Source organism: Medicago sativa, chromosome 6 (assembly GCF_051527215.1).
Source record: "Medicago sativa cultivar Bolivia chromosome 6, Bolivia_mono, whole genome shotgun sequence".
Taxonomy (NCBI): Eukaryota; Viridiplantae; Streptophyta; class Magnoliopsida; order Fabales; family Fabaceae; genus Medicago; species Medicago sativa.
The window spans coordinates 66,773,840-66,845,928 of record NC_140754.1 but is presented as its reverse complement, the minus strand read 5'-3'; the positions used below and the strand labels follow the sequence as shown (position 1 = coordinate 66,845,928).

The 72,089-nt window shown below is 36.1% G+C and overlaps 4 protein-coding genes, 1 long non-coding RNA gene and 1 pseudogene across 8 annotated transcripts; 2 read left to right on the top strand and 4 right to left on the bottom strand.

Moving 5' to 3' along the window:
* Positions 1–248: 248 nt before the first annotated feature.
* On the bottom strand, positions 249–2,561 carry LOC146916472 (uncharacterized). Its single transcript, XR_015013835.1, has 2 exons — positions 2,390–2,561; positions 249–491 (listed from the first exon to the last, which is right to left on the bottom strand). It is a non-coding gene; the product is annotated as an uncharacterized LOC146916472 (long non-coding RNA).
* A 26,389-nt stretch (positions 2,562–28,950) lies between these two features.
* On the bottom strand, positions 28,951–33,252 carry LOC146916471 (F-box protein At1g11270-like). Of its 2 annotated transcripts, none has more exons than XR_015013834.1 (2): positions 30,878–31,210; positions 28,951–29,203 (listed from the first exon to the last, which is right to left on the bottom strand). XR_015013834.1 is itself a non-coding variant. In XM_085716994.1 (2 exons), the coding sequence occupies exons 1-2, from the start codon at positions 33,155–33,157 to the stop codon at positions 29,187–29,189; spliced, it is 1,251 nt and encodes a 416-aa protein (XP_085573120.1). In that variant the 5' UTR covers positions 33,158–33,252; the 3' UTR covers positions 28,951–29,186. The 2 variants fall into 2 exon arrangements, 1 of the variants encoding a protein (XP_085573120.1); XM_085716994.1 differs by lacking the exon at positions 30,878–31,210 and adding an exon at positions 31,924–33,252.
* Positions 33,253–46,147: 12,895 nt separating this feature from the next.
* LOC146916470 (uncharacterized) lies at positions 46,148–53,692 on the top strand. Its single transcript, XM_085718564.1, has 5 exons — positions 46,148–46,452; positions 49,821–50,082; positions 50,176–50,372; positions 51,356–51,543; positions 53,191–53,692. Exons 1-5 carry the CDS (start codon positions 46,358–46,360, stop codon positions 53,475–53,477), a joined length of 1,029 nt encoding a protein of 342 aa, XP_085574690.1. The 5' UTR covers positions 46,148–46,357; the 3' UTR covers positions 53,478–53,692.
* LOC146916469 (dehydration-responsive element-binding protein 1C-like) lies at positions 47,486–55,868 on the bottom strand. 2 transcript variants are annotated; one of them, XM_085718565.1, is made up of 3 exons: positions 55,165–55,868; positions 54,639–54,791; positions 47,486–49,259 (listed from the first exon to the last, which is right to left on the bottom strand). In XM_085718565.1, the coding sequence occupies exons 1-3, from the start codon at positions 55,792–55,794 to the stop codon at positions 49,221–49,223; spliced, it is 822 nt and encodes a 273-aa protein (XP_085574691.1). In that variant the 5' UTR covers positions 55,795–55,868; the 3' UTR covers positions 47,486–49,220. The 2 variants fall into 2 exon arrangements, with proteins under 2 accessions (XP_085574691.1, XP_085574692.1); XM_085718566.1 differs by lacking the exon at positions 47,486–49,259 and having other exon boundaries at positions 52,580–54,791.
* An 8,851-nt stretch (positions 55,869–64,719) lies between these two features.
* On the top strand, positions 64,720–65,538 carry LOC146916468 (dehydration-responsive element-binding protein 1E pseudogene; annotated as a pseudogene).
* Positions 65,539–65,649: 111 nt separating this feature from the next.
* Positions 65,650–71,591, bottom strand: LOC146916467 (dehydration-responsive element-binding protein 1E-like). Of its 2 annotated transcripts, XM_085718562.1 has the most exons (2): positions 66,850–71,591; positions 65,650–66,502 (listed from the first exon to the last, which is right to left on the bottom strand). In XM_085718562.1, the coding sequence occupies exons 1-2, from the start codon at positions 67,471–67,473 to the stop codon at positions 66,461–66,463; spliced, it is 666 nt and encodes a 221-aa protein (XP_085574688.1). In that variant the 5' UTR covers positions 67,474–71,591; the 3' UTR covers positions 65,650–66,460. The 2 variants fall into 2 exon arrangements, with proteins under 2 accessions (XP_085574688.1, XP_085574689.1); XM_085718563.1 differs by lacking the exon at positions 65,650–66,502 and having other exon boundaries at positions 66,691–69,856.
* Between the last annotated feature and the right edge of the window lie 498 nt (positions 71,592–72,089).

The following is a 72,089-nucleotide window of genomic DNA, read 5'->3' as shown; positions in this document are numbered from 1 at the left end:
CAGATAAGAACAACAACACACAACACAAGAACAAGTACCGAAGGTAACTCATTACCATTCGTATACTAACAGGGAGTATCAACAAACACTAGTCTACTAGTCTGGACAAGACTGACCACGACTCTGATACCAACTTGTAACACCCTACTTCTAATAAGCGGTAAAACGCGCGAATACATCAGACATATTCTAGAAATAGATGTTACGTCTTCGAATAAACCACAAAACATACATGCATAAAGGTCATGTTACATAACATAGCAGCGGAATATACATATAATTCATAAACATCTCCAAATCTCAACTTAATACAAGTGTATCCTCTAAATCTCAACAACCATAACATCTCAAATCCAAATACATAATCAAATAAAACAACATGCAAGAATTACCCTAGATTAGAGACCTAATCTAGACACTTGCATAGATAAAAGAGGAACTCCACTCCTCGGCAACATCAAGCAAAACAGACTAAGCATCCTGCACTCCATCTACCCGTCCATACAGAAAGGTAGGTGGTAAACCACTAAGGGTTAACATTACATCATCATAATCCATATAAGATTAACAAGAACTTTGAAAATGAAAGATATAATCAAGGATAAAGAATGACAAATCACATATAATTCCACAATATTCACAACATATAAATATTCCAAGATCATTCAATATCATCATACCAAGTTCATATCCACAAGTGTATCATACACCTATCACAACCTCACCTTGTCAATCAACAATTAACAACTCAATCCGCAAGTACAATTAGCAATAATCAATCATCAAACACATCTTAATGCAATTCAATCCACCTACAGTTTATGCAATGTCTCTAGACTCATCTAGATGCATGTGGTACCAAAACACCTCAAGGTCGTCACCTTCGATGCAACAAAAACATCGTAATCACCTCCATTGGATATAAAATCCACCACCATCAGTCATGTATGCATGAACATATGACTCAACTACAAATGCATATGTTCACACAAACAATAATCACCTCACCATCACCAATACTTGTATATATGCAATCATTAGCAATTCACCACCACATATCATATATACAATCACCAACAACATCCAAAAATCACACAACATGTAGTTGTCACATAAATACACCACCAATCATCTTCACATAACATATAATAACTCTCCATAAAGGAATCACAATCAATTGATTCTCAAAAGTCATCTTTAGTCAAGTTCGTCTCTCAAAATCACAACATTAAATTAATTGAACATTTGAGTCAAAACCAAGTAAACAAGCTCAATTGCCTATGCCTTGTATTCTCACAATTCACATATGTGTGCAGTAGAGGTTACATAAGCATTTCATCGGCCAAATGCGACGAATTCACAAAAAACTCAAAGTTCGTCTCATTTTATCACTTTTCACAAAATTTTCCATTTTCAAAGCAAAACAAGTTCAAACTTGATGGAACCAATCACAACCATTTTTAGAAATCATATAAAAATTATACAACTCTAATCCCACTTCAATTTCCGAAGAAAACAGGTTTTTGGAAAAATCGACGTTTGGACCGTTTTTACAAAAATTAGACGATTTTCACGAATTCAAGTCCAAACCAAATCAAATCATGTTCCAGTAGGATTAAAGGCATAAACAGAGGTTAATTATGTCCAAAGAATCATTTTAGAAGTATCGGATTGGTCCCCAAGTGCTCGAAAACAAAAATCAAAAGTTACTGAACTCGGGCTAGGACGCGAAAGCGTCCTCTGCACGCTTTAGCGTCCTAGTTCCAGAAACTCCTGGAACAGCACGCTTTTGGGACGCTTCTGGGACGCTGATGGGATTCTTAAGCGTCCTAAGCACGCGAAAGCATCCTTCATCAAAATTCCAGAACTCTGTTACGGGTTCTAACCCATTTTTACCCCAAAATCCAATTTTCAATCCCCCAATTCACCAGAACAAGTTCCAGAAAGCGTTTATAGATCAAAATAGGTTCAATACACTTAAACACATACAAGTTTTGGAATTAAATCATCAACATAACCAAATTCACCAACTTTCAATAACAATATCAAATCTCATCATTAATTCACCAATCTTGATACCCAAAGTACCAATTCAACAACAACATATTCTAAATCAATAACAACAACTAATGAGTACAAATTCATGCACAATTCAACATCACAACATCAATTCTCATCAAACTTGCTCAAGAACACAAAACACCACAACTATACATTTGAACATGTTAATTCACATACTAACACGCAATTATCATATAAATCATGTTCTCAAACATAACAACAACAATTATGCACGAATTTTACAACAATTAGGTTCAATTCATCAATTTAACAAAAATGGGTAAAGAGAAAAAAAAGATGAATTATGGTTGAAACCTAACCCTCTTACCTCTAGCACCAAGATTCTCTAACCCAAGCTTCAATTTAGCTCCTAGATGATGAATCCCCTCTTCAAGCTCTAACCCTTGATCTTGTTCTTCCCTCTAGCCTCTATCTCTTATCTTCTCAAATGAAAAAATGAAATGAAAATGTTTGTAACCCTATCTCTTCACTAATCATTAGTTTATAAAGGCTCACTTAATGGGCTTATCTCACAAACCTTAATGGGCCTAACCCATTTCTAACTCAACATCAAAAATGTTGCTACTCACTTACCAGTAAAATATAACACTAATGGTCACTTAACGGTAAATAAAATATTTACTACACCCTTTAGTAACTTGGTAAAATAGTAACTCTCACTAAACACTAAAAAATAACTTCCTGCAAAATTACAAAATTACCCCTACTCTCAAAATGACCAAAATGCCCCTAAGTCCAAAATGACTAAAATACCCTTCTAACACTGAATTCTACGATTCCCAACCAAAAATACACACAGAGGCAAACAATCACACATGAGCACATATAGCACACATAAATAATAAATAAAATAAATCTAGCGAAAAATCGGGCTGTTACAACTCTCCCCCACTAAAAAGAATTTTCGCCCTCGAAAATTACCTGAAGGAAACAACTCTGGATACGCAACCCTCATCCTACTCTCCGATTCCCAAGTGGCACTCTCACCAGTCGGTCCAACCCAAATCACTTTAACCAAAACGATCTCCTTGCCACGCAAACGCTTCACTTCACGATCCTCAATCCTAACTGGCCAAGTCTCAACAGTCAAATTATCTCTTACTTCCAAATCATCCACTTGAATCACATGAGACGCATCATAAACATATTTCCTCAACTGAGACACATGAAACACATCATGAAGATTCGACAAAGATGGTGGTAACGCAATCCGATACGCTACAACCCCAACCTTCTCAACAATCTCAAAGGGTCCAACAAAACGAGGAGTCAACTTCCGACACTTCAAAGCACGACCAACCCCGGTTACAGGATCCACTCTCAGAAACACATGATCACCAACCTGAAACTCAATGTCCTTCCTCCTCTTATCATGATAACTCTTCTGCCTACTCTGAGACGCTCTCATCTTCCCTTGAATCATCTTAACCTTTTCCGTAGTTTCTTGCACAACTTCTGGTCCTAACAAAGCACTCTCTCCTGACTCATACCAACACAAAGGAGTTCTACACCTCCGACCATACAAAGCTTCAAACGGTGCCATCCCGATACTAGAATGAAAACTGTTGTTGTAAGTAAACTCAATCAACGGTAAACATTCAATCCAACTGACACCTTGCTCCAACACATAAGCTTTCAACAGATCTTCCAAACTCTGAATAGTCCTCTCCGTCTGACCATCAGTCTGAGGATGATAAGCGGAACTCAACCTCAACTTAGTTCCCAAAGCATCTTGCAAACTTTCCCAAAACTTAGAAGTAAACCTCGGATCCCGATCCGACACAATACTAGAAGGAATACCATGCAATCTGACAATCTCCTCAATGTAGATCTCAGCCAACTTAGCCACAGACATACCGGTCTTAATAGGAACAAAATGTGCCGACTTTGTCAACTGATCAACAATCACCCAAATAGAGTCAAAACCCTTAACAGTCTTCGGCAACGCTCCAACAAAGTCCATCGATATACTCTCCCACTTCCACTCTGGCACAAACAACGGTTGCATCAAACCTGACGGCCTCTGATGTTCAATCTTAGACTTCTGACAAACCAAACAAGCATACACAAACTCTGCAATATCCTTCTTCATTCCAGGCCACCAAAACAACCTCTTCAAATCCTGATACATCTTAGTCGCTCCTGGATGAATACTCAAACTACTTCTATGACCTTCTTCCAAAATCCTTCTCTTAAGCTCAATAACACTTGGCACACAAACACGATCACGAAACATCAAAACACCGTTCTCATCCAACCTGAAATCTCCACCCTTACCTTGGTTAACCAACACCACTCGATCAACAAGTTCCAAATCTTCCTTCTGACCATTCTTAATCTCTTCCAATATATTACTTGTCAGCTTCAACATTCCCAACCTCACACCATCTGGCGTCAACTCACTAACCAAACTCAAATCTTGAAACTGTTCAATCAACTCCAACTCTTTTACCATTAAAGCAGACATATGCAACGACTTTCTACTCAAAGCATCAGCAACAACATTCGCCTTCCCAGGATGGTAACTCAACTGAAAATCAAAATCCTTAAGATACTCTAACCATCTCCTCTGCCTCATATTCAACTTCTTCTGGTCGAACAAATACTTCAAACTCTTGTGATCACTGAACACCTCAAACTTTGAACCATACAGATAGTGCCTCGAAATCTTCAACACATACACAACGGTCGCTAATTCCAAATCGTGAGTCGGATAATTCTTCTCATGCACTTTCAAATGCCTCGAAGCATAAGCCACAACCTGACGATTCTGCATAAGCACACCACCAAGACCCATCTTAGAAGCATCACAATACACAACAAACGATTCCTTCGGATTCGGCAAAATCAACACTGGAGCTGAAGTCAACCTCTTCTTCAACTCTTGGAAACTCTTCTCACACCTAGCATCCCAAACATAAGCTTGTCCTTTCCGAGTCAACTGCGTCAATGGCAACGCCAACTTAGAGAATCCCTCAATGAACCTCCGATAATAACCTGCCAAACCAAGAAATCTTCTAACTTCAAAAACAGACTTATGTGATTCCCACTGCAACACTGCATCAACCTTCGACGGATCTACGGCAATACCACCTTTAGAAATCACATGACCAAAGAAACTCACTTCCCGCAACCAAAACTCACACTTCGACAACTTAGCAAACAACTTCTTCTCCTTCAAGACTCCCAACACAATCCTCAAATGCTCGGCATGCTCTTCTTCAGACTTCGAATACACCAAAATATCATCTATAAACACCACCACAAAACGATCCAGAAAAGGATGAAATATTCTATTCATATATTCCATGAAAACACCTGGCGCATTAGACACTCCAAATGGCATCACAGAATACTCATAGTGTCCATACCTCGTTCTGAACGCAGTCTTGGATATATCTTCTGCCTTTACTCTAATCTGATGATATCCTGATCTCAAGCCAATCTTGCTAAACACTTCTGCACCAACCAACTGATCCATCAAATCATCAATCCTCGGGAGCGGATACCGATTCTTGATTGTCACCTTGTTCAACTGCCGATAATCCACACATAACCTCATGCTTCCATCTTTCTTCTTAACCAACAACACAGGAGCACCCCACGGAGAAACACTCGGCCTGATAAACTGCTTCTCGAGCAACTCTTCTAACTGCTTCTTTAATTCACCCAACTCTGATGCAGACATCCGATAAGGCGCAATCGAAATAGGACTCGTTCCAGGTACCAAATCAATTGCAAACTCAACTTCCCTCTCCGGTGGTAACTCGGTAATGTCGTCCGGAAAAACCTCTGGAAACTCTTACACTACCGGCAAATCACCAACCCCTTTCTCACTAATTTCCTTCAAGGAAGCAAACATCATGAACACACTAGCTTCACCGTCCAAAGACTTCTTCACTTGCTCCGCGGTCAAGAACTTTCCACCTTCCTCAGCTATCGGCTTAGAAAATGTTACACTCTTGGTTAAACAATTAATGTTAACACCAAAAGTCAACATCCAATCCATACCGAAAATCACGTCCATATGCTTCAACGGAAGACACACAAGATCCAACTCAAAATCTACATTACCAAAACTAACAGGACACTTAGCACACACAAAAGAAGTAGCCACCGAACCACTAGCCGGGGTGTCAATAACCATCCCACGAGACAACGGAATCACAACCAAACCCAAACGCTCAACACAACTAACCGCAATAAAAGAATGAGTAGCACCAGTATCAATAATTGCAATGAAAGGAGTACTATTGATAAAACACATACCTCGGATGAAATTATCCGGATGCTCCACCTCTTCCGCATTCAATGCAAACACCTTTCCCGCCACCTTCTTCAGCTTGGTACACTTAGTACTGATATGCCCCTTCTCACCACAATTGTAGCAAGTGATCTCCTTCTTGCACTCAAAAGCCTTGTGACCTGCATCTCCACACTTGTAGCACCTCACCTCAGCAACATTCACCTTAGAGTCTCCACCAGATTCTCTCTTCTTACCTTTGTCCTTGTTGTACGGCTTCCCAAAACCATGACTCTTTCCTTTCTTTTCATTCTGAGCCTTGTAGTGATTAACCTTAGCCCTTCCAGCATCATCAAACATACGGCACTTATGCACCAAAGTATCAAAATCATGGATCTCCTGAATACACATATACTGATAGATGTCGGGCCTCAAACCGCTTTCAAACTTCACACACTTGGAAACCATAGCATCCTCCGCATTGATGTACGGACAAAACCTCGAAAGCTCCTCAAACTTCGCCGCATACTCAGCCACCGAACGGTTCTCTTGCTTCAAGTTCAAGAATTCCACTTCCTTCTTGGTCCTCAAATCCTCAGGAAAATAGTTCCTCAAAAACTCAGTCTTGAATCTAGCCCAAGTCACAGCTCCACCAGCCTCAAGCCTTCCCTTAGCATTGGTCCACCAATACTCAGCCTCCTCAGCAAGCATATGAGTAGCCAACCTGACCTTCTGATCCTCACTAGTCACCATAGCACGAAAGATCCACTCCATGGCTTGTATCCAACTCTGAGCTCCATTCGGGTCATACCTACCCTTGAACGTCGGCGGACTGTTTCGCAAGAAACGGTCAAGCCTACGCTCTTCCGCCTCACCAGGATCACGATGACCAACCGCCGCCTGCTCATTAACCTGAGCCAACACCTGAGCCATCGAAGTCAAAGCCTGAGCAATTGCTCCATCATCTCTACCACCGGCCATCTCACTTCTACACAAAACCAACCAACCAACAGATAAGAACAACAACACACAACACAAGAACAAGTACCGAAGGTAACTCATTACCATTCGTATACTAACAGGGAGTATCAACAAACACTAGTCTACTAGTCTGGACAAGACTGACCACGACTCTGATACCAACTTGTAACACCCTACTTCTAATAAGCGGTAAAACGCGCGAATACATCAGACATATTCTAGAAATAGATGTTACGTCTTCGAATAAACCACAAAATATACATGCATAAAGGTCATGTTACATAACATAGCAGCGGAATATACATATAATTCATAAACATCTCCAAATCTCAACTTAATACAAGTGTATCCTCTAAATCTCAACAACCATAACATCTCAAATCCAAATACATAATCAAATAAAACAACATGCAAGAATTACCCTAGATTAGAGACCTAATCTAGACACTTGCATAGATAAAAGAGGAACTCCACTCCTCGGCAACATCAAGCAAAACAGACTAAGCATCCTGCACTCCATCTACCCGTCCATACAGAAAGGTAGGTGGTAAACCACTAAGGGTTAACATTACATCATCATAATCCATATAAGATTAACAAGAACTTTGAAAATGAAAGATATAATCAAGGATAAAGAATGACAAATCACATATAATTCCACAATATTCACAACATATAAATATTCCAAGATCATTCAATATCATCATACCAAGTTCATATCCACAAGTGTATCATACACCTATCACAACCTCACCTTGTCAATCAACAATTAACAACTCAATCCGCAAGTACAATTAGCAATAATCAATCATCAAACACATCTTAATGCAATTCAATCCACCTACAGTTTATGCAATGTCTCTAGACTCATCTAGATGCATGTGGTACCAAAACACCTCAAGGTCGTCACCTTCGATGCAACAAAAACATCGTAATCACCTCCATTGGATATAAAATCCACCACCATCAGTCATGTATGCATGAACATATGACTCAACTACAAATGCATATGTTCACACAAACAATAATCACCTCACCATCACCAATACTTGTATATATGCAATCATTAGCAATTCACCACCACATATCATATATACAATCACCAACAACATCCAAAAATCACACAACATGTAGTTGTCACATAAATACACCACCAATCATCTTCACATAACATATAATAACTCTCCATAAAGGAATCACAATCAATTGATTCTCAAAAGTCATCTTTAGTCAAGTTCGTCTCTCAAAATCACAACATTAAATTAATTGAACATTTGAGTCAAAACCAAGTAAACAAGCTCAATTGCCTATGCCTTGTATTCTCACAATTCACATATGTGTGCAGTAGAGGTTACATAAGCATTTCATCGGCCAAATGCGACGAATTCACAAAAAACTCAAAGTTCGTCTCATTTTATCACTTTTCACAAAATTTTCCATTTTCAAAGCAAAACAAGTTCAAACTTGATGGAACCAATCACAACCATTTTTAGAAATCATATAAAAATTATACAACTCTAATCCCACTTCAATTTCCGAAGAAAACAGGTTTTTGGAAAAATCGACGTTTGGACCGTTTTTACAAAAATTAGACGATTTTCACGAATTCAAGTCCAAACCAAATCAAATCATGTTCCAGTAGGATTAAAGGCATAAACAGAGGTTAATTATGTCCAAAGAATCATTTTAGAAGTATCGGATTGGTCCCCAAGTGCTCGAAAACAAAAATCAAAAGTTACTGAACTCGGGCTAGGACGCGAAAGCGTCCTCTGCACGCTTTAGCGTCCTAGTTCCAGAAACTCCTGGAACAGCACGCTTTTGGGACGCTTCTGGGACGCTGATGGGATGCTTAAGCGTCCTAAGCACGCGAAAGCATCCTTCATCAAAATTCCAGAACTCTGTTACGGGTTCTAACCCATTTTTACCCCAAAATCCAATTTTCAATCCCCCAATTCACCAGAACAAGTTCCAGAAAGCGTTTATAGATCAAAATAGGTTCAATACACTTAAACACATACAAGTTTTGGAATTAAATCATCAACATAACCAAATTCACCAACTTTCAATAACAATATCAAATCTCATCATTAATTCACCAATCTTGATACCCAAAGTACCAATTCAACAACAACATATTCTAAATCAATAACAACAACTAATGAGTACAAATTCATGCACAATTCAACATCACAACATCAATTCTCATCAAACTTGCTCAAGAACACAAAACACCAACAACTATACATTTGAACATGTTAATTCACATACTAACATGCAATTATCATATAAATCATGTTCTCAAACATAACAACAACAATTATGCACGAATTTTACAACAATTAAGTTCAATTCATCAATTTAACAAAAATGGGTAAAGAGAAAACAAAGATGAATTATGGTTGAAACCTAACCCTCTTACCTCTAGCACCAAGATTCTCTAACCCAAGCTTCAATTTAGCTCCTAGATGATGAATCCACTCTTCAAGCTCTAACCCTTGATCTTGTTCTTCCCTCTAGCCTCTATCTCTTATCTTCTCAAATGAAAAAATGAAATGAAAATGTTTGTAACCCTATCTCTTCACTAATCATTAGTTTATAAAGGCTCACTTAATGGGCTTATCTCACAAACCTTAATGGGCCTAACCCATTTCTAATTCAACATCAAAAATGTTACTACTCACTTACCAGTAAAATATAACACTAATGGTCACTTAACGGTAAATAAAATATTTACTACACCCTCTAGTAACTTGGTAAAATAGTAACTCTCACTAAACACTAAAAAATAACTTCCTGCAAAATTACAAAATTACCCCTACTCTTAAAATGACCAAAATGCCCCTAAGTCCAAAATGACTAAAATACCCTTCTAACACTGAATTCTACGAGTCCCAACCAAAAATACACACAGAGGCAAACAATCACACATGAGCACATATAGCACACATAAATAATAAATAAAATAAATCTAGCGAAAAATTGGGCTGTTACAAGATGCAGAGGGAAGATTCCAAGAAATAGTCAAGAAGGAAGATGTCATGCTAAAGAGCTACTATAACACGCTTCTGGGTGGGAACAAAGATGCTAAGCCTTCTGAAATGGAGATTCACGACAGGATGTTGGTGAAATTCAGTAATGATTGCTTCTTTCAAAGAGCAGGAGGGTCTGATCAACCCAACAACCAACAGAAGCTAGCAATTTACTTCATGGCTATTTTTGATAAGATAAATTTCCCAAGATATGTCATGGATCATCTCTGCTGGGCTATAAATGAAGGCACTGTTAAAGGAAGGAAACAAGTGCCCTATGGAAGATTGCTATCTGAAATCTTTTATCAAGGAAGGATTTCTTGAAAAAGACAAGGGGTGCTTCTGACAAGTGCTTCAAAGTTTCTACTGCTGAAAGGACTATCAGTAGCAGGAGCTTATATTCTATGAACTTTATCAAGAAAACCCTTGAAGATGAGAAGTGGATAGAGATGACTACTGCAGAAACTGAGATTATCAGGGACTTTCCTTCAATCTTTGAGGAAAGTAATCCTGAAATCTTGGCTAAATCAGTAGCTGAGTATGTCTTGGAGGAAGATGCAAGCACTCAGAAAGAAGCTGCTCCTGTTAAGGGAAAGAAAGTTAAGGGAGCTACTGCATCAGAAGCAGCTACTGATAAGGGCAAGCAAAAGAAGTATGCCAAGAGAAAGCGAGGGAAAGCTGAAACCGTTTATCACAAAGAAGAATTGGATGAAGCTGTGGATGAGCTGGAAAAAGAGGAAGTTGAGCCCAAGCTGAAGAAGAAAAAGGCACCTGTTGATATGAAAATCTCTATGGTTGAAGTAACTCCTGCCAAGGCCAAAATGGCTAAGGAATATGCTGCTAATGAGATAGCAGATAGAAAGGAGAAGAAGAGAATTGGGGTTGCTTCTATTCCCATAAAAAGAAGTAGAGGTAGTTCAGAATCCATTATCACCAAAGAGTATCTGGATAAAGCTCTTGATGGGTTAAAGGCAAAAGAGCACAAGCCCAAGAAGAAGGCATCTGAACTAACCTTCACTCTAATGGTTGTAGTGACTCCTGATATGGAGAAAGAAGCTGATGAGCAAGCTGTTCAGATACTAGCTGAGAGAAAGAGGAAAGAAGCTCAGTACAATCTGGAGAGGGATCAAAGGCTTAAGGTTTCAGGACAAGAAAAGTGTGATGAATTCTTCAAGAAGAAGTCTGAAGAAGTCAAGGAAGTGGCTATTAAAGCTTCAGAAGCGGTTCTGAAAGCACCTGGTGCTACCACTTCAGAAGCTGGAACTACAGTCAAGGTATGTCAGATTCCAGTCACCTCTACCCCCATCTCACCCTTTTCACCATCGGCAACTGAGCAAGAAGAAGACACGCCTGTCTTAGAAAATCTTGCTCTCCACTACTCAGGTGAGCTATCCAAAGTCAAGCCCACCTCAGAAAAAGCCTCCGAGACAACTCCAGAAGCAGCTGCTTCTGAAAAAGTTATTTCAGAAAGCCCCCATCAACAATCACCTGAACCACACAAACCCACATCACCTCCACAACCACAATCACCAGTTGCCAACATTGACCCCCAACTCAACATCCAAACACCAACTTCACCACAACAACCACCAACTGTTACTGACACTGACTCCCCACTTAACCAACAACCAGAACAAACTTTTCCCAAACCAACTCCCATGGATATTGACAATCCTCAAGTCAATGTCCAAGCCTCAACCTCAAACTCACAAACTGCTTCTGACCACCCATCACTTTCAACTCCATCTCAACAAATCCCCATTCCAGAATCCAACCATGTTCAAGACTTCACTCTTAGTGATTCTGACCTCGAAACCCTTGAACAACATCCCCTGGACATCCTGGAATCTGAACATATTGACGTTGAGCTACTCAAGATCCTTTCTGAAATGCATGATCTGGTGGATCAAAGAAGGACAATTGATCTCACCAATGCATATGAAGAAGCATGGACATCACTTCAGAACAGAGCTGCTGAGTTAATAGAAGGAGTAAAAGCTAAATGCATCAGAATCAAGGGAGCTTCTGTCAGAAGATTAATGGAGAATCTGAAGCAAAGACTTAGAATTAGAAGTCCTAGACTGCTTCTGTCAAACAAGCCTTTCTACTCTGAAGCTTCCTATATGACAAGAGAAGCTAGAGTGATCAAGCTTCTGAGGCAGCAGATGGCACAGCAACAACACGATGCTTAGGCAAGGGAATTGGCTTTTCTCCAGAAGCAACAAATTCTTGAAGATCAGTTGAAGAAGCAAGCTGAAGAAATGGAGAAGATGAGGAAACAACTTCAAACCAAACCTTAGTTGCACACCTTAGTGTTTATTTTTGTTTGTTGGTTGTTTTAATCCTTTTTTATTTCCTGCTTCTGAATACTTCTTATCTTTGCGTTTCTTACTGCTTCTGAATACGTAATGGTCCTGATTCTTAAATGCCTGAATACCTTATATTGTTTATATATTTTCATTGCTTAGTTACTTATATTTTTGATGAGCTAGATTATAGGTTCTGATTCTTTGTTATACTCTCTTTTGTTTGAGTTTTTCTCAAATCTTTTTGTCTTGATTATTTTTTTTGATAATGACAAAAGGGGGAGTATATGTGATAGTATTTAAAAGCTCTGAGCCCCATTAATGATATTTGAATTTTTTTTGAAAAACTTATATCTTTTTGTCTTACCTAAAGAGAGGTGTATCAAAAAGGGAGAGTATCAAAATTTCAAATAAAATTAAAAGAACCACTCTTCTCATCTATAACTCATTTCATTTTAAGCTCTGAGATTATTATTGCGCGAAAAATGAACTTAATTAACTTGGATAGAACTTAGGGGGAGCTTACAAACCTCACCTTAAAGACTATCAGACTCAGGGGGAGTTTGAGCTTACAAACCTCATATTCTAAGCTTACAAACCTCAGAACCCCAAAGTCAACTTGTTAATTAGATTAACAACAATTGATCAATTTTAAATACTATTGTTTGTCATCATCAAAAAGGGGGAGATTGTTGGAACAAAATGTGTTTAACAATGAACCTTAAAGAGTTTTGATGATAATAAGGTATTAAAAATTGTAAATTGGACTAGCTAATATTTGTTCAAGTGTACAGGACCTTAATCAAAAAGTTACATCATTTATTGGTTCTGAGTGAGCAAATAAAGAGCAAAAGGAAGCAACAAAATTGAAGCTTAGTGATTCTGAAGGCAACTCGCTCCTGAAGAGAAAAAGCGCTCCTGAAGTAAAGCCGCTCCTAAAGTTAGTAAAGTGCTTCTGAAGAATAGTGCTCCTGAAGACAAGCGGTCCAGAAGCCACATCATCAGAAGCTGCGTTATCAGAAGCTGTATCAATCAGAAGCTGCATCATCAGAAGCTGCATCATCAGAAGCTGCCTCATCAGAAGTCATTTCACCAGAAGCTGAAGAACAACTGGATTTGCAAAAGATTAAAGGATTGAAGAATCATCACTGCAAAAGCTGTCTATTGGATTCGAAAACACAACAAAAGATTAGTGGAATTTTGCAACGGCCATTTCAAAGGTGTTTGAAGGCATGTGCTTGCAATTTGGACAAAAACGTTGACATTGTACTTTGTACGAACTGTACAATCACCTTCTCCACTACTCTGTTTTGTGTCCATGCTACAAGACAAGAAAACAGCTCCAGAATACGGCTTCGCCTGCATAGATGTTCCTTTGGATAAGGAATGGATTTCAAATTGGTTCTTCATAGGGCAACAACCAAATCAGGCAAAAGATCATTGGTGAAAGATCAAGCTTCAACAACGACTCTTTGATGTGCTGAATGAGAACATTATTGGAACAAAATGGGTATTCAGAAACAAGCTGAATGAGAAAGGAGAAGTAACAAGAAACAAAGCCAGACTTGTTGCACATGGGTATAGTCAACAAGAAGGCATTGATTACACTGAAACTTTTGCTCCAGTTGCAAGATTGGAAGCAATCAGGTTACTTCTTTCCTATGCAGTTAATCATGGCATAATATTATATCAAATGGATGTCAAGAGTGCATTTCTTAATGGAGTCATAGAAGAAGAAGTGTATGTCAAGCAACCTCTTGGATTTGAGGATATTAAATATCCTGACCATGTTTTTAAACTGAAGAAATCACTATATGGCTGGAAACAAGCTCCCAGAGCTTGGTATGATAGACTAAGTAATTTCTTAATCAAAAATGATTTTAAAAGAGGACAGGTTGATACAACACTCTTCAGAAGGACCCTTGGGAAAGATATTCTTGTTGTGCAAATATATGTTGATGATATAATATTTGGTTCTACTAATGCATCTCTTTGCAAGGAATTTTCTAAGTTAATGCAGGATGAATTTGAAATGAGCATGATGGGAGAGCTGAAGTTCTTCCTGGGCATTCAAATTAATCAATACAAAGAAGGAGTCTATGTTCATCAATCAAAGTATACAAAGGAGCTTCTGAAGAAGTTTAAGCTTGAAGATTGTAAAGTGATGAACACTCCAATGCACCCTACGTGCACCTTAAGCAAAGAAGATGAAGGAGATAAAGTTGATCAGAAGTTGTATAGAGGTATGATTGGTTCTTTGTTATACCTCACTGCATCTAGGCCATATATTTTATTCAGCGTATGCTTGTGTGCAAGATTCCAATCAGATCCTAGAGAATCTCATATGACTGCTGTCAAGAGAATCTTCAGGTATTTGAAAGGAACACTAATCTTGGACTCCTTTATAGGAAATCCTTAGATTATAAGCTAATTGGATTCTGTGATGCTGACTATGCTGGTGATAGGATTGAAAGAAAGTCAACCAGTGGCAATTGTCAATTTCTGGGTGATAATCTTATATCCTGGGCTAGCAAAAGACAAACAACTATTGCTATGTCTACAGCAGAAGCAGAATACATTTCAGCTGCAAGTTGTTGTACACAACTACTTTGGATGAAACATCAGTTGGAAGACTATCAGATAACTGCTAATAGTATTCCCATTTATTGTGATAATACTACTGCTATTTGTTTCTCTAAAAATCCAATTTTGCATTCGAGAGCTAAGCACATTGAAATCAAACACCATTTTATCAGAGATTATGTTCAAAAAGGAATTTTAGATATACAATTCATTGATACTGAAAATCAATGGGCTGATATATTTACTAAGCCTTTAACTGTTGAAAGATTTGATTTTATAAAGAAAAATTTGAACATGCACTTTGTGTCTGATTAAATGTTTGCTTGCTCCTGAATAGGATTTTAGGTTCTGAAGTTAGTTCAGATGCAGTAATCCATCAGAAGCTCTTTATTGAGGTTCTGAGGAAAACTCGCTTCTGATGATGACGTCAGCATCTGAAGTCCAGAAGCTGGATTTTATGCTTCTGAATAGTGGAGTTAGTGGAAACGTTGGGAGTTACTTTTTATGGTAACTTCTGGCCCACTAACTTGGTAGTTACTCTGAGAACTTCTGACGTGGCATATATGTATTGGTGTATAACTTAAAAGGGCAATGATGATTCAAGAGCTTTGAAAGTACTTTTCACGCGCTCCCAATTTTGTCATTAATGTTATGTTTGTTTGTATCTTTTGAATTGCAAACGTTTTTACTCTTAACACTTTGTCAATTCACACACTACTCACTCACAACAAACACATTTGCTCTCAAACCTATTGCGAAGTAAGCGCATTCTCTCAACCCTAGAACCCTAAAATCATCATCTTCTTCAAATCTTCTTCAATCATCAAATGGCGTCATCAAGCTCACAACGAAAAGTTTCAGAATCTACTTCTAGCATGCAAGGCGCATCAGAATCTGGGTCCGTGTACAAAGAGAAGACTATGGATATTCCATGGAAATCCTTAATAGTTCAAATAGAATCACAGGTGGATTTCGCTTCACTTAAGAAGTACGAAGTGGAAATGGAAGGTTTGGTAGATACTCAGAAGCTAAATTTCCTTGAGCAGTTCGCCGAGAGACTGAAAAGTTCCTCTTGTATGAGTAGGTTTAACGTTCTTAAATGCTTATGATAATCTAAGTCTCTATAAGCACTAGAAGATCAAGACAATTGTTGTTCTGACATTCAATGTGTCTTAGAAACCGAAGTAAATGATTAAAAAACTCAGCGGCAGTTAACTGCTGCCGGTTTTTCTAGTTATAAGCCAGCGGTAGTTAACTACCGCTGGGGGTATTTTAGTATTTTACTTGTGTTTTTAGGAAGTATTGAAAGTCAGAAAAGCAATTGTCGAAGATCAATACCTATAGAAGGGGCTTATAACAGTAAAAATGATAACAATATTAAACCTAAAAATGAAAGGAGATTGATTGTTTGGGTAGATGGTTCCACAATACAATTTTGTCATATTCATGAAAACAAATTGTGCCATTAATAATAACAGAACCAAAAATGCTGAAATTGCCATCATATTCAAATTGATTTAACCAATCTAATCTGACCTTATTTTCAAACCTCTCACCGGAAAAAGAATAGAAAACTCCGTTACCATTTTCAAAAACACTTAGGAGGAGAGGTGCTCCGGGACAATAAGAATTAGACAATAAATTGTTGCGGAACATATTCATGAAATGAGTGTTTTCAGACAAGAGAGACCATGATTTACGAAAAACGCTTAAAAGATTTAACAGGCAACTTTGATAGAATAGAAAAGGCCACCGCTGATTTCTTTTTCTCCATCAAGCCGAGACGAACTAATATGCTGGAGAATAAGGAGAAGTGTTGATCGATCCCTTCATAGAACTTTTTAAGAGTGGTGTTTGTTTGTTAGGGTTTGTTTGGGTCGCAAAGAGTAATCAGTCAAACAAAGGGTTTGCTTTTCAATCTAGCTCTCATCGGTTTTTTTCTTTGTTTTTTTTTTTTTTATAAAGATTTTAGCCTTTTTATGATGGAGATTTAATTTTGTTTTAACTCTTTCGTTTTTTTTTTTAGGGAAACTCTTTGGTTTTATTAATCCTCTAATATATTTGTCCCCATGAGCTTAGCTCAGCTGGTTGGAACAAAGCATAAATTATGCAAAGTTCGGGGTTCAAACCCTGGCCACTACCAAAAAATCATCTAATATATTTAGTTTTTTTTGAAGGAGTCTACCTGTCTCCTGAGAAGTCACTTGGTTGCAAAGTTTGCCCTACAACCTAGAGGTACTCGGTTTGAGATCCGACACTAAGAGAAGCCCTACAATCATCTAATATATTTAGTTTTTTTTGAAGGAGTCTACCTGTCTCCTGAGAAGTCACTTGGTTGCAAGGTTTGCCCTACAACCTAGATGTACTCGGTTTGAGATCCGACACCAAGAGAAGCCCTACAACCTAGAGGTACTCAGTTTGAGACCCGACACCAAGAGAAGAAGTCTAATATATTTAGTATTTATTATTATTTGGTTAGATGTTATAATATTTTTAGTAATAAAACAATTTCGTATCTTTCAAATAAAAATAATCATTTCTTTTGTTCTGGTAGACCAATCACACGTTGACACGTGGCATAACTTACATTGCCTTAAGGCTTCGCTCCTGAAGGAACGTGCCAGCTTTGATGCACCGCACCACATACGTGCACATCCCTGCGTGAGGATCACGCTACACGTGTCCTCTAACCGTCACTAATCACATGTTGCAAAACCCGAAGGCGGTTATTACCAACGCGCGCCTATATAAGGGTGACATTGTCTCACTCTCAAGGTATGATTCACTTTTCACATCACTTTCTACACACTCTTTTTCAGTTTTATTACTGACTTAAGCGTTGGAGTGCAAACGTGCCTGCAGACCCCTTTTGATTTTCATCAGTGGTGGAGTAATCCCCCATTCTATTTTAATATGCTTCCTAACTAATATGCAGTTTCTAGCTATTAGTTTGTTGTACTAACGCAGGTAAGCAAGGTAGAAAAAGTAGCGATCCAACTCGTAGGATCTTACGGGTTTGCGTATTTGCAATCCATGACCGTGCCAGAAAGTGACCGGAATCGTTTTTTGGTAGTCGCTGCTTGGATCACTGTGGAAGATCGTGGGCACGGTGAAATCTGCGATTCATTCTGTTCATTTTCCTTCCTTTAAGTTTCGGGCCCTCGGGTCGGGCGCGCGACTCGGTTTCAACAAAAACGCGTTTTAGTTCAGGAACTAAAATATCTGTACTTTTATTTTTTTTTTGACTTTTCTGTGACTGAAACGGTTCTTTTGTCACCTCATTAAAGAAATTAAATATTCTTTTTTTGTTTGAGATAAAACCAATTAATTGTCCTCGTGAGCTTAGCTCAGTTGGTAGGGACAATGCATAGTAATATGCAAGGTCCGGGGTTCAAACCCCGGCCACCACAAAAAAAAAACCAATTAATTATTAAAACCTTCCCGATACACCTAACTAAGCAATAATTTGTGGAAACTTTCCATTAGTCCTAAATCGTGGAACCTTACCAATGCCCTTCCCCTAATTCATAGCACTCTACTCTCTCTCTCTCTCTCTCTCTCTCTCTCTCTCTCTCCCTCTAGTTTAAAATTTAAAGTGGTTGTGGAAACTTTCCATTAGTCCTAAATCGTGGAACCTTACCAATGCCCTTCCCCTAATTCATAGCACTCTACTCTCTCCCTCTAGTTTAAAATTTAAATTTGAATACCTTTTTAGTAATGCTCTATTTTTTCAATGATTAAATTATAATAATGTGATTTAAAAAAGCCATAAACACCCTCAATCGTGGAACCTTACCAATGCCCTTCCCCTAATTCATAGCACTCTACTTTCTCTCTCTCTCTCTCTCTCTCTCTCTCTCTCTCTCTCTCTCCCTCTAGTTTAAAATTTAAAGTGGTTGTGGAAACTTTCCATTAGTCCTAAATCGTGGAACCTTACCAATGCCCTTCCCCTAATTCATAGCACTCTACTCTCTCCCTCTAGTTTAAAATTTAAATTTGAATACCTTTTTAGTAATGCTCTATTTTTTCAATGATTAAATTATAATAATGTGATTTAAAAAAGCCATAAACACCCTCAATCGTGGAACCTTACCAATGCCCTTCCCCTAATTCATAGCACTCTACTCTCTCTCTCTCTCTCTCTCTCTCTCTCTCTCTCTCTCTCTCTCCCTCTAGTTTAAAATTTAAATTTGAATACCTTTTTAGTAATGCTCTATTTTTTCAATGATTAAATTATAATAATGTGATTTAAATAAGCCATAAACATAATAATAATGGTAAAATCCCCTCAAAAAATAAATAATAATAATGGTAAAATAATATTTTTTTTGTTTATTCATTTTTAATTAATATACAATTTATTGTTTATGGTCAAGTGATTTCACTGTCTCTCCCAAAAAGAAAGTGTTTTTCCACCTAAATATGTTACATTTATTTTTGTTGATCAAGCTGAAATTTTATTCATGAATTTCTAGGCATATATATTTCAATTTGTAAATTTGGTAGGATCTTACAATCCGTGTTACGATCTTCCGATTCACGATCTTGTGACTCCTCCCCGATCATGCCTAGGATCTCGAGTTTGTCTACCTTGCAGGTAAGGCTCTTATATAATAGTCTGCAGACCCTTTGTTCTTTCACTCACTACTAGGAAAAACAAAATTAAGGAGAGAAATTAGTGACGGAAAAAATAAAATTCGTCACAAATTCCTTGGTCGCAAAATTTAGTGACAGAATTAGAGAGGGATTTCATGTTTTCCCTCACTAAATTTTCCTCACTAATTTTTATTTTTTTAGTAGTGACTGTTACAACTATTGAATAATGAAGTTGAGATTAGTTTTTTAAGGCTAGACAAACGGATTCCTCGTGAGCTTAGCTCAGTTTGTTCTTTCACTACCTAGGATCATGTGTTATGTTTTCTCGAAGCTATTGAAGGAATGATGAATGAAGTTGAGATTAGTTTTTTAAGTGCTCTTTGTAAATTATTGAATAAATTAGTAGTTTTATCAAGTTTCTTTTGTAAATTGTTAAAGAAAACTTGAGTATCAAAATTTGTTATCTCTTAGGGTCTATTACTAATTTCAATTTCTCAATGTAAAAACCATACAGAACTCACGGGCCCGTTACTGGAATGAAATGTTCTACCTCTGAACCTCTGCTATATATGTTAACATTAAGCTTTGAAACAATGTATATCTAAGCTTAGTTCCTTTGCCGCCTCTCAAATTAAATTCCAATCAATGAATTATTCTAAATAACATGAATATTATATCTTGATTATTAGAATAAAACAACTAGGATCATAAAGGTTGGATCTCTAATACAGAAAAAAGAAGTCAGACTTCAGGGAGTGTATGTGTCTGCAAGTTTGTCGTGGAAGATCAAAATGATTAAAGTGTGCGGAAGAAAATATCTTCATAAACACAACATTGTTATGAAACAAATGAAGTAGTCAGTTGCCGACTGTCGACACTCTCATGTAAAACTAGGAAACATGACTGCCAGATGTAGGGGTGGGCAAAAAAACCAAAAACTGAACCAAACTGTTGAAGTAAACCGATCCAAACTGGTATTGAACCGAACCGGTACATAAAAACAAGGAGGATATGAGAACAGAAATATGTGAACCGGACCGAACCGATTGTTTGGTTTTTTTAAGTGAATCAGTTCACTGTTTTAAAGAACAGTTTCAGTTCAGTTCGAGTTGTTCCATTATAGTTCAGTTCAGTTCTAACGAACTGAAAAACAGTTCAGATCAGTTCACATGCAGTTTTGGTTCAAAACCAAACTTTGCCCACCCCTAGCCAGATGGAGGTGGTTAGGACTTAGGAAGGATCCGGGAATCAAGGTGGATATGAGAAGCTGCAGGCCAATAATGACAGTGAGTATAAGGGTGAGGATTGCTAATGCAAAAAAATTGTATGGAATCTCTCTTTACTTTATACTTTATCTTCTTCTTTCCTTCACTTCATTAATCTATTCATACTATCATTTCAAGCATATTTTGTAACGGTCTACTTTTTAGCATTTGTATGAAATTCAAAATGATGCTATGTTACTTATGAAATGACATTCTTAAAGCCTAAGGGAAAGTGGAAATTAAAAATCATAAGTTGGAAGCGGAAAAACAACTGAAAACATTTTGGCTTAATTGCTCTTTTTCGTCCCTTAAGTTATTATTTGGTATCGGTTTGGTCTCATAAGTAAAAGAAAGATTGTTTGGGTACTTTATCTTTATCTCCTTTACATGTTTTGGTCCCTTCCGTAAGTTTTAATCAAAAAATGTTAACTGCTATCCACGTGTCATTTTGGCATTGGCCGAAAAAACTTAATTTATTTTCTTCATCTTCTCCACTTAAATTCTTCATCTTCTTCCCACATTTTCTGGAAAATAAGAACAACACCAACAACATTTTCCAGAAGAAAAAAAAAGAACAACACCAAAAAAATCTCCAAACAAAATCAAATCATCTTCAACACCTTCATTCATATTCAAACCTAAAATATAAAACATTTAAAAACTCAAACTCATCATCTCAAAAAGTACAACAACACTCAATCTACCTCAAAAAAATTGGAAATCGGCGTCGTTCTTCAACCTTGGATTCAATTGGGTGTTGTGCTAGTTATCCCAATTGGATTTAGCACCAAATTCACACAGTGAGAGCAAGAGACAGAGGAAGAACATCTTTTGGGTACCGTTATAAAAGTGAAGGGTTTGTTTCTGGGTTTTTATTGCTGGATTTTTTCAACTGCTAGTTGCTGTTGTTGTGGATGTTTTGAAGATTTTGGTTGATTTTCCCACTGTTATTGAATCTGGAAAAAATAAATTAGAAAATAGATATGAAGATTTTGGTTGATTTGGTTTAAGGAGATTGAGAAATTGTGTTGTATAGATTGAAAGGGATGTTTTTGAATGGAAAAATCGGTAATTGATTAAGTTATGAAATTGATTATGTTTATAGATTTGATGAAGATGATAAAAAGGAGAAAAAAAAATCTGGGTTGGTGTGTTGTTGATGATGAAGATCATGAAAGGGACAAAAACAGGTAACAGAGATAAAGATAAAGTACCCAAACAATCTTTTTTTTACCTAAGGGACCAAAGCGATACCAAATAACAACTTCAGGGACGAAAAGAGCAATTAAGCCAAACATTTTATAATCGAGCAAAATAGAGGCCAATATTCTACCACAATCCAAGAGAATTTAAACTACACAATTGGTGACAGTTACGGTAGGTGATGTAATAGATAGTTCAGCCAGTAATCAAGGATATTGTGAATTTTTGTAATATTCACAATAGTTAAGAAATCATGATGATGCAATCAAAGATCACTCTGAAGAGCACAACTCATATACTAACATACTACAAATAACGATCAAACCTTAAACTTTGAAAATATTAATCATCATAATCATATTCATCATCATCCTACTGTTCAACCAAGGTTGTCAAAATCGGAACTTTACTTCAGATCGAAAGGAAATAGCAAAATTGGGACTTGTACAATCGCAATCGAAATCAAAGGAAATTGTAAAATCGCCATCAAAATTGATGGATTTTATGCAAAAAAATAATACTAAATATATGTTATGAATGGTATATAGTCATAAATGACTTAGTTTACAATAAATCATAAAATCGCAATCAAAATTGATGGATTTTGCCTATTTTGGGATTCTACTATGGATTTTAGTCGTTGAAGGTGAAGAAAGTCGCAAAATCCTGATTTAAGTCGAGATTTTGACAACAATGTACACAACCATAACTCACTCAAATTGCAATTAATTCCACGTGTCAAAATTTTAAGCAAGCCTCGTAAGAATCATTACATCATTAAACAACAAAATTCTTACTACAAATAGTTTAAATTCAAATTCATCCAATGAAAATTGGGGGGGGGGGGGGGGGTGATGTTTTTCGTGCTAAGGGGGGTGTATTGGATTAGGATTTTAAAAGACTATTTTAATAAAAAAAGTCTTTAAGATTTTAAAAGATTGTGTGAGATTGTATTGATTCTGTGAGATTTTAAAAGACTTTTTTTATGTAAAAGACTTTATACACTCAAGATTTTAATGGATTTATCACATTGACTTTTAAGGATTTCAAAGGATTTTATGGGATTTTAAAATTTTAAAGGATTCAATGAATTTTAGGGAAAAAAAAGAACAAACTTACAAGTGTGAATGATAAAAATAATGAACAAATAAATTCTAGCGTTTGAATAAAGAAAAATAAAACCAATAAAAAATTCTTTTACTATTGATTTTAAAATTTTAAGGATTTTATGGATTTTATAAGATTTTAAGGGACTAAAAAACACTCTTAACACATTATTCTCCATACACATTTTTTATTTGTTAAAAATGTTATTCCCACAAAATTCAATTGTACATATTTAAAATTATGACAGCCCTTACAAATCTTTCAAAAAAAAAATATTGTGTCAGCCCTCATTTTGTGTTTGAAATTAGAGAAGTCGTTTGAGTTTTTCTAAGAGAGGTGAGAGAGAGAGAGAGAGAGAGAGAGAGAGAGAGAGAGAAGAGAGGAGGGAGAGAGAGAGAGAGAGAGAGAGAGAGAGAGAGAATGGAGAGATAGAGAGACGAAGAGAGAAAGGAGAGAGGGGGGAGGGGAGGGGAGAGAGAGAAGGGAGAAGAAAGAGATAGTAACTTTTAAATGAAAAACAATCCCAAGAAATCTCATCTTTTCATAAAAGACTTTTTCTTGTTAAAATTACACTACAAAATCCCACAAAATCCATCAAAATCCAATTTATTAAACAATCCTTCGAAATTTGAATGATTTTGAATACCATGAGACTTTTCTTAAGTGATGAAAAGTCTTGATTGAATACCTCAAGACTTTTTTAAAATGACAAAGAGTCTTGATTGAATACCACAAGACTTTTTTTAAGTTGCAAAAAGTCTTGATTGAATACCACAAGACTTTTTCATAATTAAAAAGTCTTTTAAAATCCCATCGAATCCCAATCCAATACATCCCCCTAAATTTCAAAATCTAAATTCCCTCCAAAATTTCAAAATCAAGTGTCATCTATCTTTTCTCCTCAAACCTATCTCTTGACCACAAACTCATTTTATACTTCTTCTCATCTCTCAATTTGCAACATCTCTCACGCGCATTTCCAGCTTCCATCAACCTTGCATTTTCGTACGTCTACCAAAAACTACCTTCTGGACAACTAGTGCCGCATAGGCGTTCGTTTTTACCATGAAATTCGTTGTAGTATAAACGAGATGACAACTTCCTCTCCAAATTCTCTATTCGAATCAATTAGACGATAAGTTGCAGTTATTATACTCTCACAGATTTTCCTAAGATTTTATTCTTTTTTCTTCTTTTTTATTGTTGTTAATTTGTTATATTCTTTTTTAGGTTTAATTTTAGTTCTCTAGCTTGCTTGCAGTAAATTCTCATGCAGACCGAATCATGGAGATTCAAGATAAACACCAACATGTAACTTTGTTTGCAATTTCAAATTATATATTTATTTTCTGTTGTTGGTGATTTTTGTGGCATAGTTATTAACAGGTTTCTAACAATTTTTCATGCGAATGAAAGTTTTTCCTATGAGAATGATAGTTTCAAACTCTCCACCCCTTGCTTCTGTTGTGAATTCTTTTAAAATTACACGTACCAATAAAAACTTGATGTGTGGAGCAAAGTAATCAAGCAACCAAAACAAGTGGGTAACAGTTATAATCAAAAGCAAAAGTAGAAAACAACGAGAAAAAAGAAAGAGAGAACACACAAAATTTGTTTATCCAGTTCAGTCCAATAGTGACCTAGTTTGGGGAAGAGAACAGCCATACGTTCCACTATAATGATGAGTAACTTTACAAAAGAGATATCAATGAGTTACAAGAATAAGTCTCCAAACCTAATTCTACCAAAAGTCCCAATCTCTTCCCGTGACCAAGAGACTCAATCTGAATAGTGTTTCCCGAGGTGAATCAATCAGAATCCTAGTGTCTCCCGCTTAGAGAAATCTATCTAAAACCCTAGTTTGTTGTTTGTTTCTAAACCCTTGTTTTCACCCCCCCCCCCCCCCCCCCTTTCTCTCTCAAGGTTTACTCTGGTACAAAGTCTATATATAGTAAAAGTATCCCTCATAAAATTGGAACAAATCTAGCCCAAAAATATGATTATGTTATATTTTCTACTGGCAAATTCAGGCCCCGAATTCCTCCATTCGACCACCAATTTTTGTCGTACCAAAAGGTTGAAGAACAACACTCAAAATCAGGCCCCAGACAGCACCATTCGACCACCGATTTTGACAGATTTAAAACTCCAATTTTGAGTTACTTTCACAACAATCTCCAATTTGACTTTAAATTAGTGATGATGCCAATTTAACCATCAACCACCATGTTGCTATTTCCCTTGCTTCCCACTACACCATGTAGCTCCACAAGTTTCCACCCAACCTCTTCAACCATCAGAATGCCTTCCGCCTTCTTGAAGATTCTTGCATTGAACTACACTAGGAATTTTAGGTAGTTCCACAAGTCTACACCGCATTCTCTAAAGATCCTTGCATCCAACTACACTAGGAATTTTAGGTAGTTCCACAAGTCTACACAATACCTCTTCAGCCCCCGGAGTGATCAAATCCGTCCTCTTGAAGATTGACTTGCATCTGATCACCCTTGGTCTATTAGGGTAATCCCACAAGCCATGCTATACATTCTTCAACCTCCAGAATGCCTTCCGTCTTCATGAAGAATTCCCTTGCTCACCACTAGAGCATAGCACGCAAGGTCCTCCATAGTCGTACCATTTCCGGTGTGTTCAACTCCACCTCAATCTAAGATTTCTCTACCTCAACTTCCAAATGCGTTCATCCCACTATGTCTTCCACCTTGAAACTCCACCTCAAAGGAAGATCACAAGTATTCTAACCACCGCCTGTCTAGGCTGAACATGAGTATTTTTACCACCGTCTCTCCAGGCTGATGTTGAGTGTTTAACGTCTCTCTAGATGACCACCGCTATACAAGTCATCATTCACAAGGTGAGAAACATCATCTTGTTCATCCTCCCAACAACACACCACCAAAGCACTTGCATCCTCATAACCCTTAGAGACAATTTGTACGCAGTTACCATTAATCTATGGACAATCCTTCATTCATGAAGTGACCCATCTTGTTACAGTTAAAGCACTTAAACTTTGACTTGTTACCACTTTTTCTCTGGTTACCTCTACCTCCACCATTCCCTCTTGAAACACTTAGGCCTTCACCATTTTCATCAGTTCTCAAGTCCTTGGACTTGGTCAACTCCTTGGTTCTCAAAGCCGCTTGAACTTCTTCCATGGTAACAATGCTTTCTTTACCATAGAGCATGGTATCTTTGAAAGATTCAAAAGATCTCGATAGAGCACACAACAAGAGTATAGTTTTATCTTCATCCTCAAGATGCACCTCAATATTATCCAAGTCATCAAGGATTTTGTTGAACTCCGTAAGTTACTCCATGATTAATCCAATAATTAATGTTAGGCGTTGTAATTAATTCCTTTAAGAAGTGATGGGAATATTGTGTCTCAACCATTATTATTTAGTTAATCATCTCTCAAAACCTTATATATTCTTAAAACAAAACCATATCACACATATCCACCATATATATCCCGCCCACATTCACTCAACAAATTAAAAGAAACACGTGTCCCTTCTACAAACACAGTAATCACAATTATGTTATTATTTCCTTTTAAACCACTCCTTTACGTTTACCATATCCCTAAAAATGGTTACACAAAAAAACCCAGAAGAAGATCATAAAGCATTCCTATTGGAGTGGTTCAACATGACAAAAATTCACAATATCACAAGACTTTACAAATTGTCTTAAATACCTACCCTATGCAATTACCATTCACTTAATTCAGATTGTAAGAATATTCCTATTTGGTACTGGATATGCAGTACCACAATATTAAGATTAGTAAATTTCTAATGTCATCAATTTATGACGAGGCAGTAAAGGTGTGCACAAGGAGATAAAAGAATCTACAAATTTAAATTGACAGACCAATGGACATAATTCATGAAGAAGAAATATAAAAGGGAGAAGCTTAGTTTACTTAAACTACCGGTCTTGTGTAGATTTGTTGAATAAGCCCATCAATTTAAAAATAAAGGGGACATGAAGAAGATTAGTTGATTTGAACTATACCATTGAGCTTGAATAAGCCCAGTTTAGTGCAAAAGGAAATATATGGAGCAAAAAGTTAAACGCAATGGCATAGATATTGCTGATAGAATGTAATGAAATTTCAAATAGAGGTTTATTAATCATTAGATTATCAACTTTTACATTAATCATTAGATTATCAAGAGAGAGGAACCAGACTTTTAGGTTGCAAACAAAGTGACCGTGAAACCACACTTTTACCCAAAACATTAAGGCAATGGGTTTATGGGTATCTTTCTTATAAAGAGTTCAAGCTCCACTTTAATAGTCGGTGTGAGAGTTCTAACTCACACAATCTCATCCTCAATTGTGAGTTCATCAATCTATCATGCTCACCCTCAAGTGAAAGCTCTTTTATCCAGGCACACACACACTTTTACCACCGTTGACACGACACACATCAACAGAATCAACAACCTGAACACCTTTGGTAGCATCATTGTATCACGAGTGTAGCCCAGAGGACCACTTACATTATGCAAGAGCAAGTACCTAAGAAAGTGAGAGATGAAATACACTTTTACCCAAAACTCAAAGACCCAACAAGAAGACATTTCTACAAAAAAAATAGAGAGATTTGTTTCTCATTAGATTATCAAGTTTTCCATATTAAAGTTATTTCTACATTAAACTAGTGCATCGGGTAAAGCTAAAAGGCCATTCTTTACATTGATATAGAAACAAATTAGGTTGCAAACAAACGAGAGTAAACAATAAAAATAAAATTATTGTTTTTGGTTTGAAAAGGCGAAATATATTAATAAATTCAATATATAAAGTAACGATAGAAGATCTGAAGCCACAACAAACTAGAAACAAAATACAACAACAAAATATACGCCTATGATGACACTCTACAACAACAAAATACTTTCACTACTAATTACTAGAAAAAAGATACGCCTATGATGACACTCTCGACCATACACCTATAACTTGAAACACGGTAATAAATATACCATAGTGTCATAGTTCGCAATTTGCGTTGGAATGTGGTACGTGTTCATAGTACGCAACATCAGAAAAATATGTTATGTATGAGATATAGAGTTTCAGTACGCGTCAGTTCTTAGATGTTGTACTATTTAATTAAGCATTGTAAATGTTGATAATGGGTTTCTAAACTGCTATGTAAAATTTCCAAATTTCATATTGAAAAAGAATTTTGCAACTACTGTGTTTATTATTGGGTTCAGTTATAACTCTCTTTAATACGTTCCGTGGCACTGCAAAAAAATTGTGCAGACTATAAACCATGATGCCTTGAGAATAAACAGTTAGCTACAACTATCGCAGAGTCATATTGATTCGTTCTAGAATAACATCTCTAATATGTACTAATACCACTCAAATTTAATACTGAAACCTATAACACCGTAAACTCTTAATGCGATAAATCATGCAAATAATTCAATTATTGAAAGAGTTTAGATGCTACACAATTAATCCAAAACATGCATATATAAATTTTCAAAACTCGCAGCGGAATAGTATCATAACATATCATCAACATATAATAAAATTTCCCAAAATAGCCATGTGACATGTACCATAATACATCACCAATTAAAATCTCAAATCTTAACATGATTGAGTAACAAGTCTCATCAAGACATAAAATAAACAAAATAAGTCTGACACCTTACTTAGAGCCTTAAACTAGACCCTGAGCATAATAAAAGAAGAGGTAACTCCAAAGCTAGTCCTCAAGCAACTCACAAGCTAAAGCAAATCAATCCTGCATGTCGTCTACCCATTCATACAAATAGGTAGGCGGCCAACCAAATGACCATTGGGGGTTAGATTATATTCCACAAATTATATATCAAATCAAATGAAAGTAAAAGAATATATTCATTATCAATTATAAATAAATAAACACTTAATTAAATCATTCAACAATGAATTCCCACATCGTTATTATTCTGTAAGTATACTAGCATAATAAATCAACATATACAAATTCACATTTTCACATAATCACAATATTCATCAAGTTTCACTAGTGCACAAAATCACCAATTAACATAGTCAAGTATGACACAATTCAACAATCTCAAATGCATGCAATGTTCTAGAGATTTCTACATTAATGTCATACCAACCGGATTCCGGAGATAATTTTACTGTATGAATCCACACCTAACTTAAAGTACACCTCCATTACGTTATTCACACATATCATCAAATCACCAAATTTTCATCACTACACTCATTTTTCACCAAAACACCAAAACTCCACAATTTCATTCATGCTTCACATTTATCATCTTCAAATTCATAAATTCTCATCAACAACTTATATCCAACAACAGTTATCACATATTCATCATGAATTCATCAAGTGATAACAACATCATCATTTTCAATATTTTAAGCCAAAACTTCAATGTAATTATTTCAACATAATTAAGTAATTAAATTGAAGTACCCACAACAAGTTTCCAACAAATTCACATACTCAAAAATCATCACTTAACTAGGAGCACGAAAAATCAACAATCAAAATCATAATTAATTTGAAAATGATTATGACCAATAATTGAAAAAGAAGATTATAGCTTATTTGATGGAATAGAACTATCCCCCTTATCTTTAACCTTAAAATTCTCTAGTTTATACTTCACTCTCCCTTCTAGCTCTAGCTTTATTCCGTTACAAACTCTTCCTCATTTTTATCCTAATTCTCTCTATCTTCCCACTTTCTCTCTTTAACCACTCTATCAATTGTTATGAGAATGGGTGAAATGTTTCTAACCTAGATTCTATCATGACTTATGAATATATACTGCCCCTTAGTGGCCTAGGTTACTACAAATCATAACGGGCTTAAAACTCTCACCAAATAATTCTAAAAAGTTACTACACACTTAACAAGCTAAAACATCGGTTATTTACCACATCAAAATAATTACCACTAGTTACTACTAACTTTGTAAAAATAACTATCCACCTCAAAATACTAAAATAATTTCAATTCTAAGATTACTAAAATACCATTGCTCCTTAAATTATTCAATTCTTAGATTACTAAAATACCCTGGCTCCTCAAATTAACAAAATACTCTTAGTCCTAAAAATGACTAAAATACCCTTCTCGCCTCAAAATCCACTAATCCTAAGACACATACACAAGCAATCAATTAAACACATATGAACATATATAAATAATAAATAAAATAATTCTAGCGAAAAATGGGCTGTTACAAAACCACTCTATGGTAATGAGACCACCACCATTCTAAACTCTAACCTCTCCAACTATGGTACTATGACCAATGAAAGAAAGTGTTGTCCCCATTTTAACCTTTAACTTCTCGAAGGGCATAAAATATCAAAATGGACTATACTCTTATGATTATTCTTAAATCTGAAGAGACATCATTCCTCAAAAGGTATTATAATCTTAGAAATACTCACTACCTTGGACGAAACATAAATTATCAAAAGGACTATTCTCTTGTGATCATTCTTAACTTCCTTAGTAGAAAGCTGCAACAAACTCTTGCTAACTTTCCAAAATCTTCTTTTTATATTCACTTTTCTTCTTGTTTATTATTGTTATTTTGCAAGAGGTTTTTTTGCAAAATTATTTACTCAAGCAGAGACTTTTCTTTCTCTTTTATCTCCTTTAGAACCCCTTCTTCCTCTTTCTTTGATATTCACCCACTTATATTGGTTTCTTTGTTTCCACGAATTACGATGGAATTTGTGTGAAACAATTTGCAAAAGAACATGAATCAATACACAAGTACACATTTGTGGTTCGCAGCATGTCAAGAGAAATATGTTACTATGACATAACCATACAATTTTTCTAACAATAGTTTGCACTATTTTTTTATATGGATGCTTCTATTAATACCCCGTCGATTTTCTCAAATCATATTACACCTCAATTTATGGAACCATCTGTTTGTGAAACCACACATTGCACCTCAAGTTATGAAAGCTCCATACAAATTTAATCATGTTCACATGTTACAATTTTCTACCCTATTTTTTGCATCTAACAAACTCTTTTTCTCTCTTCTACAGGTTACTAAAAGACTACCAGCTATAATATACTTGAGAAAAACAACATATCAACGGTGAAGAGATGAAAGATATCTTCTTAAGCATTTATAAGGAAAGATAAAATTGGGAAGAAATAAAACAGAGCATATTGTGTAATTGTCTACATTTAAGCACTTGTGAATGAATTCAAATTAACCATCCAACAATCATTTTTTCAATGATATTAAATAACCATCCAACAATCATTATTTTCAATGATATGGAAATAAGATTAGTTTGAAAATGAAAATGGACTAAACATTCAAAATAAAGTTGCTATAGAAAGATCAACTGATAACATAACTTGCTGACAATAATTGTGATATGCACAATTAACAAGCTACTTTGCATACAAGGTAATATCTCAATAACCATAATCATATACCTCTTGGAGAAAAAAATAAATTAATTACCTATTCCTCCATTTGCAAGAATGTTTTCCTTATATATTATTATCCGAGTACGACAATATCCTGCTTTATAACCAAGTTCCTCAATCATTTGAGTATTAAGATCAAACCAAGCTAATTCTTCATCCTTTCTTTGGAAGAATAATTCCCCTTTTGTCCCCACTCCGATAGGACACTCAACGCAAGACAATGGTCCAATAGTGAAGAGGTTGGTCCATGATTCTTTCTTACCAATTTCACCCAAAATTGATATGTGAAAAGTAGTCCTTTTTTCATGATAAGAGATCAATGCAATGTACTCATTTAACCGTGCCAAGTTTATCCACGATGCTTCAACATCAGAACAACCATCTAAGTTTGAGGGTATAGGTGTTATTAAGAACACTTCGTTGCTCAAGTAAAATGACACCAAACATGGTCCAGCAGGGTTATCTTCCTCATCTTTTTCACACAACCAATGACAGATTCCATCCATGTAGACTTGGCTTCCCTCATTACATTTTGAAGAAAATGGCATGTCAACATCAAGTTTCCTCCACGAGTTACTTGTTAGGCTATATATCTCCCATAAAGGTTCTAAAGATATTTGCCCCAACGAATTTGAATATATAATCTCTTCAAGGTGTTCATAACCTTCCACTGATGATTCTATATCAAAACGTACATACCGAATGATCTTATAGTCATTTATAACACTGTCATAGCCAAATCCGTGAAGATTAGAAACAATATAAAAATCAACAAAATCCCTAGCATCATCTGGAATAGACAGCTCAACTGACTCAACCTGGCTGGGAGGAAGGACCTTGAATGCCTGGGTAGCTGGGTTCAACAATATAATTTCTCCCAAAGCATCATATTCATGGAGACAAAGCATGCCATTAACACTACCAACCCCAAAAATTTGAAAATTGAATTGGTTTGCATATGGATTTGGGAAATCTAATTTGACCTTATTCTCAAACCTCTCACCGGAAAGAGAATAAAAATCATCCTTAAAATGAGGTTTATCTATCTGTAAGAGTATAGATGATCCATCGTAATAAGAACAACAACACAAATTAGATAAGAAATTATTGCGAAACATGTTCATGAAATGAGAACTATCAATTAAGAGAGACCATGATTTGCGAACGCATTCAAATCTCTTCAAAGATTTAAGAGGCAACTTCGATAGAATGGATAAGCTAATATCGTCAGGTATATAGTTTCTCACCTTTTCATTTGTTGAATCCATTGTTTTCTTCTCCGTTGCAAATTGCAAGTGTAGATCTGCGGATTTCACCCCCACACATGTAATTCCACTGACCGCCGTCTCACTCAAGTGAATTGGTTTCGAGAGCATTAGTAACTCTAACGAGTTGCACTATTGTTAGTTAAATTGAAATAGAGAGAAAAAGATGAAGAAAGGTGATTTCGGGTCAAATATTGACCCAAAACCTCCATCAGTAAAAAAAAAGGTTAATTTTTCAAATTGACCCTATAATATACAATATGTTTGAAAAATGACTTATAAAATAAAAAAAAACATATATTATAGCCTTGCAATTTAATATTTTTCTTATTTTTGACCATATGATATACGCGTAGTCCAAAAACGCGACCTACAAATTGAATTTTTTTTTATGATTTTTTTCCAGACATGTTTAGGACATTAAAATATGGCTTTACATAAAAAAAATTAGATTTTTTCGACTAGGGACAAATTAATTATGAATTTTTATTCCCCATAATTATGAATTTCTTAAAACAATTTATAAGTAATTTGTCTCTCATTTAAAAACTGTAAAATTTCATTGTGAAAGTTCTTATTATTATGTTCTAATCATGCCTACAAAATTAAGGAACAAAATTTGACCTCTGAGTATACAATTACTAGGAACAAAATTTCAAGTTTGCACGTTTTTGTTGAAAAATGAAAATAAATTGAAACGTTTTTGGAATGAAATGAAACTTTAGTGATCCCTTTTATGTATTTTTATAGATTTACCTACAAACAATGAGCTAAAAATTCGATTTTTAGGTTGTGATTTCTATTGTTTTATTTTTTAGTTTTTGATACTTTAAAAATTCATAATTAATTTGTCGCTTGGCGAAATTTTTTAATTTTTTGTGTATACCCCACTACCTGTGTTAGAAGGACTAGAAAATAACATGAATCTTAGGTCATGAAGCTATTTGGACGATATTCTTCTTTTTATTTTGATGGAAGTGGTTTAACCCGGGCATTAGGACCTGATCAAAGGTATTTTTGTTATAAAATAAAAAATAAAATATTAAAGAGAAAACTAGATAGTAACGTTGTGAGTTGTCCCTATCATGGTCGAGATTTGTTTGGATAGAAAACCATTTGGATATTGTTGTTGAAGTAGTCTATAATATATTATGGAAGATGAGATGTACGATATATATTTTATAAAGATGATGCAAATGATGATGCTTAAAATTGCTTGATGATGAGAATAATGATGTTGATTAAAATTTGTGGTGCGAATGACGATGTATGTTCATGATGACGATGTTATCTTTGATGATGATGGTGAGTTTGTTGATGATTTGTGTGCTTGCTTTAGAGTCGTTCATTTTAGGGGATGTCTTGCATTAATATGTGGATTATGTGATTAAGTGTATATGTGTAATACTTGCGGAATTTAATTGTTCGCGTCCATAGAGAGTCTAGAGCATAAGTCTTGCATATGTGGGAGAAAAGTCCAGTAACATATCTCTGGCAACTATGTTGAGAAAAGTCCAGTAACATATCTCTGGCAACTATGTTGAGAAAAGTCCAATAATATAACTCTGGCAAAACGATGAGTTGGTGTGGTACCACATTCATATAGGTCGTAGGACTGAGTCCATATGCATAAAACTTGTTGATGATTTGTATTTGGTGAATAAGTGTAATTGTGTGAGACGAAGAAGGTGATTATCTGTTGATTTTCTTATGAAGATGGTTATTAGTGATTGTATGTTTTGTGACATTGCGTTTGTGAAGATTTTGGTTCTTAAGTTGTAATAATATTTTTTTACTAATGTGGATTGAGTTGATATAATATATTATTCAAGGTTCTGAATATTATGTATGTGATGTGGTACGACTTTGACTTAATTGCTTACGTGTTCTTCTCATTTATTTTATACTATTACATGTTCTCGAAACTCACCCCTTCGTTGTTTGTGTTTGCTGGCTTGGCCCTGCGGTTGCAAAACCGTAGTTTTATAGGTTATGAGCCTTGGAGTCAAGTACATGCCTTCCATGAAGACTTGTCTTGTGTCATCTGTTATTTTGGGGAAAAACACCGCTCTGATAGTGACACGAGAAAAGGGATATGCTTACTTATTTAGTTTTGTATAAGTAATCCATACCATTATATATGATGTAAAAGAAAGTATTTTCAAAAGCAAAAGATTCGATGTTAATATCATTATAATTTGCAAGGAAGTCAAATGTGTGTTATGTTTTTTATGAGTCTTTGTGATATCATAAATCTTGTGGAAGAATTCTTATATTAATAGAAATGTTTTTATTTGACACTCTCCGCTGCGAAATCAAACTCTTTTTTTGAATAAATAATAGTAATAATTATTTTGGGATTTTGGGTGTCACAGAAAGCCTCTTGCGTTTGTGCTTGAGCATAGGAAACCTCTTGCAGTTGTGCTTGAGTAGTTTGAAGTCTCTTGCTTTTGTGCTTGAGCAATTGTAATCATATATTAAGTTTAGATACTCTCCTTGGAAGTGCAAGGGGGACAGGATTACTTCCGGATTGTGGAAGGAATCTGTATAATTGCTTTGTATCTTTCTTGTTTCTCTCTCTCTTTACTCATCCGCTGCATTTAGACTTTGAACATTGCATAAGACTCTGAACTCTATTAGTCTTTGATCAGTGAATTCAGTTTTAGGAGAAGAAAAAACTAACACAATTCAAACCCCCCCTTCTTGTGTTTTTCTCACCTTCAATTTTCACTTTATTTCTTTTGCTTTTTAGCTTATGTAAATAAGTGATTATTTGAACAATAGCTTATTTAAGATGTTCTTCTTAGAGCGCCTATTTTTTTTTCTCTTAAGATGTTTATTTTATGCTCATTTTCTTCATTTATTTATTTAAGTCTTGCATGTATATTTATTTACTTGTGTATTTATTGCATTCTCATTCATTCATTTTTATATTCGTATTGCATTCTCTCATCTTCTATCCATTCACTTTTCTTTTCATTTTTGGACTGTCTGGTGTAACACAATTTTTTTTTTATAATAAACATAGTGAAAAAGGGTCGATCATTCTGACGTATGTCTTTTTGCACCCGGATAATTCTTATCTCTGATGTATGTCTTGTGATCTTGGGTTATCCTCGTTATTAATTAAAGTTTTTTTCATAATAAATACAGTGAAAAAGGGGTCGATCTGACGTATGTCTTTTTGCACCCGGATAATTCCTTTCCCTCACGTATGTCTCGTGATCTTGGGTTATCCTCACTATTTAATTTAAGATATTTTCATAAAAAGAATGAAAAAAGGGTCGATCTGACGTATGTCTTTTGGTACCCGGATAGTTCCTATCCCTGACGTATGTCTCGTGATCTTGGGATTATCCTCATTCCAAAAACCTTAAAATCAATCTAACACACTTAAATTCTTTTTTTAAGAAAAAAATGAATAATGTTTTGTCTATTCCTCTGACACATTCAAAGCTTAAGCCTCCTAATGCGAGCACACAAGCTATTGCTGCATCGGTGGGATACGACATAAACATTATTCGTTAATAACTTGTTTTCTCTAACCGGATATTGTTTTATTCATTCCTTTGACACATGTACATGCTTAAGCCTCCTAATGTGAGCATACAAGCATTGTTGTATCGACGGAATGTGACATAAACTTTACTCGCTAAAAGCAACCCACCCGCAAATCTTTTTTACAAAGAACTACGTAGCTTTGAGTTTCCCATTTCACATGGGAATACGTCGGAGCGGGATCGCAACATCTCGTCAAGTACCCCAAATAAAAAAAATATATATTTTTGTTTTAATAATGTAGAAATAAGAAACCAGCATATATGCAGATAACCTAAACCTGTGAGAGTAAGAGAACCTTCCCCCTAAATGGTTCCCGTTGAGTACAACGGATGCGAGGGGTGCTAACACCTTCCTCTCGCATAACGAACTTCCTAACCCATCTCATGGTTCACAGACCATGTTCACCCAAGGTTTTATCGATATTGTCCTTTCCCTCTTTTGGGATAAATAAAGTTCGGTGGCGACTCCATTATCGTTGCGAGTGTTTACACTCGTGGCCATTTCTTTATTTTTCGCGCCGCGAAAATTACTATAGGTCTAAGTTAGCAAAATGCGTGCAAGTTAACAAATAATTTATGATGGAAGTTACAAGACTAACCCTTAAGTTTTTAGTTTTAAATAATAAAGATTAGTGATCTTTTGTCCAAATGAAAAAGTGCACACTTGCTAACTTAAACATTAATGCTATTAGGTTGTTAACAACCATATATATATATATATATATATATATAAGAAAAATTTCCCAAGAGAGCATAAGAAAAGTTATTTGTCATAGTGACCAATTTGTTTGATTATATCAATCTCAGGGAGAATTTTTCACATAAGTATAAAATTTCGAGGTGGGGAGTGTAACATCCCAATTTTAAGATATTATTTATTTACTATTATTTATTATTGTTTATTATTAATATATGTGTTTGAATTGCAGGAATAGTTGGTTTTTAGCAGAAATAGTGGAATTAAGGGGTATTTTGGTAATTTGGAAAGAGAAAAACATTTTAATAATTTAGAGGTGGAGATTAATTTATGAGGTGAGTAGTAACTTTGTAGAATTATTAGAATAGAGGTAATTGGTAAAATAAGAGAATGAAATGAATTAGAGTGGATAATGTTATGACTATTACTTTCCCCACCCTGTGTCTTTCCTCGCGCGCCCTATTTTTTTTCCCAAAATACCCCTTGTCCGGATAACAGAATCCGAACACATTCCGAACTATTAACTCCGGATAAATTCGTGTATTTTGTCACTTCATCCACCCTGATGGATGATGATGTCAGTTATGAATGTATTGATTCGGATTATATAATCCGGAAATTGTAGATAACTTCCGGATTATATAATCCGAAACGTGTAAATCACCCCGTTGAAAGTCAACAAAAGCGGGTGGTGGACGATGGTTCCAGATTATATAATCCGGAAAGTGATAATCCTGTCCGGATTATAAAATCCAGACTGCATCAGTACAGAGGCAGAAGGCATCTGTTTTGGCTAAGCCTCTGTTTTAGAGCAGATTCAGTCAATGTTTTTGGCCTTTGACCATATGCAAACCAAAAAAATCAAATTATAACATCAAAATTAACAATACAATATAATTTTCAAACTTTAATAAAACTTAATTATCCAAATAGTACATAACATAATTATCCAAAATATTCAAACATTAAAATTAAATAAAATACAATCAACCCCTAATAACTACACCCTCAGCACCTCTGCCACCTCTGTCACCACCCTTGCCATCCTCAGTAGCTCCCCGACGATGGTAAACTTTCCCATCATGCACCTCTTTCAACGCATCCTCCAAATGCTGTCATTCCTCAGTCCCTTTCGGCTCGAGACCACTTCTCATCACAACATAGATGTGGTCTCTGATGCGGCTCATCCTTCCACTAAGCTGTAAGTACGCAAGGTCTCCATCCTCCTTAGCAGCTCGCGCATCAAGAATCATACCCAATGAACTGCAGTCTGGAAGAATCATGCGTGGATGGGAATGGCGATAAAACCAATCAATGTATCCATCTACTGCCTCCACATAATGAACTGCAGTCTCTCCCAACATCTGAGGTGTCAACGCATAATCAAGTGCATGCTGAAAGCGGTTTGTGATCTCTGCCAAATTAACGCCAGTAGGTGCACTCTCAAGGGGATGTCTCGGTATGGTCTGAACATACCCAAACTGACAAAGTACCCTCTCTGGCAGATATCTCACCATGCGCTCTCCGAATCTCAGCCATCCAGAGTAAAGGCTGACCTGCTGAAACGGACTTGCCTGACGGTGCGCTCCATATGGGGCCATGACAAACCTCGTCAAATCCAGCGCATCCAGATAGTTTCTTTAGTTGTCTAATGTACCTAAACCAGACAGTGGTAAAAAACACATCGTGCGTGGGTACTGATTCTCTAAATATCCTTCCTAGACATCCTTGCTTCCCATACCTGGGAAGTGGTGAAACACCCAAGACTGCACCAAAGACAACACAAGTTTATATATACAAACCATATACACTTAAATTTAAAAAAATAAAACATAGTTTTTAATTTATAGATGCAACAAAGTCAGGTATCCTGCCACCTGACTGGTGTTCCAACGTGTAGCATTATTGAGCTCCTTATACAAGTGAGCTAGTGCCGCAGCTCCCCATGAAAAACCAGCAACAATCTCAAGGTCTCTAAAGTACTTCAGGTACACAACATCCACAACCCACTGGATCTTGTCACTGAATATCGTGATCCCCACCAAGTACAACAAATATATGCGGACATCCTGGTCCCACAACCTCTCCACCTCCAGAGTCACACCATACTCGGCCGCCAAATCCCTTTGCTCCTTCAAACGGTCCTTTAAGATCCTCTCCAAGTAGCTAAATCGGCAATGTGCATCACCCGAATCAGACCCCAAGTACAACTCCATCCATTCCACCGCCTCATCCCGTGATAAGGACCCGTGGGGCAGGAGCATGCCGTCAATTGGGAGATGTAGCAAATAGGCCACATCATCAAGTGTGACTGTTATCTCCCCAATATGAAGGTGGAAGCTGGAAGTCTCCTCGTGCCACCTCTCCACAAAGGCACAAATCAGATCGTGGTCAAGCAAGCTGTAGCTGGTATCCTGAAGCCAACCAAGGTCGGTGTCATGCAATTTGTTTTTCCACCACAGTGCATTCATGATAGGTTTGGTGTCATTATCATGCATCACATCTATCTTCTTTCCATTGTTGATGCATTTTAATTTTAGACGCCACTGCAAATAATTAAAATTAATAAAGTGAGTTTAAACTCATGGCTTCACAAACAGAAATTACAGTAAATAAACATGCAGATTTAACAGCACATAAACAGGCAATTTCAGATATAAAGTAAGTGAGTTTAACACTAATAAATACCTCGCCATTAGCCGCCTTCCTGGCCACGTGCACATTGTACCTCCATAGCAGGCTAGTCTCGTGTGGGCCACCGGGGTAGTCATCTAGTGGCTCAGGGTCCACCACCTTCTTCTTTCGCCTTTGTTGTGGCTCGACATCTTCCATTTCCTCGTCAGCCTGCAGCTCCTCCTCAAGCTCCTGCTCCTCCATATGCTGCAATTCCACATCAGGCTGCTCCTGCTCCATGTCCATATATTGTTGTTGCTCCGGCTGATGCTCGACATCAGGCTCGACATCAGCACGACGCCGTCTAGCACCCCGATGCCTCGGAGGAACACCACCTTCCTCCTGCAGCCGTTGGCAACGCTCTCTCATACAGGAAGCATGCCCTGCCTCCCTTATGCGCCGAGTATTACAGGTTGAACCTACTGTGACATGCACACAACACAATCAGCACAACGCAGTAGAAAACAGACGGCCAAAACCAATATCGGGTGTTTCCGGAATTTATTTTTCAGAATGTAACAATACAGTCCGGAAAAAGAATTCCGGATTGCTTCAGTTGGTAGAAAAAAAATTCGAACAAATTACTTGCATGCATACAGAAATTGAACTAACCTTCCATGTGATATTCCTCAAGGATTCAAATGTGGTCCGTTTGAGCAAGATTTCACCGATTTTGGTTTCATTTTTGCAATTCGGATTTTGGGATTAGAGGGGGGGGGGAGAGAGAGAGAGAGAGAGAGAGAGAGAGAGAGAGAGAGAGAGAGAGAGAGAGAGAGAGAGAGAGAGAGAATAAGTGAAAAGTGAAACTGTAAAAATGGGGGGTGAACGCCCTTTTATACTTTGAATGGGTCCGAAATATGTAATCCGGACCGGTAGTTAATATTCCGGAATATGTATTCCGGAAGGTAATTTAGTCATTTTTCTAGGGCGCGTGAGAAGGGCACAGGGTGGGAAAAGTAATAGTCTAATGTTATTTTGCTAGAATGAATAAGTGCGCCCAATAGATGTTAAGTACCTAAGCCCAATTTGGTGAGAGTATATAAGGCTAGTGGTAAGTCATAACCCTAGTTTTGGAAATCCCTTGTCCCTTCCCTTCCCTTATCCCTTATTCTTAAAGCTTATACAGTCTAGCTACCACTTAACATAAAAATTTCCCTCTAATTACCTATCATTAAAGTTAATCCTCTAAACCCTAATGTATTTCCCTCATTTTATATGTAAAATTTAAAATTCAAAAATTTCTGGCTAGCATTTGTTATGCACATCTCACTTTCTATGCATATATTAAGGAATTCTTTTAGCACAATTAGCTCCCGGTTTGAATTTCATATATTAAGGAATTCTTTTAGCACAATTAGCTCCCGATTTGAATTTCAAAACATAAACATCTATTATTCCCGTCCCTTGAAACACCCCATCCACACTAACACATTTAATATCCACAAAGCAAAACCTTTAGCTATTTCCAAAGCAACAGTACATTGTAACAACCCATTTTTCAGTAGAATTATTTTAAATATTTATTATGTGTGTTTATATATGCTTGTATGTGATTATTTGTCTCTGTGGGTATTGTATTCGGGATTAGTGGATTTTGGCTTAAGAAGGGTATTTTAGTCATTTTAGACTCTTGGTATTTTGGTCATTTGGTGAGCAAGGGTAAATTAGTCTTTTTATTAATAAGGTTATTTTCAGTGTTTTAAGTGGGAATAATTATTTTTACTAAGTAGTGAGATGTGGTAATTATTTATAGACGGTAATTATTAGTTATTTTGACGGTTTAAGTGTGTAGTAACTTTGGTGAATTAGTTGGTAAGAATATTGAGCTCATTAAGACAACTACAGAATAAGACCATTTGTGTAGTGACTATATAACACTAGTCTTGTGATAAAATTAGGTCATTACATTCATTCACTAATGATGGGATTGAGATTGAAGAAAATAGCGTGCTTCGACAATACATGGAGTACTGTAACACCCATACCAGACGTATTTAGAAAGTCTAGCACGTGCGTTGAATTTAGTACTGGATACATTAGAATATACAACATAACACGTTCGTACAATATCACTACATCATATCTTGTCTAATTTAAAATAAATACATCCTTGAGATCCATATTCTTCATGCTTCGGGTACGAACGAGCTCTTGTTGAAAAATCCATCCGGCTACTACCTTGACGTCCAACCTGATATCTGAAACAAATAAGGATTGGGATGAGACATAATGTCTCAGTGAGTTCCCCTAAATCCTAGGCTATAGGTAACCTCAGGGGAAACCTACGGTCACCACGTGTCTACAATACAACCTGACGGTTGATTATACGTGTGTGGTCATGCTTTCCTAGACGGTAATGCATGCTAGGCCCGTCATAGGCTTATCTCACTTGTTATAGGCTTCACTTCCTATACGTGTCATGGCGGTCGAGGGGGAATCTAAAACCGCATTGCCAAGAATACGCTCTACGTATCGAGGCCTAAACTTATCATGATCATGACACGATTCTAAATCGGACGATTAAGGGAAACCTAAGATCGTCATTGGTATCATGTTCTTTACTTGTTCTATACATGACTTGTACTTTCTTGAAACATCTCATGCTCTTGTTCATAACATAATCACAGTCATAAGAAACATGGTCATACGTAAGTTCATTCATTATTATGTTAGCATTGAACAAACAATCATTATCTTGATTCATTTTACGGAGAGCCCCAAGTGGAGTAACCCCGAGAACAATCCCATCATGACCGATGTACGTACATCGAACTCCCTCGGTGTCGTGCGGGTCCCTTACGGCTTGAACTGTTCCCCTTGAGTCGAGAACCTCCTGTATCCCCCTAATGTGGATAACAAGAGACACGAACACTTACGTCTTGCTTACTTGGTGACATGCGGGTCCCTTACGGCTTGAATCATTCTCACAATGAGAACCCCTTGTATCCTCCTGGCGTGGATAGCAAGAGACATGCCACCTACGATATATTAATCATGGTCTTGTCGTTCCTATAGGATTAACCTATTCATGCTTACATGTTTACCTCGGAACCTTGATCGATCCGATTAATGGTAAAGTCTTACTTGATCATGCTTGTACATTCCTAATCATGGTGGAGAGATTAACTAATCACACCACAACTTAACATGCTTGCTATATCACTCTTGATCATGTGCAAAGAGTTTATACTTCGCGTCTTATCAATCTAACGATTCTTGCTAACTAGCTAGTTCTCGACAACTATGTCGAGGCTCTAGTTTTCCCTTGCTTAAAGAATAACTTGCTACCCGATTCGTCGCATGATTCTCTCGTATGCCATGCCTTACTAACACGCTTAATACTTGCTTCTTTATCATAGAAATCTTGCTTACAATGATCATCATTTAGGACCTTGGTTTGAGGGGTTTACTTTTATAAAAGACTGCACAAAAGATCCAGAACGAAAATCACCGAATCTGTCAGAACGAGCAAGCAGTGCCAGAAGACACCACTTGCTCGCCATGGCGAGTAAATTCATGTGGGAGGCGAGCAGCTACTCGCCATGGCGAGTTGGAGGCGAGCAGGACCCCCTGTTCTGCCTTCTAGCTCGCTGTGGCGAGTTATGACAGTCTAGAACATGTAAAAATGGTATTTTTGACCTAAAAACCTCAAACCAAGTGTCTCTAAGTATATTCGAACATATTTGATCATAGGAAACTTGTAAAACATTCATTTGGCAAGTATAAACATGTTCAGTATGCATGGCAAGAAAAGGGGTAACTAGCATCTTACATAACCCTAGAATTTTACATAGTTTTCACAATATTCTAGCATGGCATAATCATAATCCCAAAGGGTGGGAAAACTAACTATGGAACTCACCTAATGATATGTACATGATCCTCAAGCTGTCAAGCATCGTCACTTCACATCCACAAACTCCATGATGCATGCTTCCACACAAGCTTCCATGCACAAGCACCCAAAACCCTAACCTCTTAAACATTAACCAAGCCCTAGCTTCCATAATCACATACCTTTGAGAACCAAAGTGAAAGAAGAGTTCAATCCAAACCATAGAGTCTCCATAATAACCTTAAAGCCTTAAATCCAAACCGTAGTTGCTTCTTGCTTGTTAAGTTGCTAACAATCCATGCTTGGTTCACTTCTAACAAACTTGGAAGAATTGTTTCAAAGGAGAAGAGATGGGATGAACTTCATGAGAGGTGGAAAAGAGAAATCAAACCTTAACCAAGCTTCTACTTGTATAAGAGATCATGAGGGAGCAATATTAATTCACTTGCCATGGAGAGGAAGAAGATTTGGTGGGGAGGAAGAGAAGAGAAGGCGTGAGAAGGAAGAGAGAAGGGAGAGCAAAAATCCAACTCAAAACCTAGAGAGAGAAAGTCAAAGAGGAAATGAGATATTTTGTGCCCAACACAAATAAATATCCCTTAAACGTGCAATTACCAAAATGCCCTTGCCTCAAGCGTGCTTAAAACGACTCTGATACTTTTCCCGTATAAAGCTGACATCTCATAAGATATTTTCCATTAACTTACTTTTCCATGAATTTAATTCCTCTGGCACGATTAACGGGTAATATACCGATACTGACAGGCGGGATATTACAAGTACCGCAACTAGAAGAACAATTTTTTGTGTCCGTCATCTCTATATGTGAAAAGCGATTCAAATGAAGATGAAGGAATGATGGAACAAGATGATGATTCAATTTGGGGAGGAAGAAGGATTAGAGGCTGATTCAATTTGGGGTGGGAAATCAATATGGAGATTTTACAAATTAGTGTTCTTCAATTATATAGATGTTTTATTTTAAAATTTTAAATTATAATTATTTAATTTGTTTAGTTTTAATATTAATGACATGGAAATTAGGTGTTTAATAATATACCATGTAAGCAATGCTACGTAGAATCCACATCATTAATGAGCACGCCACTCCAAGAAAAAAAGAAAGAAAGAGGGGGATTAAAATCTTTTGTTAACTTTCTAACATTGGGGATCAAAATGCTGAATTTCAAAATAGGGACATAAAAATATAATAGGATTAAAAATACGAGGATCAAAATTGCATTTAAACAAAAAAAATTAAGAATGAAAATTATGCGTTTTTTTTTTGTAACGACGAAAAGTTGAAAACAATCCCGTTCCTCTGTAGAAACTAAAAATAAAATTTCATAATAATTTTTCTACAATTTTTTTGACAAAAGCCGTCTGTGTCTCAGATATTAAACTCCCCATCACCGTTCGTAAACGATTAGCTAACACTTTCGACAAAATTTTGTAAAGAAATAGGGCGGAAATCATTCAACCGCTGAGGACTATCCACCTTAGGAATAAGAGCTATAAAAGTAGAATTTATACCTCTTGTTAACCTTCCATTCTTGTGAAAATCAGTTATGGAACACATCACACCCCCTTTGACATCTTCCCAAAAATCTTTTAAGAAGCCAAAATTCACATCATCTGGTCCAGGAATTTTGTAGCTGTCACAATCCCAAACTGGACTTTATTTTTTATTAATTTACCCAAAATACTATTTATAATAGAGTTTAACGGTGGTGGATTGACAATTAAACTTTGCACACATGACCAATCAACATAAGGGACCAACTTTGCACACTTGAAAACTAAAATAAACATAAGGGACCAACTTGAAAACTAAAATAAACATAAGGGACCAACTTGAAACTTTCAAAACGTAAGGGACCAACTTGAAAACTTTTAAAACGTAAGGGACCAACTTGAAACTTTCAAAACGTAATGGACCAACTTGAAAACTAAAATAAACATAAGGGACCAAACATGCAATTAAGCCTAAATTAAATTATAGTAAGATTAACAAGTATTGTCATCTTTTGTATATTCATTTAAATTAGAAACAAACTAAACACATTAACCACATATACTTCTATTTAATTAGACAATAAGACATCCATTTAATTTAATCATCATTTAATTTTGGTAACACAAATAGTTTATTTATTACCAATCAATAATAATAATAAATAAGAAAACAATAATGTTGTATATGTAAGATTTCATCATCATTCATCATCACCAATCTCTTCACAAGATTCTCCTCTCTTCCAACTCGCTCTCAGTTGACTCATTCTCATCTCATCCCTTTCCAGATCAATCACAACCAACCACCACTTCCTCCGCCGTCAATGCAAATCTCACCGTTGATTCTCGTCGGAACTTCTTCCTCTCCCATATCTCGGGAATAACCAAACCTTCCTTTTGACTTTCGCTTTTCGGCGATTTTAATGGCTCTCTTTCGCTCTCTTGTGGTTTTTGTAGTTCTCTGTTCATTCCTCCTCTCCGTTGATGCTAGTGATGGAGATACCGATCCGATTTACAAGTAATCTCTCTCTCTCTCTCTCTCTCTCTCTCTCTCTCTCTCTCTAAAAATAATAAAAATCGAAGTTTTTGCTATGAATTTTTTACTTTAAGAACTTGACATGATTTTGGCTTCATACAATTTGGTGTTTTAATATATGTAGCACCGACTCTTCTTATCGAAGAAGTGTTTGGTGTCCGATACGTGTCAGTGTCATGACTCTCACACATGTGATTTCATTGAATTATGTAATTTTCTGAGTTACCTCAAGGGATTAGTATTTGCAATTGTGTGTGGGATAGATTGGTTTAAAGGAAAAATAGTATGTACTCCCTCCAGTCACTATTATAAGCAAATTTCTACTTTTTAGATTCATTCAATAAATGATGTATATGGTCTATATTGCAGACCACATACATCATTTATTGAATGAACCTAAAATGTAGAAATTTGCTTATAATAGTGACCGGAGGGAGTAGTTGATTTTTTGGTTGATATTTAGGTTTCTAATGCTTGCTATAATTGCAATTAATGATGATGATGCATTTTTGGTATGTTTAGTGGTTTGATATCATTTGTTAAGCATGGATTGTGAGTGTGAGATTAGAATTTATTGGTTTCGACTAAAGTAATAAATTTATTTTAGAGGGTATAGGGAACAATCTAAATTCTCAATCAATGATGGATAAATCAATGGTTGATATTATATTTAAAGCATGGATGTGTTGGAATATCAGCCATTAAAGTTGACTTGAGATTATTTGCTTTATTTTCTAAAATGAATTGCTCATTTTTTATAATGGTAACTGTGATGATTAAGAGATGTTCAATACCTTATTTTTGTTTGGAGATGTCCGTTTGGATTGAGCTTATATTGAGCTTATGAAAAATAGCTTATGCAAATAAATAAGCTTTTATTTATTATTCATAAGCTTGTTAAGGTAGTTTATGAAAAAACAACTTATGAAGATACAACTTTCCTTAGTGAGAACTTATGAATTAATATAAAAGCTTATTTATTTGCATAAACTATTTTTCATAAGCTCAAAATAAGTTCAATTCAAATGGGGCCTTTGTACTGTTGAATTCATTCTTGCTTGCAGAAATCTTTTCTCAGTACCAGAACATGTTACAGCATGATATACAGTAGACGGTACTTATGTGGCACAGCTTATATAGTATTAATGCACTGTATGCATGGATCTTCGCAATTGAGATGTTCAAGAAAACAGTTGGCGGCATTAATGATTCATCACTATTTTGTTGCCAATGTTTAACTAGCATCAGGCACCCTTCATTTTCCTAGCATCACGTGCCTTTATTTTTCTTAAATTTGGGTTTGGGACTAAATGAACCTTACAAATCCGGCTATTAAGGTGAGGGATGCTACTCGGACAAACACATTTTCAAGCCATATCTCATCTAATGTGGGACTTTCAACAATTTTCTAGAAATATTGTGTCAGTTTATTTACTTGAGTGTTAAAGGTTTTGTTTTTAATGCATTTCTTAATTTACCATGCTAACAATAAAGAACTTGTTTATGTCAAAAAAAATTATATATAGTTTATTGCAACATTACCAAGGTCCATTTTCTTGAGTGATGATTGATAAATCCTATATCAGTGACCATGCAATCAGTAAAGGGTGAACTTCTCAAATATTATATATCATAGATTTTAAATGTTATTGTTAACTTTGATGGCATGTCTTGTTTGTGGTGGAACACCACAACTATTGATAAACAATAATTGCTGGTATACCTAGTTATTTTCTTTTTATAACAACGAGTGTCATTGTGGCACATTATCTGTTTTATTCTAAACAGATTTTAGATTATAAAAACTGATAGGCCTGTATACTTTAAGGTTATAAGGGGTAAACTATTCTTTTCTGGTATTGGTTGCATTGAAACCTCTCCAGAATGAAAAGAAATTGAATTTAAGGAAGATTTGATGTCAGTTTTAGCCCCATGTTGTACTGAAATCTATATTGTAGTTTTTGGGTTGCACAATACAAACATTAGTGTCAGTGGCTTTATTATCGTTGTTAGAAGCCTGGTCTGCATTTCATCATAGTCTAGGATCATTCATCGAATTTCAAAGTTCAAACTTAATTGTATTTGCAGCATGTATCATTTACTTTTTTTAACACATTCAAAAGAAAATTTAATCTTTACAATATTTTGTGTGTCCCCATGTGCTTTGCCACTTTCTAACTACACCCTTCACAACATCGTGTGTACAACATTGTAGCATTTTGATATATGAAAATCAGGTGTTACGTGCTTATGCAACATCAGTCATGAGTTATGTTCAAAAATTCAAAAAATTCTCTCTCAGCTAACTCAGAATCACAAGTTTATGCTCTAGGTATTAAAATCGAGTTAACCCAGCTTAAAAAAATCATTTCTCTTTAAACTCCGGTAGACTCACATGTCTACGACAAAATTATGCTCCCCCGAGCATGCCTTGAATGATAGTAATTTTGTGTTTTTAAAAAACCCAAAATGCTACAGTGATTTTTTTGTTCCTGAATGCACAAAACATTTACCTCACAGTTGCAGCACTTGATTCTGTAGATGCATCTAAAGTGCTAATGTGAACCTGTCTGAATTTTAAGGGACAAAATCAATTCTGTAGGTGCATCTAACATGCTAATGTCAACTCATCTTAAAGGAGGTGAACAAAGCTTATTGAGTCTCAACCCTGTAGCTTCTTGCATAATTGTAGTCTCAACATTTTAGTATGAACCCATCTCCAAAGGAGGTGAATGAAGGTCTATTAAGTATCAACCCTGTTCCCTGCCTGTATAAATGAAGCCACGAACCTGTAAACATGAACAAACTCATCATTGGAAGTTGCAATTTTCTTGTGAACCCAGCAGACCAATGGTTTTAGATAGGGCATCCCGGTGCACTAAAGCTCCCGCATACGCATTGTCCGAGAGGGGGTCCCACCAATTGGTGTATTGCACGCAGCCTTGCCCTGTTTTACACAAGAGGCTGTTTCTAGGACTTGAACCCGTGACCTTTCATCACGTGACAACAAGTTTATGGATTTTAAATAAAAGAAGAGAAATGATGTGGGCTTTGAATATGATATGGTGTAATATTGTTGTTAATTAACATGATATAATAACTTGTATGCTCTTTTTATATACTGAGTTGTGTACTTCTCTTGTTTTTTGTGAACTTATCCACAATTTTGAATTGTAATGTTATCTCGTCCAGATTTGTTTGTTGCGTGCAGAATATATCAATTTGGGTTTTGTGGTTTGGTTTATAACTAGGTTAGAATGTGGAATATTTACTGCGTACATAATATTAAATCATGTGATTATATAAAATAGATGTACTTAGCATATTTGATCTTGACTATTGAATTTCAGGGGTTGTGTAGAACAGTGCGAGAAATCTGGATGTGTAGGGGATAGATGCTTTCAACATTGTAAATTCTCATCAGATGGAAAACCAATTGATGGTCCGTGGTATATGCACGAACCACTTTACCTGGAGTGGAAACAATGGGACTGTCGCACTGATTGTCGGTATCACTGCATGCTAGCCAGAGAGGAAGAAAGAACAAAGCTTGGTGAAACGCCTGTCAAGTATCATGGAAAATGGCCGTTTAGGCGCATTTATGGGATTCAGGTTCGTTCATGAATAGCCTATGAAAAGTTCAGGGTAATAGTTTGCTATTTTGGTTGTTTTGTTTTCTGATTGTAGGATGTATATTTGTTTCAGGAACCTGTGGCTGTTGCTCTGTCAGCCCTAAATCTTGCTATGCAGTTTCATGGCTGGGTATCCTTCTTTATTCTTGTTTACTACAAGTTGCCTTTGAGGCCAGACAAGAAAGCTTATTATGAGTACACCGGCTTGTGGCATATTTATGGGATTCTTTCGATGAATGCATGGTTGTGGAGTGCTGTTTTTCATAGTAGGTAAGTTGTTCACTTTATTTGTTCTTACTCTAGTCTGGGCTGTATGCGTGTATATATTAAAGGCAAAATATATCATACTGTTGTTTAAGTTTTTTAGCTGTACTAAACCCACTTGGGTTGGCCTGGTTTTGTTGCCTTGGGACCTTGGAGTGTACACCTCCTCAAGGTCTCAGGTTCGATTCTCCCCGGTGCCAATTTTGGTGGGATAGTTTAGCTTCTTCAAAAAAAAAAAGTTTTTTAGCTGTACCATTAGTCATTCAAGTTTTTTTTTGGTCATATATAGATCATTTATGTTTTACTACGCATACACTTCTTTTCTACGACACATTCTGTTACAAATATACACGTGTTGGTTCTGTTACTGATGTAGCATGACCAAAGTTGGCCACTTATCCTATGTTTACCCATGTCCTACATGTAACTCTTCCCCATTTTAGAATTTCGTTACATGGTTTTTGAAAATAGCGTGCAAGAGAGAAAAGGATTATACTGTGTAGCCCTGTAGTTGTTTGTCATGCAATATTTTGCCCCAAATCATTTAATCTAATTCTAGAATAGACAATAGTTAAATGTTGAAGATGGGAAGTGGGTACATTTAAGATAAGTGGCCAACCCCATACTCATCAGTAACAAACACCTGTGTGTTTTTGTAACAGAACGTGTGAATAAGGGTATCAGTGTGCATGTAATGGGACTTAAAGGACCTATGTGGGACAAAAACACTTAAAGGACTAATTTGATACAATTAAACAACTTAAAGGAACACAATGTGTATTTTGTCTTGATTCAAGTTATGTTTCAGTATTAATGTACTAGCTTAATCCTCGGTTGTCGTTTCTTTGCGGTGCCTCAGTATTGATTTTCTTTGTATTGTATGTTTTGACTAGGCTTTTATATGAATATGTATTTCTTAAATATGAATTTATCCTTTTATTTTTATTTTTCGGTCTTTGATGTGTACTTGAATCTTTTATTATTTGTAGAGCTGTGGATTTAACAGAGAAGCTGAATTATTCTTCTGCTGTTGCTTTGCTTGGATTTTCCCTCATTCTAGCAATACTTCGAGCTTTTAATGTGAGGGATGAGGCAACAAGAGTCATGGTTTCTGCTCCCTTGGTTGCTTTTGTGACAACTCATATCATGTATCTGAATTTCTACGAACTGAATTATGGTAATCTCTTAAATTTAAATGCAATGCTGTTAGTGTTTTTCTGTTTGTCTTTTGAGTTACGCTTCTTACAGTTTTTGTGTTCCGTTCCCTACTAGATTCATGGTTAATGATTTCTTGATTGCTTTTTGTGACAACTTTTTGATAGAACCTGGTACCAAACAAATACTTTATTGATAGTACTTCTGAGAATTGAAATTTAACCAGAATGTTACATACACATACAGAACAATAGATACAGAAGAGTACAAAGGGAAATATTGTAAAAAACTAATTTCCTCCCCAACTTTGTAAGAGCTTGATCTCTCCCACCCAATAACCACTCAATAACTTCTAGATACCGTTACAAACACACAACTGACAAACAATTAATTGATAAAACATAACTGCTATTAACTGTCTTTAAATCATAACTGCCACAAAACCGAGCTTGTCAATTTTAGTATTATTAGTGTCTCCTCGTAGTGTTTCTTTATGAGAGGTCTAACAGTATCCTCTATCTGAATATCTACATACTTGTGTAACTAATATTTTATTTTCAAATGAAACCTCTGTGAGTAGCACATGTTACGATTTTTATGCCAACACTAATAATCTATACATGTCATCTTTGGATTGAAAATGCAATCGTTAGAGAAAATTGGGTTAGTCCTCGTTGTAAAAGAGATAGTGGAGCCTTGTTTTAGGTGGTAATAACGTGTGGTGGACGTCTAAAAAAGCGCATGTATGGAGAGTTGATCGGATGAATGATAGTCCAATAGTTAGAGGTAACGAAAGACCAAATAAAACTATAGGCTAAACCATTAAGAGTGACTTAGAGGGTATTTGGAAGAGGTTATGTAAATGACCTATGACGTCTCCATAAGGTGTTTGTGGTTTATTTTCACAAAGTCCTCCTTTCCCTCATATTGCTTATTCTTCTAAACGTTTTTCAGTTCATGCAGAGTTTATCCTTATTCTCTAATCGACTGTATAAAAAGCTTATATACCTGCACTTAAGCATTTATTATTCCCTCTGTTCCAGAACTTTGGTAGTTCATTTTCTTATTTTATGTTATTTTTTTGCACACAAAATTGGTGTTTTATAAAACTGAAATATAATAAGCTTTTCCCTATTTTCCCTTAGAAAACCAAGGGCATACATTAAATGTATTTTTATAAGATTTTTCAAAATGACTAGTTATTTAATTATGTTTTTAAGAGTAATGCAATCTTAATTTATTTATTATTACTGAATCTATGCACTAAAACTTCAAACTATCTTAGTTAAATGACAGAGGTAGTATTGGATAAACGTTTCATTATGATGTATATCCAAATGTCCCTTTAGAGAATTTTTTTTTTTTTTTTTGAGAGGATGTCTCTTTAGAGATTTTTATTTTCTGAGAGGATGTCGCTTTAGAGATAAATAGTCTAATCATTAGAACAGACAGATTACATTTTATGACATTAATTGATCTTTGTAGTCGACCCACCCAGTTTCAAAAAGTTTTGATTGTTGTAGTTATAGTAGCCCTGTAGCAGTAGTGTTGAATGTGACACAGGAATGCTGATGCGATTCCTTCTCATATTAATTTAATTTGACTATGGTCTGCATCAATCATGTAGTACTATCTTGGAGAGTGACCTAATGCATCGACTGTTTTTCAGGTTTGAACATGAAAGTTTCCATGTTGATGGCTGTTGTCCAGCTTCTTATTTGGGCAATTTGGGCCGGTGTTTCCAGCCATCCAGCACGATGGAAATTATGGACAGTAGTGGTGGGAGGAATAGTTGCTATGATCTTGGAGACATATGACTTTCCACCTTACATGGGATATGTGGATGCTCATGCAGTATGGAATGCAGCAAACATTCCTCTCACATTCCTTTGGTGGAGTTATGTAAGAGATGATGCTGAGTTTAGAACCTCTGCTCTCCTTAAGAAGGTTAAATAGTGCTGTTGAATAATGGAGACAGAAGGGTGGATCAGATGCTTACATTCATATGCTTACTTTGATTTGTATATTACAACTATTTTCCTTTTCCTCGTGTCAGGCATTTTTTTAAGTGCTTAACACGATGGCTTTTATGTTTTTGAGTTTGTAACTCTTGTTTTCCTCATATATGGGGTATACTTTGTTACTGTAATTTAAATTTTCAATTCCTTCCATACCTTTTTAAGTACATGCTTGGATTGATGGTTGTATTGACAAAATCACAATGATCCATCACGATCTTGACAAAAATTACACTTTAGTTTTTACAAAATCACAATTTCATCATGATTTTGTCAACCACACCACCTATCCATCCAAACATACGCCAAATTCTTAAACCCCATCCCCTTTTTATTAAACACTCGAGTTAATAGACCCATTTTGGATTGTAATTTTTTTTGGCCGTTTAGTTATTCTCCACAAGGCTTCCGAAACATAACCAAACTTGTCCCCTTGGACATTGGTATAAATATTAGTTAATCAGCTCGGGGAGTAAAAGGTTAGTATCAAATTTTAAAGGATATTTTCAAAATAATAGTATTTAAAAGAGAAAATAATCATAGCAAAACAGTCTTTTGTAGGTTAATCTTGGATTTCCTTAAAGAAAATGCGTGTTAAAAATTGTGTTGAATAGAGTAAAATTAGCTGCCATTTGTTTTTATTTTAGACTGTCAAATTAAGAATGGTTTTTGCTTTTATATTCAAAAGTCAATGGAGTACACTCTATTGAATAAAGATGGAATGCTTTTAAAGACAAGTTGGTGAAGACATGGGATGACTTTAAGGCCAAGTGCATGTGATACTCTGAAATATTTGACATGGTATGATCTAGTCTTTCTTTTATGGCTCCATACTTTAGTCAGTTTTTAATGCAAAACTAATATTTGGCATGCTTTAGGCCTCAATAATTAGATTCATAGGAATGAAAGCTAATACAGTTATTGATGAAGGAAAGCATTTAACTGGTGAGGATTAGTTTTGATTCTTTCTGCTATCTATAAACATGCCTTTCTGAGTCAAACACATGAGGAAATTACTGAGTATATCAGTCACTGGCTCCTGTTAAAGTAGTAAATTCAGAATATGACCATTGAAGTTTTATTCATTTTTCTTTTGTACCTTTCTTTGCCATGAAGAAAACAAAGAAAATAGAAAAGCAGGGTTCGCAGTCACGACAACAATCAGGATCCTTGACAATATGGTGAAATGCGGCGAATGCACCCCAATTGTAGTCATTGCCCAGGTCTTGGTAACAGACTTTTTTTTAAAGTCCTACAAAAGAGAAGAGAAGATTAAGACAAGATACACTATATTACCTCCCTCAACTTAGTGTAAAGATAGCAATAGATTATATGTTCTATGTCAAAAGCTGAAATTCCAAGTGAAAAGATTACATTTGGAAATTCCAAAATTATATTCTTCTTTCATATATAATAAAAATCATGAGATGCACTTTATGCTTGATTAATGATTTAATAATTCAGAAAAAAAAGCTATAAAAAGAAATTCCTTTTTGATTTCAACCTATGTATATGCAGTGTTTATGCTACCAATTAAAAATGTTGTAGTATAGACATTTCCTATTCTACAATCCAAAAAGGAAAGTAAACCAAAGACATGAAATTTAAAAGTTCCATAGTGATACCTCATCATCTTGAAAATCTTCTGCAACAATATCTTCATAGTCATGATACTGAAAGCTATGTGTAGGGGACATCAACGCCATATTCCTCCACAACTCAGGCATATTCAACATTTCCGGCTCTTCTTCCACTTCCACACAAAACATATTCAGCTCCTTTGTGGCGACAACAGCTACAACAGTGTCAATGTCGCTGGTCATTATAGTACTGTCTGGTCTAAACGCTTCGGCGGCTTTTGTAGCAGCCTTTTGAATATCTTTTATCGCGGAAGTTGCTGGAATAGGAAGCCGCCACACTGAGTCTGCGAAATTGAGACAAGCGTAGCGTCCCCTCAATGCCATTGCGGCAACATCGTGGGCTCGGGCTGCCATCTCGGCGGTTGGAAAAGTCCCAAGCCAAATCCTAGTCTTTGTGTTGGGCTCCCTCATTTCACAAACCCATTTATCTAAGTTCCTCTTCCTCACACCTCTATAGACCGGGTGGCGAGTTTCCTTAAATATCTTCCTCCCTGCTCGCTTCTTCGGGTTGCTTGCTGCTAACCGCACCTCAGAATCCGGTGATGATGCGTCAAAGGGAGAAAAATCTTTTGAGTAAATGGAGTGTGAATAGGAAGAGTTGTTGGTATTAATCATATATATGTATGTGTTGGATAGAGTGGAAAATGGTGTTGAGAGGCAAAGTGGGAATTGGAGAGAGAGTTTGTTTTAAGAGAATGAAGAGTAAGGTGTGTTATATGGTGCCGTTTAGCCTGGGAAAGGCTAGTTTTTTCCCACCATGGGAAAGCTTTTTTCTGGCCATTAGATCTAGTGAAGAACACATCTTTATCATGGACTGTCAGTATTAAATCTAACCACTCATCTTCCTCCTTGCCCCACCACCACCACCTCACCGGATCTGTTCTAAACCTTTTACACTGACTGAGTAAACAAATTCAATTCAATTCAAAGTATAAACCCATAATTCAAATCGAATTCCTCATCATAAGACACATAAACAAATCATAGAAACTAAATGCAAATTCAAGCTTATTGTATTCCAATAACAGCTGAAACTAAGTAAAATCATCCAGAAATTATTTACTATATGCATCTGATAACAATCCAATCCTCTGTGATTGAATCAACCCCATCAAACAAACCAGGCCATCTCACTTTAGTAGCCTGTAAAAAATTTCAAACAAATTAAATCATGAGGTGAATTCATCACACTCCATGAATTCCAACATAAGAAAAGATTGAAAATTTACAACATTCAAAATCAAAAATGAAAAAACCAAAAATTGCTTTGACATTGAATGAGAGAGAGAGAGAGAGAGAGAGAGAGAGAGATGGAGGAACCTTGAGAGCAGAGAGAGAGCTTTCTCCTCAGCTATCACAGATGACTCCATCGAAGTCCAAAGTGTAAGAGGGAGGACGGTGCCTTGGTGGCGGCGCCGGCGAAAGGGAGATGGAGGGGCGGCGGCAGACACGGAGGTTTAGAACAGATCCGGTGAGGTGGTGGTGGTGGGGCAAGGAGGAAGATGAGTGGTTAGATTTAATACTGACAGTCCATGATAAAGATGTGTTCTTCACTAGATCTAATGGCCAGAAAAAAGCTTTCCCATGGTGGGAAAAAACTAGCCTTTCCCAGGCTAAACGGCACCGTGTTATATATATAGGGAAACATGGTTGGGTTTGAAGGAAAGAATAAGGTAACAGGCAAGTGTTTGTGAGTGTGTGTGTTTTGTGTGAGCGAGCTAGTTGCCAAGTTGGAGGCTTTGTGATTGGTTAAGAAAACATTTGGAAAGAGAAAGGGAAACAGATGAGAAAAGAGTAGGGACAGAAAAAAAGTGCTTGTGTGTCACAGTTACAATGAAAGAGGAACATTTGGCTCAAAACAAGCCACGTTAGCAAAATATCTATGCTAGCAAAATAGTATAATGAGCAATGTTATTTGAACATCAATTTGATTGACAACCACATTGACAACCATATTTTTACAAAGAAAACTATGTGTTGACACGAAAACCAAAGCAATAGAGAGAGAAAGTAAAAATATAATGTAAGTATGAGAGAGAAAGTTGTCACAAAAGTTTTTAGAAAATGGTTGTACAAATATCATTTCTCTACTATATATGGTTCTTAGGGAATGCACTATTTTTGGCTTTTCATTCCTTTTTATAGTTTTTATATATAGTTAAGAAAAAGTATTGTTGGGAATATGCTATATACTATTGTATGCTCAATGTGATCATTTGTGAGGAAAATGTTGCATTTTATTGTATGTTTGTTTGTTTTAGTATGAATATCTGTTGAAAATTGCTCTTCTCAAAACAGAAATTGCTCATTCTCAACCGAACTTTCTAAAATATTCCTCACGTGACTTAAGTCACGCAGGGGTTAAACCTAGCGTGATTTAAGTCTCGTTGGAATACAACCTACATGACATAAGTCACGTTCGACATATTCAGCGTGAGTTAAGTCACGTGGCACCCTTTTATAGATTAGACATCAACTTATCTCTCTATTCTTTTCCATTTCTCATCTCAAATCACTAAAAACTCTCCCAAATCATCCAAACCTCAATTTCTTCAAATTCAAATCAACCAAAACTCAAATAACAAGTAAGTTTTCATAATCAAACACTATTAACATTTTATGTATGTATGTGTGTGTGAGTGTGATTTTTCCTCTTAAATTAGATTTTTTTTAGTTTTAGGGTTTGTTTAAATTTTGATTTTTTGGCAAGAAATGATATAATGTTTACATGTAAATGACTTATATTGCTTAAATGTTTAGATATTTACATGTTTATGTTGTAGTTTTGAGTTTTAGGGTTTATGTATAATTTGCATTCCAAGTGTTTGATGAAATGACTTATGTTGTTTAATTTCTTATGGTGTAGATCTGAAACACTGTACAATTTGTTCAGCGTTCAAGTACACTTCAATGGTCCCATATTCTTTCAAGGTTCGGGACGATGTCACGTTAAAAGATCTGAAGGATTAACTGAATGAAATCAACCAAGGACTCAACCCCGAAGACACGAGGAGGGTGAAAGACGTTCAGTATGGACGTCTCGGGTTATTGCAGTCTGACAAGATAATGTTCACAAACGACAATTGCGTGAGGAGCATGTTCTTCGTATTTCGTCAGCACCGTCTGTTCCCGAGGATTGAGATGGATGCTACGTTGCTGAGATCACATGAAGATATTCTCAATAGTTTAATTCTGCCACAATATTATGTTTAGGTAGCATCATCATTATGTAATGTCTTTATTTTGTTGGAACTTAAGTTTAATTCATGGAAGTTTGCTAAGAATGTTGGTATTAAAGTGTCTTATACTTAGCGTAAAGGTTCGCAAGTCTCTTTGAAAACTCGCAAGAATGAAGATAACACAACATGTATTCTGCTGAATCAACTATATAGGTTTTTACATCGAATTCCTTCTTATAAGATGAGTGTCACAAAAGGGAATGCACTTCTAAGATGTTTTTTGTGCTTGATCATGCTCCTGTGTCAATGGAAACTTGTCAGTTGGCATAGTAGGATTAAGTTTAAAAAAATGTATTAGAATGCATTCCTTTTTGCCTTGAATGGCTTAAGCTTGAAGAAAATCGTAATAATTCAATCAGAAAAAGCCAATGCAATAGGATAATAAACACTTACTTGATTTTGGGGTTGTAATTGGCGTTGAATGGCTTAAGCTTTGAGAAAATCACAACAATGGTGATCAGAACCGAAATAATGAAGTTTTGGGAATTCCTTTGGTGTTGTTTTGTTTTTATAATAGAACCCAAAACGAGTTAAATCACATTGAAATCAGCCATGTACCGAGCGTGACTTAACTCACGTTGGTTATACACCTACATGAGTTAAGTCATGCAAGGGTATTTTGGGAAGTTCGGTTGGGAGTGAGCAATTCTTGTTGTGAGAAGAGCAATTTTCATACCTGTTCATATTGATCGAAGAACAATGTACCAGGTCATTTCTCAAGTCACTAGCTTTAATACGAGACTATTACATTTCCACACCCTATGCCATTCTCACGCGCCCTGCAAAAAAAAAATACAAAAATGCCCTTCGGATTCTGAAATCCAAAATAATACGAAAGTTAGTTCGAATTTTATAATATGGACATTTTTGATATATATAAGAAAAATCACCCCTCTCTAAAGTTACAGTTTTACATTTACACATTTTCACTTTCTCTCTCTCCCTTATCCCAAAATCCAAACCACACAACTTTGTCCAAAGTTGGAGTTTTTTTTTGCTCAAAATCATCACATTCGAAGGTTTAACAAACATCAAAGTGAAGGTTAGTACTGATTCCTTATGCATGCAAGTTAATTAGTTTGATTTTTTTCCTGTACACTGAAGTTGTTCGAATTTTATAATCCGAATTGTATTGTTGCAGTTCGGATTTTAAAATCCTAACTGTACCAGTGTTATTTTTTTTCTTGTTTTGTGCATTTTATGTTGATTGTGTGTTACCCTATTATGCATGTTACAGGTATGGATCCTAATGAGCGCGGAAGGGGTGAGAACTTAGTTATGCATGCTTCCGTAAGAGAGAGAGAGTCGAGAGAGGTTGGAGGCGGAGGGTAGAGTTCCCAGGAGTAGGGGTGGCAGGGCACGCCGTGCTAATGCTGACGATGAGCCTCAGCCTCAGGCTGAGCAAGAGTATGATCAGATGGACATGGAGCATTAAGTGGAGGATGATGCTGAGGTTGAGGATGATTTGGGTGGTGATGATGATGGCCAGCAGCAGCGGCGGAGGAGGCGTGTGTCGGAGCCAGAGCCTGAGGTGCTGGATGACTATCCTGGCGGCCCACAACACACTACTGCGTTGACGAGGTACCATGTTCATGTACCATGTTAATGATTGTAAACTGTTGATAATTTTTGTAATGTATTTTTTCTGATTATTGTGAAACTGATGTTAATCTTTTGTTTTTAATTTTTGTAGTGGCGAGGCAATTTAAAATGCATTAACAACAGGAAGAAGATTGATGCGATATATGATGACGAGAACAAGGCTATCATGAATGCATGGTGGTGGCATGATGGACTGAGTGTCACCGGTCTTTCTTGGCTTCAGGATACCAATACAACCAGATTGACCACGGCATGTGTTCTGCATTTGCAGAGAGGTACACGAGGAGACTTCGAGCTTCCATCTTCCGTTTTAGGATATGACAGTGACACTTGATGATCTGTCTTGTTTGCTGCATCTCCCCATTGATGGCAAGCTTTTGTCCCATGAGGGTATGATAAGGGACGAGGCCGTGGAGATGATGATTCATCAATTAAGGGCTGATCCAGAAGATGTTATTGAGGAGGTGACTAACACCAGAGGTGCACATGCATAATTTTGCTATTTGAGGAAGATTTTCAAGCTGCTTCTTTTGCAGCAGTTGGAGGCTGATAATGAGGGTGATATGGAGGAGGCGTGGAAGTTGCGGGCTTAGGCTATCCACATATATTTGTTGTACTTGGTGGGGATCACGCTCTTCATAGACAAGAGCGCCTACTATGTGAATGTTGCCTATCTGAAGTACTTCAGAGACCTGGAGCTTGTTGCTGATTATTCATAGGGAGCTGTTTCGCTTTCACACTTGTATAGGGAGCTTAACAATGCTTCCCATTACAACACCAAGCATATGTCAGGATACTTGACTTTGTTGCAGGTATAGATAAATAATTATGTTTGTTTCTTCATCTGTAAGTGTTGATTGTTTGTATATTTATAGGTGGATGTCTTTGTTGCAGGCTTGGGTGTATCAACAATTCAGGGGTATGGGCAACAAGGATGCGAGGGGTGGATATCGGGAACTTTAGCATCCACGCGCCATGCTTTATGTACCACGGGTGAGTTTGTCTGTATCAGACGAGTACAGAGGACACCAGGATCAGCTTGATGTGGCGGGTGTTATCATGGCCCCATATGAAGAGCATCGTCATGCATGTCCATTTGAGCGGGTCAACCTTTACTCTAGATGGCTCCGATACAGTAACCGCAAGGTGAGATATCTGTCGGAGCTGGTGCTTCGTCAGTTTGGGTACTGGCAGACTGTTCCCAGACATCCACATGAGAGTGCACCTCCCCATACGACATTAGTGGATATCACCTAACGCTTTCAGCACCATCTTGATCATGTACTGACACCTCAACAGTTGGGTCACCGTGTATTGTAGGGTGTGGAGGCGGAAGAGGGATACATCAGATTTTATTATAACATCTAACATCTATGTATGATTCTTCCAGTGGAGGATGTCCAGGTCCCGAGACCACCAGAGCGGGAGGCCCTTGATGAGATTGTTGCTTAGGAAGATGATGAGCATGGATTCTTTGATCTGTTCGGAAGGTTGGGCCATATCAGAGACCATGTATATGTTGTGATGTCCAGTGGTGTGATTGCGCAAGAGTCTCCTGAATGGGTTCATTTGGAAGAAGTCGTGATAAAGGGTCATGGAGGGAAGGTTTATCGTCGTAGGCGTAATGTTGGGGGTGGCAAGGGCTGATTTATTTTTGATTATGTTTGTTGTAATCATTGGATCAATTTTATTTTTGATGATGTTATGTTTGAATATTTGGTGTTGTAACATTTGGATTATTTTTATTTTTATTTTTTATTAATGTTATGTTTTGAAAATTATGTTGTGTTGTTAATTGCTGTTTTGAATTAAGTTTTGTATTTGAACATATGGTCAATGCAAGGTTATGTCATTTAAAAGCAATCTAATGCGCCAAATGCATGTTTCAGCCAAAACAGTCAAGTCTATTTCAGTGCTGACACAGTTCGAATTATATAATCCGTAATGGTTTTACACATTCCGCATTATATAATTTGTAAACCTCCTTTTTCATCCCAAATGTCGACTTTTTACGGGGTGTTTGACACATTATGGATTATATAATCCTAAAATGTCCAAAACCATTCCGGATTATATAATCTAAAAGGAGTCCGGATTATATAATCCGGACCAAGGGTATTTTTGCAAAAAAAATAGGGTGCGCGAGAAACAAGTTGAGTAGCAGAGCAATCAAGTGGTGCCGTAGATCGATCAGAACCGTTTGATCTAGATTCTATGAAAATTTGTCTACAACTGCACAATAAGACATTTGTCCAAGCTAGAGTTTGTAATTGTGTCTTGTCTAGGTCTCGGACTTAAAATAGTTTAGGTTTTGATTGATGTCTCTATTAGGTTAGTTCTTGTATGCGGGCCCTCTTTTTCAAGATCATATCATAGTATGATTTTTTCAAAATTTATTTCATTGCATAAAATCGTTAATTGAAAATTGATTTTGAAAATAAAAAAATATTGGTTGGAAATCTATTTTAATAAGAAACATAGGTTAATAATAATTTTTTTTTTTTAAAAAAATTTGGGTTAAAAAGGATTTTTCACATTATATCAAGTGTTTTTTTTTATGTGAATTGATTCATATTAAAGTATATTGTAAATTGATTCTATGTTGTGTTTTTGAAAATCCAAAATTTCTGTTTGAACTAAATCGATTTACAACTTCGATGAATTGAATCATGATTCGAATTATTCTTGGTCAAAATCATGTACCTTGAAATGAATCGAATCACTATTCATGTGCATTGAATCATTCTTCATATAAATCCAGGATTTGTATTTTTAACATGTAAATCGAATCATTAAATAAGTGAATCGATTCATATAGTATTTTTCACTATTTTTTAGCTTTCATTTGTTCTAAACATCTCTATGTGTGTGTCTATATATATATATATATATATATATATATATATATATATATATATATATATATATATATATATAAACCTCTACAAATGGAATTGTGAAGGTGGTGAAAATAAACTTTTTAGAATACATGAGTGATTTAGTTATTCTAGTATAAATAAGTGTTTCTAAGTCGGAAAATGGGTCGCAAATTATTTATAAAATTCTACAACACTCAAACTATCGGCGTCTAGGGAAACGAGTTATACAGAATGTATGTAAACTGATTTGTAGACCACCTTTATTTTTAATGCAATGCATATTACATTCCTTTTAAGTTTATGCATTTAAACTTTTACCTTCTTCTTTAATTTTATCTTGTTTTTACTTGCAATCTCAAACCTATCGAGAGACAGTGCCCTTTTACTTCAAAATCCGTCATGCTCTCTAAGTAACCTGAGTGCATCTCGTGGCCCTTTTTTCAAACCTTTTTTCGATCAAAACCTTTGCACAACATGTCATGAGATTTCTAGTTCGGTCTCGCTTGTTAAATCATAATTAGCCTGTGGTTTGCCGATGACACAGGTAAACACACTCCTTCCATTGCAGACAACCGCTCGTCTCCCACGTTCTCCTTTGAGGAAACCGCTTTTCTTTTGAAATCCGAATCTTCCCGCTTCAAAGGCAGTTGCTTGACTTCGACGGTTTTTCTTTCATATTAAGTCTTTTAGACTTTTTATGCTAAGTCCAACATCATGTCGAAACTCCTTTAATTGAAGAAAAGACTTCGATTTCTGCAAAAGTAAAAATCAACTAATGTTTACCACATTAAATGAGGCTGGTGAAAATACCGCCTAACACTTACTTTGAAGAGTGTTACGTACGGTGTTTATGTGTATAGTATAGGAACCTTTTTTTTAAGCATATTTGCGTTGTAAACCTACTGTAATGCACATTCCTCGGGCAGAAATTTTCATGTAAAGAGGGTGCTCCATTGTCTCTTCTTTAATTAAGAAAATATTATTCATATGGTAGGAATAATTCCACTACCATATGAATAATATTTTATTCAAAAAAGAAAAGAACAATATGCAAATATACAAATAAGAAAGACGGAAAGGTCACATATTGACCTTGTTAACCTTATATGTTAAAAATTTATAACCAAATGTAGACAAATAAATGTAGTAGAAAGACAGAAAGAAAGACGGTCACATCAATGTTCATCTTTCCACTACTGATATATAAAGATTATCGAGGATTTTGGATTGATTTTTTCATGATTTCAATTATACTTTTTCCTTAAAAAAAATTATACTCTTAAAAGAATTTGGCTATAAAAATGTTATATTGTCGGTGTCAATAAAAATTTACACTATATTGCATATATTGTTGATATCATTAAAAAAGATAAGAATGATTTTTTAGAATTTTAAAGTCACGATATCTATACATATAATTTTAATCGAAATTAAAAAAAACATATATACGGTTTATAATTAATTTATATGCGTTAAGGGAATAAAAAGAAAATTAAAGACCAGTGTATACCCCATCTGGTACCTGCAATAAGGAGAAACGAACGCGCAATCTATAACATGCGGCTTTAAAGGGGATGAAGAACCAAAAATAGTAAATTCTAACTTTGTATAGTGACGCAGCATAGATATTTTGATAACATGCCTTAAAATATAATAAAAAAAGTGGATATTTTGAGAGCATTGTTCATTTTGAGCCAAGTGTTCCTTTTTAAAGTGTCACTTTCTCTTTTCTCATCTGTTTCCCTTTCTTTTTCCAAATTATTGATAACCAATCACAAATTGCCACCAACTTGGGAAATAGCTCACTCACACAAAACACACACACTCACAAACACTCTGCCTGTTACCTTATTCTTTCCTTCAAACTCAACTATGCTTCCCTATATATATAACACACCTTACTCTTCATTCTCTTAAAACAAACTCCCTCCAATTCCCACTTTCCCTCTCAACAATTTCGCATTCTCTCCAACACATACATATGTTTACTACTAACAACTCTTCCTATTCACAATCCATCTCCTCAACAGCATATTCTTCATACGACATGTCAACTCCGAATTCTGAGGTACGATTAGCGGCTAGTAATCCAAAGAAGCGAGCAGGGAGGAAGATATTCAAGGAAACTCGCCACCCGGTGTATAGAGGTGTGAGGATGAGGAACTTAGATAAATGGGTGTGTGAAATGAGGGAGCCCAACACGAAGACTAGGATTTGGCTAGGGACTTTTCCAACCGCCGAGATGGCAGCTCGAGCCCACGATGTTGCTGCAATGGCATTGAGGGGCCGCTACGCCTGTCTCAATTTCGCAGACTCGGTGTGGCGCCTTCCTATTCCTGCAACCTCGAAGATAAAAGATATTCAAAAGGCGGCTGCTGAAGCTGCCGAAGCTTTTAGACCGGACAATACTTTAGTGACTAACAATATTGACCCTATTGTAGATGTCGTCGCAACAAAGGAGCTGAATATGTTTTGCGTGGAAGTTGATGAAGAAGAGGAAGTGTTAAATATGCCAGAGTTGTGGAGGAATATGACGCTAATGTCCCCTACACATAGCTTTGGGTATCATGAGTATGAAGATATTGTTGTACAAGACTTTCAAGATGATGAGGTATCACTATGGAACTTTTAAATTTAATGTCTTTGGTTTACTTTTCTTTTTGGATTGTAGAATAGGAAATGTCTATTCTACAACCTTTTTAATTGGTAGCATAACTTCTGCACATATATAGGTTGAAATTGAAAAGGAATTTATTTTTGTAGCTTGTATGTGAATTATTAAATCACTAATCAAGCTTAAAGTGCAACTCATGACTTTTATTATATATGAAAGAACATAATTTGGAATTTCCAAATATAGTCTATTTTGTCTTATTCCTCTCCTCTTCTCTTTTGTAGGACTATAAAAAAAAAATCCTGTTACGATGATCTGGGCTGTGACTGCAATTGGGGTGGATTCGCTGCATTTCACCTTAATATCAAGGATTGTGATCGTTACCGTACCGTGACTGCGAACCTTGCTTTTCTGTGTCTGATTTCCAATTTTGGTTTTTACTCTACTTTTCTACATGATCGTTTTATCACACCCTACTGTCTAAAGAACAAAGGGTATCTTGTTCTAACAAAAATAATTGTTGCACTTTAAAAGTCAAGTTGGCTCATAACAAGATACCCTTTGTGAAAGTGCACATATTTTGAAGTTGGTTCATAACAAGATACCTTCTATGTGACTTTTCACTGATCAAGTTGGTTCATAACAAGATACCCTTTGTTGATAATTGTTGAGAATTTCTGTGTCTAATGTAAACCTTGCTTTTCTGTGACAGAGTACACCCTACTGTCTAAAGATGGAAATCAAGTTGGAGAAGATATATATGGGATGACTACAGGCCAAGTGCTTGTGGTAATAGAAGTATTTGTTTTAGTCATTTTTTAATGTAATTAAACTAATATTTGGCATGCTATAGTCGTCATTAGATTAAAAGCCTAGCTAGAAACATACCCTTCTAAATCAAACACATTGATATTACGGTGAAATGTGGCGAATAAACTCCAATTGCATTAAGAACCCAACTCATGGTAATAGACCTTTTTTTTAAAGTCCTACAAAAGAGAAGAGAAGAATAAGACAAGAGACACTATATTACCTCCTTCAACTTAATGCAAGCTAAGCAAGTATGGCAATAGATTATATTTTCTATATAAAAAGCTGAAATTCCAAAATTATATTCTTCTTTTTTATATAATAAAAAGGATGAGAAGCACTTTATGATTAATTAGTGATTTAGTAATTCACATAAAAGCTATAAAAATAAATTCCAATTTCAACCTATGTATATGCAGAATTTATGCTACCAATTAAAAAGGTTGTAGTATAGACATTTCCTACTCTACAATCCAAAAATAAAATTAAACCAAACCCATAAAATTTAGAAGTTCCATAGTGATACCTCATCATCTTGAAAATCTTGTGCATGAATATCTTCATAATGATCATTTGAAAAGCTATGCGTAGGGGACATTAGGGCCATATTCCTCCACAACTCGGGCATATTGAACATTTCATGCTCTTCTTCCACACAAAAGATATTCAGCTCCTTTGTGGCGACAACAGCTACAACAGTCTCAATATCGGTAATCATTATAGTATGGTCTGGTCTAAAAGCTTCGGCGGCTTTTGTTGCTGCCTTTTGAATATCTTTTATCGAGGAAGTTGCTGGAATAGGAAGGCGCCACACCGAGTCTGCGAAATTGAGACAGGCGTATCGGCCCCTCAATGCCATCGCAGCAACATCATGGGCTCGGGCTGCCATATCGGCTGTTGGAAAAGTTCCTAGCCAAATCCTAGTCTTTGTGTTGGGCTCCCTCATTTCACACACCCATTTGTCTAAGTTCCTCTTCCTAACACCTCTATACACCGGGTGGCGAGTTTCCTTGAATATCTTCCTCCCTGCTCTCTTCTTTGGGTTACTAGCCGCTAATCGTATCTCCGAATCCGGCAATGAGTTATTGTAGGAAGAAGATGCTTCTGAGGAAATGAAGTGTGAATATGAAGAGTTGTTAGTAGTAAACATATGTATGTGTTGGAGAGAGTAGAAAATTGTTTTAAGAGGTAAAGTGGGAATTGGAGAGAGAGTTTGTTTTAAGAAAATGAAGAGTAAGTTGGGTTATATATATAGGGAAGCATACTTTGGGTTTGAAGGAAGGAATAAGGTAACAGGCAGAGTGTTTGTGAGTGTGTGAGTTTTGTGTGAGTGAGCTATTTGCCAAGTTGGTGGATCTTTGTGATTGGTTATCAATTATTTTTGAAGAGAAAGGGAAACCATTGAGAAAAGAGAGTAATGACAGAGGGAAAGTGTGCTTGTGTGTAGTGAGTGTGACAACGAAAGAGGAACACCTGGCTAAAAACGAGACACGCTATCCAAATATAATTTTTTTAATGCATGTTGTCAAAATATCTAGCTAAACCATGCAAAATATCTAGCTAAACCATTACTATAGATGGTTATTAAAGGAATAGTAGGAATGTACTATTTTTTGCCCGCCCTTCCTTTTATAGCTAGTTATTGTAATTTGTATATATAATTATGAAAAAGCATTCATAGGAATATACTAATTTTGTTTATTATATATATATAATTTGAAGAAAAAGTTGCGGTGTATATTAGATGTAAAACTTTTGATGGATTTAGCAAGCATACTAAAGTGTCGATAAGTAATAATATTTATACAAATTTCGTCAAGGAAAAGCCTTCATGCCCTATGCCAAGGCACTTGTACAGAAGTGGGTTCAATCGACCCGTAAAAATGTTCAATGCGGAAGGAACAATGTGGTAAAAGGCAGCACTAGTAACGATGTTACTAAAAGTGTTTCCATTGATACTGAAAATCAAGACGAGCCAAAGAAATATGCCTATTGAAATAATTACAAAAGTAAATCCTATGACTCGAACTCAATGGAGAAGGTATCAAAGGTCCAAAAAGGGTATTGCAGCAAGAGCTAATGATAAAGCGGTTGACCCCGAAGAAAAACTGGTCGAGGCAGTTAGGAAACCAGTGAAAGAAATGTTGTCTCTTCCTCTTGTTGAGGAAAATATTGTTGGATATGATGAAATGGATTCAGACTTCATGGATTCAGAACCAGATTTCGACGTCCTGTGCAATGTAGTTTCCATTCTACCTGCATAGTATGATGTAGTGTCTGAGGTCGAAGAATCAGAAGAAGATTACAATCCAGAGGACATGAAAAAAATATGAATCCATGTGTTGCTACATAACAAATTATGGTTGGGGTGATCAACAAAAATTCATATTTGATAAACCTAATGGTGCTATGAAAGGCAATCTCAACTCATTATTCATTCAAGCCAAAGTTAATGATATTGGAGTCAACAAAGTGTTAGTAGATGGTAATGCTACTGTGAATCTAATGCCTCAATCTTTACTTAAGAAGATTGGGAAATGTGGTACAGATCTAAAACCTCATAACATAGTCTTGTCGAACTATGAAGGAAAAGATGAGTTATATCTTGGTGCTCTCCTAGTGAACCTTACTGTGGGATCTGCCACCTAACCAACTTTGTTCATGGTAGTTCCGTCAAAGGAAAACTTCAACTTGCTTCTAGCAAGAGAATGGATACATGGAATTGGTGTTGTTCCTTCCTCTATGCACCAGAAGGTTGTAATTTAGAGAGAGAACGGTTCGGTCGAAGATGTCGAAGCAGATCAAAGTTACTTTCTTGCTGAAGTCAATAATATCACAAGGAAGACTTTGAGAAGAGTTTGGCAAAAATAGCGCCATGTCCTTTTGCTGAAGATGGTGATGATGAACAAATTGGAAAGAATTCTGCAAGGCTCGATCCAATCCACGACTTCATGTTGGAAAAATAGGTTCTTAACACGGAAATCATGGTGAAAGATCTATTTCCCCCATCCGGGAGGAATGGTCCAAATAATAATCATGTCTAAGTGAAATACTTGGAACAAGATCACGACTTACTTGGCCAAAAAAAAAAGATCAAAAAGACCTCAAAGGCCAAGTTACAACAAAAGATGGTCAGATAACCCATTGGGAAAATGTGATCGAAGCAATTGGTGACGAACCAAAGAAACAATGGCCAAAAGATAAAAAAAACTTGATTACATTTTCATTATTCCAATACAAATGGTTTCCAGGATATATGGATTCTAAACGGAGGCTACAAGATCGGAAGATAAGTTGGTTCTCATTGGATGTCCTTTGACGGAATAGTTAATGCCAAAAATTGTGGGGGCAGAAGACATCCTACATTTTTCAAATTCTTCAAATCCTAGTGAGCCATTTTCATATCTTGATTGTTTGTGTCTCAATTCTTGGTTATCCCAAGTTGTTTAGATCCTGAAATTGCTTTTATATCAAAAAAAAAAAAAAATTAAATTTTTGCCTTTAACAATTTGTCAAAGGAATAATCTTTCTGACAATAAAATGTTTTAACATAAACGACAAATATTTGAGAAATACAAGTTTGTTGCAAAACAAATAAAAGGATGAAGGAGTAATCTTTTGTCGAGAAATGAAAACTTGGTGTTAAACTTAAACCAAAAGATTATTGCAAGAAAGCATGGAAATCAAAATGGCATTTTCATTTAAATTAAAGGCCAACTAATGGGCTGAAAACAATATCGAAATGTGGATAAAACCACTGAAGACTGATTCATCGCATTAGTTGTAGAACTATTTTCGCCCTAAACACGCATTACCATAAGAAGTTGAAATTCTAAAAGTGGAAATGCTCAAGGAACCAGGCAAGCTCGAGATCAAGACGACAAGAGAGACATAATTTTGTCACAGGGTAGTCTTCATCTGCCCCTGGGAGAGGTGAGTTGGTATGATGAATTCTTCTGATCCCTTCACAATCTTTGTTGGGAGGACAAGAGAATCAGTAACTCAAGCCTAAAGGCATAGTCCTAAAGCAGAGAACATTCCACGCAAAATGTGGACTTTCCGTGTTCAAGATCACGTTCCTACAATTAGCAAGTTGATGCGGTTAAAGAGGTCCCAGAAGGCAGAGAGAACCTTGTTCTCAGAAAATCCTTCGCTAACAATACATCCAGTATAATGTTAAAGTATATGGCCCCGTGGGAACCATGTTTCATCGCTTTTTCCAGAATGAGTTTGATCTCCTCCAGGTCAGGCCGAATTTGTTGGAGCTTAAAAGCGGCCAACGCCACACTATAGGATGCATGGCCACTTTTGGATAACCTATGCATAAACTGACATTTCGCTGCACCCGGTAGGGGATCAACAATGTACCATAAACAATCACGTTTAGCGCGCTAATTGCCACCTTCTTGTTACAAAATTGGCGATGACATTTGGATGTCATACCAAGGTTCAAAAGGTCCTGGACTCCAAAAGTAGCAACCTTGTCAGTAATAACAATGAGAAGTTCAATTGGGAGTTTATCCATTTCATACGGAGTTCTTTTTTTTGTCGCATGAATTGAATAATGTAAATGGAAAATGTGTTGTGGGAGGAATGAGATAAGGGATTTTATAGAAGGAAAAAGTAAATATTGTGATAAGAGTGGTTCCTATACGCAGCAACCGTACAAAGAGGGGTGGTTAATTTTTTGGAGTTAGTGAGAGGTTGAAAGTTTTCTTTGGAGAAAATAAGAGGATCTGAAATGACTACTGTTTTGAAATACTTAGAGTTTCTCAAAAATTCCAATTCTCTCCTTCGAATTGGTTCAGTCGAAAATGACATTTTTTGGGGACAATTTGTTAGCTGGTATTTTCACCAGCCTCATTTAATGTGTTCAACATTGGTTGACTTTTACTCTTGCAGGAATCGAAGCCTTTTCTTCAATTAAAGGAGTTTCGACGTGATGTTAGACTTAGCATAAAAAGTCTCAGAGACTTAAGGTTCGACAAGATACGAGTCAAGAAGCAAAACTGTCAAAGTCAAGCAACTGCCTTTGAAGTGGGACGATTCGAATTTCAAAAGAGAAGCAGTTTCCTCAAAGGAGAACGTTGGAGACAAGCGGTTGTCTACAATGGAAGGAGTGCTAATCGTGGGATTAGTTTATTTCCAAGTTATTTTCTTTGTATAAATAAGAGTTTTCCATAGGGAGAACAGGTCACAAATCACCTAAACAGAATTCTAAAAACACTCGAAGTACCAACGCGAGAGAAAAGAGTAATCAAGAATGTATGTAAAGGATTTGTCAAACCACCTTTATTTTTAATGCATTGTATTTTACCTTTCCTTTAAGTTTCTGCAATTTAAACTTCATGCCTTTAATTTGCGTTTAAAACCCTTTTTCTATTGAAAGACGCCACACAATCTCCTCCTGTTCGTTAAGCAACCTACGAACCTGATGAACACATAAAACAAATCTGCACAACATTTCCTAGGATCTCTAGTTTGGTCCTGCTCGTAATAATCAAAACCAGTCCGTATTGTTCGCCAACAACGGTGAACAATAAGTAAGGAGATTATAGGCGAGAGACATAGTTCCATCCTCAGCGTAATCTCTTGAAGAAGTTAGAATCAAAACATGGTTGCACTATAAGGGTATTCTAGCCATGTTATTTTGTCTATTTCTTGCAATAGAATGAAGGACCAACACATTGAGCTCTGTATTATGCCAGTGTTATTCAAGCCACCTTATTTTGCTTTTAACACGTGCCCCCAAATGTTAGTTATCGA

What these genes read in the sequence shown, in the direction of transcription:
- LOC146916471 (XM_085716994.1), bottom strand. Translation starts at nt 33,157, where the DNA reads ATGGATTCAACAAATGAAAAGGTGAGAAACTATATACCTGACGATATT.
- LOC146916470 (XM_085718564.1), top strand. Translation starts at nt 46,358, where the DNA reads ATGGCTCTCTTTCGCTCTCTTGTGGTTTTTGTAGTTCTCTGTTCATTC. An exon ending in GATACCGATCCGATTTACAA is followed by an intron (nt 46,453 to 49,820) that starts GTAATCTCTCTC and finishes ATTGAATTTCAG; the next exon opens with GGGTTGTGTAGAACAGTGCG. An exon ending in AGTGCTGTTTTTCATAGTAG is followed by an intron (nt 50,373 to 51,355) that starts GTAAGTTGTTCA and finishes TATTATTTGTAG; the next exon opens with AGCTGTGGATTTAACAGAGA.
- LOC146916469 (XM_085718565.1), bottom strand. Translation starts at nt 55,794, where the DNA reads ATGATTAATACCAACAACTCTTCCTATTCACACTCCATTTACTCAAAA. An exon ending in AAGATTTTCAAGATGATGAG is followed by an intron (nt 54,792 to 55,164) that starts GTATCACTATGG and finishes TCTCTTTTGTAG; the next exon opens with GACTTTAAAAAAAAGTCTGT. An exon ending in TTTCTTCATGGCAAAGAAAG is followed by an intron (nt 49,260 to 54,638) that starts GTACAAAAGAAA and finishes TCATGTTTACAG; the next exon opens with GTTCGTGGCTTCATTTATAC.
- LOC146916467 (XM_085718562.1), bottom strand. Translation starts at nt 67,473, where the DNA reads ATGTTTACTACTAACAACTCTTCATATTCACACTTCATTTCCTCAGAA. An exon ending in AAGATTTTCAAGATGATGAG is followed by an intron (nt 66,503 to 66,849) that starts GTATCACTATGG and finishes TCTCTTTTGTAG; the next exon opens with GACTTTAAAAAAAAGGTCTA.